At 37.7% G+C, this 72,089-nt stretch overlaps 1 protein-coding gene and 1 pseudogene across 2 annotated transcripts in view; one reads left to right on the top strand and one right to left on the bottom strand.

Moving 5' to 3' along the window:
- Nucleotides 1-17,395: 17,395 nt before the first annotated feature.
- Nucleotides 17,396-53,070, bottom strand: LOC114620724 (annotated as a pseudogene).
- Nucleotides 53,071-65,112: 12,042 nt separating this feature from the next.
- Nucleotides 65,113-72,089, top strand: part of Dnajc24 (DnaJ heat shock protein family (Hsp40) member C24) — a 39,449-nt gene continuing 32,472 nt past the window's right edge. Inside the window, exons 1-2 of one of the 2 annotated variants that reach the window (XM_028766970.1) lie at nucleotides 65,113-65,551; nucleotides 66,080-66,226. In XM_028766970.1, the coding sequence (XP_028622803.1) occupies nucleotides 65,549-65,551; nucleotides 66,080-66,226 (150 nt within the window). In that variant the 5' untranslated portion in view covers nucleotides 65,113-65,548. The remainder of the gene's footprint in view (nucleotides 65,552-66,079; nucleotides 66,227-72,089) is intronic. The other variant, XM_028766969.1, reaches the window with a different exon arrangement.

The following is a 72,089-nucleotide window of genomic DNA, read 5'->3' as shown; positions in this document are numbered from 1 at the left end:
TTGCTAGACACTTTTATGTTAAAATACAAACAAATATTTTAAAAATAAATGAATGAAGGAGAGAAATAAGGAAAAAGAAAGAGGAAAATGGAAGGAGAGGAGTGAGGTGGCAGGATAGGGAAGAGAATGTGGGAAAAGAAAGAGACGGAGGACAGAGGACATTTGGAAGACAGCGACTGCTTAGCTACAAGGGATGCTGATGTTGTCACCGATGCCATCTCCACTCACCACTTACTCTACAGTGGGGACATGCTACTTTTCTTCGCTTTCACATTCTTTCTAGAATCTCATTCAAATCCAACACCTTTCCTCACTGGAGTTGCTCTTCTTGTTCCCTTTCGTCACAAAAGCCCAGCTCCTGATGAATCTTGCTGTCCTTTTTGTGTGCTCACTAAACTAGTCACTCAGCTAAACATGCCAGCGTAACTGACGTCCTCAGCATCCTCCTTGGTCCCTAGGCACTGCCCAGTCACTTCAGTTTCATTTTTTGTTGGTACCTCTATCGCTTTGAGCAGTGTATGTTTCTACCTGCCACTTGTCTATTATCTCCACCAAGTTTTCCTTCCTCCATTCTCTTCCACAGGCTTGTATGAGCTACACAGAGAAAAAACGAAGCCTAGTGTTCATGATGCTAGAGCTACAGGCCCACCTCCTAGCAACCCTTTCTTTCTCTCAATTGTATTATAGGAATTCCTCCTCTATGTGATGCAAATACGCTTTTGACTATGTTTGTTCTCAGCATTTTAAGAATAAATTATCCACCAGTTCTCTCTCAAGTATTTGTGATTGCTGTCTTTACTGTCTGCTAATTAAATTGCTTCCATGCCTTACATGTCCCTGGACCTGTTCTCCCCTCTTCACAGGAGTGCTGCAAGGATCTCTCCATGGACTCTCTTGGTGGTTCCTTTTCTGTCTCTCACTCTCAAACCATTCTTTCTTGCTCTCATTGTACCAACAACAGCTTTCTCAAAGATGACCAATGAGTATAAGGAAGTTGTGATGGCTATTCCTGGTTGTCACCTTAACTATATCTGTCATGAACTACAGTCCAGATGTGGAAGGCACACCCGTGATCCAGATCTTGAAGCTGGAAGACACAGGCTTAGGATGCGGATATTGACATGAAGATCTTGTGTCGTAGAGGCCATGAAAACCTTAGGCCCAAGCAAGGTAGTACACACCTTTAATCCCAGGAGACTGAGACAAGCAGGGTTCAAGGTCAGCCTGGGACAAAGCAAGTCCCAGATCTAGGCGTGGTAGAATACATCTTTAATCTGGGCCATACCTTCTGCTGTAGGCCTATCTAATGACATTGGAAGAAGGAAGATTCTTCTACTGCTTGTACTTACCTGCCAGCACATCTGTTGGAACCTACTTCTTCAGGATTCCAACTTATACAGAAGGCCAGCTGAAACACCCAGCCTTGTGGGACTGAGCAACTACTGTATTCGTCAACTTCCCATTCACGGCTGCCCATTGTTGGGTTATTTGGACTGCAGACTGTAAGTCATTAAAATAAATTCACTTGATATATAGAGATATCTCATAAGTTCTGTGACTCTAGAGAAGCCTGACTAATACAGAACTCTCTTAGTTCTCATTTGAATTCTGGGCACCATTTGATTGCTTTCTCTTTCTTAAACACTTGTTTTCCATTTGAATTGAGACATGATAATCCACTAATTTTTCTTCTGATTCTTTTTGTAGTCTTGTGACTTGTCTTCCTGACTGTTATTCAAGGTGAGCCCCAGGTCTCTTTCTTTCGGGCTCTACTTTTTCTCCTAAGGCATTCTTAAGTCTGCATCCTAAATCCCAACTTCCATATGTATACTGACAACTCCCAAAGAGATATACCTGTCCTGAGACTGCCTTTTAAACTCTGGGGTGTCTACTCAATATCACTGCCTCTGTGAAATAGACTACAGGATCAACATATCCAACATTGAATACTACTATTCCTTTTTTCTAGACTAGACTCTAGAATTCCATGTTCCAGGGAAAGGAAACCTGCTATCAAGAGGTAGAAGCTAGAAACCTAAAAGCTATCGTCACAATCTGTTCCTCATGTCACATATCCATACCATTACACGGCTTGTCATTTCTCATCTTCTAAAGACCATACAAGTCCATGTAACTCTTTTCCTGTTAATGCTTGCACCCTGTGCTGCTATTAGGACGATAGTTAGTAGTTGCCTGCATCTACTCTGACCCACTCAATTCTTTTCTATCAAACATTAAAATCATCTATTCAAAATCATAAACCTGGTTACCCTCCATTACTCTCCTAACTCAAATCCTTTTGATGAGTTTTCAGGGCTTTCCAATGACAAGGGAGGAAAGGTCAAGCTTCTTACAAAGTCACACTCCCCCAACACTGGCCACTATCTAAACAGGAGCCATCATGCATGGGGACTCTTTTGCCAGCTGATGGGGATTTAGCAAGGAGTGGCTTTTGAGGCTTTGATCTAATAAACATCTTAATCCCTTGATGAACTCACAAAATGAGTCGATCCTGGCTGGATGAAGCACATTACTAGGGACATTTGCTTGGAGTTGTATGTGGCTCTACTTCCTGTCTGTATTTACTTCCTTCAGTTTGCCATTTGCATTAGAAAATCTACACATTCCACCTGATACACTGACAGCTCCCACACTGACACATTCATCTTGCGACTATCTTCTAACTTTAAGCTGTCTACTCCCTCTAAGGTGTTCAGAATTTCCTCTGCCACCTCTCCCAGCGCCATGTTGTACTGCCTGACTGTGGGACAAGACATAACAGTCTGTGAGCTAGAACAATTCTTTCTCTAATTAGGATGCTTATGTCAGATCTTCTGTCACAGTGATGCAGCCTGATTGTTGTGCACTAACCTTCCTACTCCCATAATGCACCTCGATCACTCTGCCTCAGGGCCTTTTCACACGCTGTGTTCTCTGGTGGGTGCTTCTACCATCTCTGCTGTTTCTCATCTCAGAAGACTTCCCTTCACCAGCATCCACATTTAACAATTATTTACAAATGTCTTTGGTCACCACCAGACTAAAAGCATAAGAACAGCAATGTGGTTTTGTTCATCCCTACTATATCCTGGTTGCTTGGTCGACATTAGTAGTCATGAAAATATTTTGAATTAGTGAATGAATCCAGTTTAGTATACATAATACCTAATTAAACTCATTTTATCCTTAATCTGATATTTTTATAAAGATTCTGATAAATGTTGTTTACAGGGTTTCTGAGAAATTTTATAAATACACTATAATTAAAGGATAATTCCAGAAGAATTTTTCTTCAAATAAAACTAACTCTTTTTAGTGCAGTTACACAGGCCTTGCATACTTTCTTCAGGAAATAAAGTAAGAATATACTTCACATCTACAACAATACTGTTGGTTTCCTGCTCGGTATCTATTCTCTGCCATATCCTCATCATACAAAACAAGTTTGCCTTAGGTTCACTCTTCCTCCTTTGACTCAATCTGATACAAGGAAGGCTGCAATGATCTTCACTGGTCAGAGTTACTGTTTGGTGCCATGCCCACTGACAGTCAATGGTTTCAGAATGGATGTGCAATCCAGTCTGGGCCAATAAAAAAAGAGATGGGACCTCAAGAAAGGATTCTTCATCCTTAAGAAGGTAAGTATCCCGACATAATTGAACCTTCCTGCACAGCGACATCTTATTGCCAACACTGGAAAAACTAGAGTCCTGAGACCCAGGCCAGAATCTCTTCATTCCAGGTCCACAGTGGCCCTACTTCTGGACTTCTTAGTTTCTTTTTCCTTATGTATATTTGAATTAGAAATCTCTGCTATTTGACACTAGAGTCACCTAATTGTTAGGAAGCAAGTTGAAGGATATATGTTCATCAGATGAGGAGAATCGATTTAGTTGACTCGTCACATATTTTGTCCAGCAAACAGCTTAAAACAGCATGACTGTGTAAGTCTATGAAGCAAACCGTTTTAAGTATTCAATTAAGCACACAGGAAAGATTTTAGAACAAATTTAACAGACATAAAACTGTGAAGATAAATAGTTATGAAATTCATTCTTTGAATTGCTAAAAATATTTCATCTTTTGCAATGAATTGTACATATTCAGGAGAAAAGAACTCCATTTCTTCAGGAATCTGTTGGAAGATCTGTTTCTACAGAATTTTTCTGCTAACTGAAAGAGTGTCAACAGATTAGAAATTTGAAAAACAACTAAATGTATGCACTAGCTTAAATCTCTGTCAAACTTATGGGCACTATTTTAACCAGAAGATATCAGAGAATTTGTTTTAAATTCATTCTGTAAAGTAAATTGGATATACTGTTCTGGGTAGGTCCTGTGGGGACATTTGTTCAACTGTTCTTCCTCTTGATCGCATAGTGGCAGGTGGCAGACTGACAACGAGAGCTGGCTATTTGCTTTCCCTAGTAATGAACGTGACTATGATTTGTAACAACCATTTCTTCTCAAATTGTGTTAAATGCTGTTATGATATTTTATGTTAAAATACAAATGAGATGTAGACAGTGAAGGTATTTTCTTTTTTTATTTTTATCGGATATTTTATTTATTTACAATACAGATGTCATCCCATTTCCCCTCCCTAAAACTCCCTGTCCCATCCCCCCTCCTCCTTTATGCTTTTATACCATTTTAATTATATGCATGTATTAAGGTCAGTTCTAGTTGAGAGTCCAGCAACACAATAGATGCAAATAGTCAAGGAACAAGCAAGATAATAAACACAAATAATCAAAGAAAAAGCAAGACATTAAACCCAATTATGTGAACACTCCCGTGATAATTGTTTCTAAGGGCTTATCAGGATGAAGATATTTTCTAATTAATCTATGAACACACTCCTTGTTTACCTTAATCTTTTAAATTTTATTTATTTGTTTGCTTGTTTGTTTTAGCTGGGCGTGGTGGTGCACACCTTTAATCCCAGCACTCAGGAGGCAGAGGCATGTGGATCTCTGAGTTCAAGGCCAGCCTGGTCCACAGAGTGAATTCCAGAATAGCTAGAGCTACACAGAGAAACCCTGTCTTAAAATTATAAAACAAAACAAACAAACAAACAAACAAGAAAAGAAAACAAAAATTAATTTTATTTTATGTGCCTGGGTGTTTGGACTGCATGTGTATCTGCTCATCATGTGTATGTCTCATGTCCACGGAGACAAGAAGAGGGCACTGGAACCCCTGAAACTAGAGTTACAGACAAGTTGATCTGCCATGTGGATCCTCTGGAAGAGCAGCCAGTGCTCTTAACCACTGAGCCATCTCTCTAGCAGTTTACTCTCATTTGATACAGTCTTAGGATAATTAGATACCTCAGAAAATAAATTTAATCATATTGTTATATGTATGGATTTCTTGGCTTTATTTTGTTTTGTTTTGTTTTGTTTTTTATTCCTTGCTTATCTTAGCTACAATCTTTAATAACACTCAATCTATAAAATAAAAATAGATAATAATTTTTAAAACAATTTTTAATAAGAGACTTTTCACTATGAATAACTAAGACATGTTTGAGGAAATATGTCTCATCTGATTTGAACATTACCCAATTTGCACAAGTATTGCACATACAAGGTCATCTATTTAATTCATCTGTATCATTTTTATGTTTTTATGTTAAATATATTTATGAAAAAGATTATAATTAACTAGTAAATGCCTTAATAAAAATCTAACATGATCACCAAGTAAATCTTTCACATTTCCTTTTTCAGAACTGATTCATTCATTATTATTTCTTTATAGTTACTGTGTTTCCACATACATTTTGAAAATAATTTAATTTCTGATGCATCGTGGAAAGAACCTGATGAATATTTGCTACCATTATCCCCAGGAATCTGATGGGATTTTGATGAGTATTTTACCAACTCTTTGGAACTACTTGCAGAAATCTTGTGATCTTAAATACATTACCTCTTCCAGTCCTAGAACATGCTACATCTCAAACCATCTTTCATTTCTCCTGGCAGCTGTATGGAACATAATGTGTTAAATAAACATCTAAATGTTTTGTGCCTATGAATGCCACTGAATTTGGGTGGGATTTTCAAATATTATTATCATTATCATCATCACCGCCACCACCACTATCATCATCATCATCATCATCTGACTTGAGTATTTTGAGGCACTGTCAAAACTCTTTATGCAGACAATGCTGTCCTTGAATTCCAAGTCCTCCTGCCTCCAGGTCCTAAGTATTAGAATTTCAGGCATTTGCCAGTATGCCTAGCTATGTATTTCATTTGTAAACTTCACTTCCTAATTGCTTTGTCTCTGATATCTAAAAATTTATTGACCTCAATCCAAAAATCTTTTCTGAATGTATTCTTTAGTTCTGGTAGATGTCATCCAGATTTGGGATGTGTTATAATCTCATGTCTATAAGATAGTTTTACTTTCAATTGTATTTGCACATTACATAGGATATGAGCTTCCATAGTACATTAAGTTATGAATGCAAGAGAAAATGCCCTTGCCTTGTTCCTGATACTAAGGGAAAACAGTCAGTCTTTCATCATGAAGGTAATTGGGTGTTCAGCAGGTATTCTTGCCCAGATGAAAATCTTTCCTTTCTAGTAAAAGGTTACTATAGTCTTCCTCTGCTACATATGAGAGTTAAATTCTGCCATGTTCTTCTCTTTGTCTATAGCTATTGAAATGAGAATATGTTTGCTGTCTCAAGGCAGTGAACTACATTGATTAATATTTTAGTTAAACTTGTTTTATAGTTTTGCATAGAACCCAGTTGGTCAAGATACTTTGGTGAAGAATTTATTAATGTTTTTATGGAGGATTGGGGGGATCTTTTGTGTTTTTATTTTCTGTAGTGTTTTATAATACTAATTCCATCAATGAGTGAGTGTGTGGAGGTCAAAGGACAACTTTCAGGAGTCAGTGCTCTCTGTTCACCATAGGATTCAGAGATCAAACTTGACCTCCAGGTTTGAACAGCAGATGCTTTTCCAGCTGATCATCAGTCTGCTTTGCCTATGTTTCTAAGAGGTTCATTCAGAACTCATGTTATTTCTTCTTTAAAGATAATACAGAATTTTCCAGTAACTCATATGGGCCTGGGGTTTGCTGTGTAGAAAAATTTTGATAAAAACTTTAATGCCTTTAATAGAAATATAGACTTTTTTCCCCAGATCTTTAATTTTCCCGTGTCAATAATGGTGGCTTGTGTAATTCCAGGAACTCTTTTCTTGAACTTACATTATCACTTTTATTGGTGATATTGTTGATACTACCTATCAATCCTTTTTGCAGTTGTAACATCTGTAGACAATCTTGTTGATCTTTTCAAAGAGAACATTTTTTTCTTTAGAAGGTATTTTCATATTGTCTAATATGTTTCACCAATGTGTACTCTTTCTTTTTCTCTCTCCCTCTTTCTTTCTTTCTTTCTTTCTCTCTCTCTTTCTTTCTTTCTTTCTTTCTTTTTTCTTCCTTTCTTTCCTCCTTTCTTTCTTTCTTCCTTTCTTTATCTAATTCTAAGTAAAACTCTGTTTTGTTCTAGCTTTATAAAGTGAAGCATTCAGTGATGAGTTTAAAACCTCTCACCTTTTAAAGTATTAGTGTTGAAGTCTTCTGCTCTTCTCAACCTCACCCCTTCTCACCCCTCCCACAAAAGGCTTATCTACACTAAAGGCTTCATCTTTTCCCTTGATTCCCTCCCCCATCCCTACAACCTCTGCTTCCTGTTCATGAGATAGATGGCTCTCCTATTACGCCCCTGTGATATTCTGCCAAAGTGTCTGGAGGTAAGCAACAAAACATAGACCAAACCTTCTAAAACTAGAAGTCCAGGTAAATCTTTAATCCTTAAGATCATTTATGCCAAGCATTTCCTTACAGTTATGGAAAAAGTACATGACAGAAAGTTGAAACCAGTGTGGCTGATGCTACAATTAAACCTGACTGTGCAATTCCTAAGCAGTGCAATTGGTTTATGAGAGGAAATCGGAAGACTATGAAGAAGCATACTAAGGAAAGCCTAGAATACTGTGAATAGTGATTAATGAGCAAATCTGATAGGGGTTAAAGAGACAGGCGTGTTCATAGGGATGCAAACAGTAAAGGGCCCATTCAGTGGGATTTAAGGCAGAAATGAGGTATGGGAACTAGCATAGATGTCATATGTGTTCCAATCTAGCCAAGAGTTTCTGTACATTTTATCTGTGTGCTAACACAATATCAGAGCCAGAGCTAAAAGGGTGATGAACTAAATAACCCAGCAGACGAACTGTTAAGGTTGTCCAGGATTTTGAAGTCTTCTGCTCTTCTCAACCTCACCCCTTCTCACCCCTCCCACAAAAGGCTTATCTACACTAAAGGCTTCATCTTTTCCCTTGATTCCCTCCCCCATCCCTACAACCTCTTGCTAAACAAGTCTATGTTTGACTGCTTTTCATCAGTCTTATAGTTCAGAAATGTGAGCAAAAAAGCAAAAAGATTAAAAAAAAAGTCTTTAAAAATTGCGAAAGCATCACAAAGGGAGTTTGTTTAAAGTTGCAGACAAAATGCATGGAGTCATTAAAAGTGATTAGTCCCATGAAAAGAAACCAATTACATTTAACTGATAATAGAAAAAATGCCCACAGGGCATCTTAAGAATTAGGTGGATCTCATCAACCACAGGATCCGGACTGTCGAGGTTTTTACTTGTTTGAAAGAATTGGCTTTGAGAACAGCACTCCAAGGAAGCCTGGGATGCTTGGAGAGTTTGCTGGGCTTAGCTGCCCAGGCATTCAGGAGGCATTGCAGCTGTGGTCCTCGGGGAGCCAGATGTTATCATAGTGCTAGCCAACTCCAACACTATCCATGTGCTGCTGGGTTTGCAGGCTTGCAGAATGTAAAAGTTGCAGGGCCGTGGAAGTTTTTGCCCAAATATCAAAGGAAACCTGTGATCCCAGGCAACCCGTGAAGCTATGGAAGTGAGATCTACCCTGCAACTGAGACTGACACCAATGGGAAGATGCCAGGAATGTGAATTTCTATTGAGGAAAGTTATAAGCAATGACTGGAGCTGACCTAAAAGAAAGACAATATGAGCTGGACACAGGCCAGAGGGTGAGCTGTCTGAGCCCATCGGAGCTCAGGAGCTCATGTCATCACGTGCCCATGGTACTGCACATGGATCTCCAGGATTTAATGCTTGAAATGTTATTTGTTGTTGTTGTTATTTTCTTGTGTTGCTTCCATCTCTCCTTTCCTCTCTTTTGAAATAAGAATGCTTAGTCCATGTTATAATATTTTAGGCTTTTTTTTTATTGAAATAGATTCTTCTCTCATATAACACATCCCAGCCTCAAGTTTCCCCTCCATCCCATCTCCCCAGCTCCCCCACCTCCCTCAGATCCACTCCTCCTTTGTTTCCCTTCAGAAAAGAGCAGGCTTCTAAGAGACAACAACCAAACATGACATTCACAGCTTGTTCTATTTTACGGAGCCCAAGAGTCTCAGATCTCAACTGAGCTTAGATTGTGAGCAATGTTTGAACTGTAAAGCTTTGGGGAGCCGTGGGGATATACCAAATATTACCTTATGAAATGGTCATGAGATTTTGGGGTTCTAGAGAGTGAACTGTCCCAGTTTGGATGTGAACTGGCCTTCCAAAAGGCTTGTGATTTGAGGGGTTGAATCCAGCTGAGGTGCTCCTTCGGTAGCCACTTGAAATTTTATAGGTACTTCTTAGCTGGAGGAAGTAAGTCACTGGAGTAGGTCCTTGGATCTATCTTGTCCCAGACTGCTTTCCTCTCCTCTTTTCCCTCCCCTCTCTTCCTCTCTGTTCCTTTCTTCTTTCCTTCCTCTGCACCTCCCCATCTCTTGTCTGTCAGAAGGTGAACAACCTAACTCTTTTTTGATTTAAGTTGTTTGTCAGACATTCTATCAGAACAAAAAGAAAAACAGCAGAGAAAAGCACTGTGGCTTCTTCCCACACACAGGAGAGGTTGAATTCATTTTAATTGAACTATGAACTTCCTCTCAGAGTTTTTCTTGAACTTGTGGGTTATTTAGAACTGTGTTTTTCTGCTATCTTATGATTTTTAATTTAATTATATGTGCTCAGGAAACACACTCTACCTGTTTTAAGCCCTTTAAAATGTATCTGGACACCAAATTGTTCATGTAAATGAGCACTCTGTGATTACATATTTAAAATACGCACTCATACATACTCAAATTCATTTCTAGCCTCATTTTTCCCATGTGAAACAATGCCCAACATATTTTATAGTACAGATTTGCTGGAAACAAATTATCATTTATTAAAAAAATTGTTTTATCTATGTGGGTGATTTACCTGTATGCATGTCTGACACTACTTGCATGTGGGCTGCCTGTGGAGGGCAGGAGAAAGTGTTGGAGTTCCTGGAACTGGAATTGCAGACAATTGTTAGCTACAATGTCTTGAGTTTAATTCCCAGCAACCACATGGTGGCTCATAACCATCTATAATGTAATCCAATTCCCTCTTCTGGTATACACGAAAGCAGAGCATTCATATACATAACAAAATAAATCTATTTTAAAAGCGTCTAAAAAAATAAAAGAAAAATAATAAAATAAGAAAAATAAAAACAAACAAACAAACCAAAATAGGACAAAACAGACGAATGAACAGAAAAAGTCAAAGAAAAAGGCACAAGAAACACAAATAGACATAGAAACACACATATTCACACAGAGAAATCCCCTAAAAATACGAAATTGGAAACCATGATATATAAGCAAAAGAACTGTAGGATAAAAAAAAAACATAATACAGTAGAAGCTTCCTAAAATATATACATATATGAAGGTGATCTAAATAGAATCACCAAAAAGTTGGTGGAGGATAGAACCCCAACTGAAGATCTCCTATCACCCTTCAGACCAGGAATGGGTTACATCTAATATCTAATCCAGTTGTTGGACAAAGAGAACCCACAATCAACCCAGGCTATTGCCAATATCAGTCACTCTCTACAAACTGATGGCAAGGCCCTATTGCTGTAGACAATGCCTATACAACTCACTGAATGTGGAGTAGTATAGCTGGTGCCTACATAGATCCTTCACTCCTACTGACTAATATTCATGGTACTGGAAGACCGTCTGCATGTTACCAAAAGAGAAAGGTAGACACCAACTCAGTAACACCCCCTTTGATCTATAACGGTGTCTTGTCTGCAAGATGCCTTACTATAACAGTGGTACAAAGCCTGTGGGACTAACCAACCAATACTTAATTTGATTTAAGGCCCACTCCATGAGATGGAGCCCATTCCCAACACTGTCTGAGTGGCCAAGAACTTGAGACTAGATATCCAGGGCCCTAGGGGGGAAACCAAATGCTGCTGTCCTGCTAAAGGAATGTAGCAATTAAATGTCTCCTAACAACATTCTGCTCTATTCATAGATCAATGTCTTGTTCAGCAATCATCAGAGAAGCTTCCTCCTGCAGTAGATGGGAATAATCATAGAGACCCACAGCCACACAGTAAGTAAGAAATGTGAGATCTTGGAACATTTGGATATTTCAATCAATTTCCTCCCCTCACAGCTTAGGGAACCCTTAGAAGAGGAGGTAGAAAGATTTTAAGAGCCAGAGAAAATTGAAAACATCAAGGAGAGAAGTCTTTCTAAATACATCAGAAACAATGCCAAATGCCAAATGAATTCAAACAGACTATGGCAATAGCATAGGGCTTAGAAAGGTCTGGACTTGATGAGGTCCCAGTGCTGAGAAAGGACATGTGGACACAAGCCCCCATCCTTTACCCAGAAGCTATGTCCAATTGATATCTTCTCACAAAGGAAAATTTAGTTTTTTCCAATGGAGTCTCACTGGGTATATCAACTACTCTTAAGACCAGGCCCGATGCCCAACAGTAGATGGCGAACACAAAGCAAATTCAATGATATTTTTGGAGCATTGTTTCTGGGAAGGTTATTTTTTTAAGTTAGAGAAGTTTACCAGCGGCTATACCACTGAGGAGGAATATAATTCTCTCTCTCCTCCCCCCAACTCTGCAACTCTTAACTGTCAAAGCTTTTCTGGGAGAGTGGGGCCTCTTGAGACCCTCCCTCAACTGAGACATAATCCTGGTGAAGTAAGTCTTCTGCAGGGCTCATGTAACAAGCACTTGCTGTGAGCTCATGGTTCTGCTTCCCATCTTCCAGCTCTTAACAGTCTTCCAACCCCTTCTTATATTATCTTCCCTGGGCCTTTTCATTAGCTCTGGTTTTAGCTTCCATTTCTTTACATATACTATTCACACGTTCCTTTAATTCACTAATCAGACTATGAATGGGTTTGAAGAGCCTTCTTCTGTTAACTCTATTTTGGTGTCAAATTCTATTGTGTTACATTTCTCTTGGAAACAGTCTACCTGTTTTAGGAGTTTTATGAATGTTCTAAAAGTTCAATAAGACCTTTCCTCTCCAATGCTTAGAGAGCAAATGTCTCCTTATCCTACGTGTATGCCTGTAGAGTTTCCTTTTTCATCCTTTTAGCTGTTCTTTCCCTGGCAATTGTGGAGTTCAGGGTGCAGGTGAGCAGCCTAAGATCCACATATATGGAGACACCAATGTACATTTCATTGACTATTGTTCAGATAAAGAACTCTTTCTCGGCAGTGCTGCTCTACTCATGTCCAGTTATTTCAGCCTCTCAGAACTTGGTGAATGCCTTCAGTTCACAGGTACTGCTGTACTTTTCTGGATTCTCCCTCCCTGATCTGAACACAACTCAAGTACAGTGGTGGGCTGAAATGTAAGACTCACTTTTATTTTCCCTTTTCTCTGGAGAATTCTATCTACTGTTCACTATTTCCTAACATCTAAAATGCACATAAAAATAAAACAACTGAAAGTAAAGCACAAAAATAAATTTTATCTATTTGGATACAATATATTTTTGTTATGTGACTCATAATTAATATTAATAATTGTCCTTAACTACAACCAATAACATAAATAAATATTTAGATTAGAAATTCTTACTTGTTTTTACTTCATATGTAGTCTGAGCTCTACAATAAAAAAATTTAGTAATAAATAATTACTTAAAACATTCTAAAATTTCTAAGTTTATAAGTCTCAAATTTCATATTAAATTAAAAAAAAAGGCAAGTGACTACTTGTAGCCTCTTGTGAATAAAATTCTGTCAAATTTGCTATCATATTTTAAAGTCGTATCTTAACTTATAAGGTTAAAAAAACAAATTTTTTGAAAGTAATAATAATGGTGTCAATGAAATTTCCCTCAAATCTCATAAAGGCTCTTGGCAAACTCCCAGCTCACTAATGATACAAGCTTTTTACTCCAGGTGCTTCTTCATATTTAAAGAACATCATAAGCTAACATAAGACATTAATGCTTACTGTACAAAAGAACGGACCTGAGTTTGGATACCCAGAACCTACATAAAGCCAGAGGGGTGCATCTGTAATCCCAGCACTACTATGCAAATCCTTGGTAGCCCAAGGGAGAGTTATCCAGGATTGTACAGTGGCAAACAAGAGAATTGAGTCAAACATGATGGATAAGCAAGTTATATTTGAGCTACACACACACACACACACATACATACACACACACACACACACACACACACACACACACAGGGAGTAAGGACACCTTAAGGCAGGGGGATCAGTACAATATAGGTGATAGGGGTTATAGTATAACAGGAAAAAATATGTAAGATCCTGAAGACATGATGAAGGCTATAAAATGCCATCCTCTAGAGTCCACATAACTGCTATCATTACAAACTCACAATAGTTGCACTGGGACCACATAAAGCTGTCCCTGTCAACAATTAGACATAGAAAGAGGAGGAATTATAGGGACACTCCTCTCTGCTGAACTATTGACTAGGAGCGGAAGAAATCATTGTTTCTAGTTGTGCACTCACTCAGAAGATACCACACAAGCTCAATGGGTCACAAAACAAACATGAGAGAGTTGTAGTTATGAGGGAGTGTGGACAGAGGCAGTAGAAAGGTGAAGTGGGATGAGGGGAAAGAGTGGTCAGTATATATTATGCTCATGTATAACACTGTCAACAAAAATATTTTAAAAATCATAAAACTAAACCTCTCTCTTCCTTCTCTGGAAGCAAAGATGCGTACAAGAGAGCAAGGAATACAAAGGGGAGCTTGAGAGCAGGAAAGAGACATGTACATAGGAGAAAGGAAAGGACTACAGCCAGGCTGATGGTGATGAAGGACCCCGAGACAGAGGCCACAGTAAGCGCTGTGAGCTGGGGTGGGGGCAGGGCTCACCTGCACCGTCTCATTCATCTCATGAACTTTTTTACTGCTTTCTTCAAAAGTATAATTTCTTGACATCAGGAGAGTTCATAAAACACAAAGTACAAATAAATAATTGTTAGTTGCTGAGGAAAAATACATGCCATTGTATGTAATATCCACAAAACTTAATATGTCTTTGACAATTAATCTAGGAGACAGTTGGCAGAGAATACACCTGTCCCACCAGGTTGCTAAGCTTCCAAAGTTAAAATCCAGAGAATTTCATTTCCCATCAACTTGGCACCTAGTGTTCACAGATTTTAATACCTTTTGCATCCCATGCATACACACATTTAAGAAATAAATACCTTATGGTAATGGGTGCTATGTGCTCAGTAAGCTGTGCCTGGGAGTTGTAAAGGTAGCAAATTATGAATTTAAATCCACATGCAATGATTCTGGGCCTCCAGAGATTACTGTAGAATATTATTATTTGGGCTCTCACTTCAAATTTCTTAGTTACTAATTTCAGAAAAAAAATGAATTTGTTTCTGCTGATTTCCCACTATCATTAAAATAGCCATTTCCCCTTTTCTGAATCCTGAGCTCACAGAGGACTTTTCTGAATTAATGACCTTATTTTAACACGTGACCTCAGTCATTTTCTCTTCATCGAACTTTTATTTCTCCATCTTAATTCACATTTAGTTTATAAGTAGGGTATGACCCTGTGACTATCAAAGCCCTTTCAAAATGAAAGTTTTGCTGAAAAGTTACAAGCTAGCTTTAATTTTGCCTACCAACAATTACTTATTGATGAAGTCAGCATTTAGTTACTCAGAGTTCAGCATTTAGTTAGCCATAATTGTTGTTTTAATTTCATTCTTCAAATTGTATTTAGGTAAATATCTTATAAACATATTAATCAGTAATGTTTTATCATGTTTTATGAACTATGAAAATTCTTTAAATTCCACAAATTATAAGAAAAATAATCTTGACTTCTTTGTTACATATTTTAAATAACTTGCTCACTGAAGACAAAAAACAGAAGTGGCAGTTTCATGTTTTTATAAACCTTCACCTGAGAATGTGTACCTTGTAAAAATGATTATTAATCCTTTTACTACCATAACATAGAATTACAGACTGAACTGAACCCAAGATTCTCTAATCTAGTATCTATCTCCAAGAGTGACTACATTTTAATAATCCAAGATATATACATCCTTCTTTATTTTTCAGAATATCTAGGGAAGAGGTTACAGTAAACTTTACAGATTGCTGTATTGTTTAATAGCCCTTCCTTTACTCATAATCTGAACCTGCAGGTAAAAGGAAGTGAAGTTCAGACTTCCTAAGTTCTTGATAGATGTGTGTCCTAGTTAGTGTTACTATTGGTGTGATGAGACACCATGAGCAAAAGCAACATGAGGAGGGAAGGAAATACACTTTGCCTTACACTTCCACATCACTGTTCATCATCAAAGAAGTCAGGACAGAAACTCAAGCAGCACAGGGACAAATGCAGAGGTCATGAAGAGATGCAGCTTTCTGATTTGTTCACTATAGCCTGCTTTCTTATATACACAGGACGGCCAGCCCAGAGATGGCCCCACTTACAATGGGCTGGACCCTCCCTCATCAATCACTAAGAAAATCCTCTATAAGCTTGCTAATAGCCCATCTTATGGATGTGTTTTCTCAATGGAAGCTCCATCCTCTCCAATGACTTTAGATAGCACATTGCTCTTTACTGACTGTGGTTAAAAAAAAAAACAACACACAACCATAAAATAAGTAGATAAAATCATTGTTATGATAAAACTTTCTAACAGCTAATCAACTATTATAACCACCTATTTTAAGCGATATTCAAATTAAAATAGCTCAAAACAGTGAAAGTATGTATACCAAAAATGGGCACCTACGTTAAGTTCACAGTAAGATTTTCTACTAAGAAAAATAATTTCTATTATATGTGTATTTATGAGTCCTAAAGATGAAAATTAGAAAATATTTCTTGGGACATTTTTGAATTCCATGCGTCGTACTCCGTGTATAACATGAGAACAACTCTGCAGCAGCTCTGTGAAGGGAGCACTACCGTTATCCCCATTGGAGGCGATGCAATTGAGGCTCAATGAACTGCAATAATCCAAGGCCTCATAATAAATGGCAGCGAAGCCAAGATGCAAACCTAAATATGACTCTTTTGCCTCTGTCACTAATATATTACTAATTATAATAATTATTATTACTAAGATGACTAAAGTTGATCAAAAATATCTGCCTATATATAATATATATAAACTACATCTTCAAATTCTCATCAGTTCCTTGACGTCAAAGATAATATGTATGGGGCTGGATGGATGGCTCAGTGATTAAATTCAAAGGCTGTTGGAAAAGAACACTGAGTTTGGTCCCCAACACCCATGTCCAGTTGCTCACAACTGCCTGTAACTCTGTCTCCAGGATGTCAACATCTCTGGCATCCATAGGCACCTGAACACACACACACACACACACACACGCAGACCACATACACAAATGAAAACATCTATTTTTTAAAAAAATTACCTGGAAAGAACAAAAACCTTCTAAAGGTGTGTTCACATGACCAGTCTATTTAAACCTCCATTGTTTTTAAGTTTGCTCAATCATTACCTAATTTTCTTAAGTCTATCCAGATTTATTTTTTAAATTTATGTAAATATTTTAAATATAATTTCAGCTATTTCAGACTTTATACTTTCAAGATTTACATAATGCTTTCAAGCTTTACATTAAATGAAACGAGGCAGTTTGACGTTCGCAGTCTGTTAGACTAGCTTCAATATAAATACCTTATAGCATATTGAACCAACTAGAACCTCCCATCTAGTATAAATGTAACTGTTTACTAGGAAAATGGTTTACTTGGTTAACCAAGTAAATATCATTGTTTCGTTAAGATAATTCATGTTGTTAATGCTATGAGCACATTTCTAAACAGGTGAACACTTCAGCTAATATGTGAAGCCGTCTTCATATTTCAGTTTAATGTTTGATATGGTTGTTTAGAAGGAAAATCAATATACTTCAAAAGCCATAAACTTTGAATTTTAGTTATATTTCAATTTTAGTACAAAGTTACATTTCTCATTGTTTCCTTTCCTACTGTAATTTCATGCCCATCCTGCCCCATGACATTCTTTTTCTTTTTTTTTATTGGATAGTTTATTTATTTACATTTCAGATGTTATCCCCTTTCCCCACTTCCCCTCCTCCTGCTTCTATGAGGGTGTGCCCCACCCACCCACTCCCTCTCACCTCCCCACCCTCAAATTCCCCCACACTGGAGCATCCAGCCTTCACTGGACCAAGGACCTCCTTTCCTACCCATGTCCAACAAGGCCATACTCCCTTACATACACAGCGGAAGCCATGGGTCCCTCCCTGTGTGCACCCAGGCTGGTCGTTTAGACCCTGGGAGCTCTGGTTGATTGGTATTGTTGCTCTCCCCATGGGGCCACAAACCCCTTCAGCTCCTTCAGATTTCTCTCTAACTCCTCCATTGGGATCCCCTTGGTCAGTTCAATGGTTAGCTGTGAGCATTCACCTCTGTATATGTCAGGCTCTGGAGAGCCTCTAAGGAGACATTGCATGCTGACAGGAGCCCCATGCCATTCTTAAAGACCAGAATTCTCACTGATGTCTTCTGAGTGTCTTCATCCTTCTGGAAAGGACGGACCTTCATTTTCTTTTGACATCAGTGGGAAGCATCAACCCGTGCATTGTCCAAGTTACTTCATTAACAACAGATGGTCTAGAAGATAGGTTGTTGTTTTTTTTTTTTTTTAATTCAGTCACTATTTGGCATCAGACTTTAAAGATGGACACATCACGCTTCCCTTCTCTGTTTCCTATGTCGTACACACTGGCCGGTCGCCATTTAGATGCTGGTTTTCTGAAATGCTACCTCTAGCTCCTCCAGCTTCCCACTAACTGTAACATAAGCTATAGCAAGCTGTCTGCTCTGATCGCCTGCATAAATCATCATTTCTGAAGGGAGCAGATGTTCAGGGTATGAAAGAGTAATACCACAATTTAGTCCTAATTAAAATTCACCTTAGCTTGCCTCTATCCCTGATCACATGCACCTGGCTTCGAGGGGCCACTGAGAGGGTCCAGTGTCCTTTGCTACTGAAAATCAACATGAGACCTGAACTCTTGTGTTCTCTACTTCGAGGAAACTCAGTTTCTTTTCTAACACATTTTCTCTTGCTGTTGCTTTAAAGCAGATGACCTCTAATCAGCGACCTTCCACAGCCCTTCCGTGCGGAGAAGGGAGGCACTTTGGAAACTACTTCATGAAAGTGAAGAACGACTTTTCATTAACAGTTTACTTTGACCTAGACATTTTCAAAGACGTGTGCAGAGACTTCGGTTTCAAACTCCCACTAATACTAATGGGAATGCAGCTAAATTACTAGGTAAGGCTTCAAAAGATATACAGGTAAGAACAGGAGTGTAGCGTATTACACATTCGGTCGCTGTCAGCTTTTGTCTCTTTTTAAGAGGTTTCATTTCGTAAAAAAAAAAATAATTTTTACCTGAAACATTCACCCTACTTGTGCACTTAATTTGTTTTAGATATTAAAATTACGAATTGTTCAGAAATAAAATGATGCCTCCTTCATCTGTTCTTAGTTTTACAAATGAGAGAAATATGTCTATTTATGTTCACCTACAAATAGTTAATTTACTTCCTCAATTTTCTAAATAATCGTCTGTTAGCACTCACCCTGAAGGAAATGTGATCTCCTTCACCTAGAGATGTTTTAACACGTGCACATTGTGACCAGCGCAGCACTATTGACAAGTGAAAGGTGGGAACTGAGTGCTGATCAGTGGACGAATGGATAAATCATATATAATGGGCTATTATCTGACCATGGAAAGGGAGGAAGTACTGACACGTGCTACAACAAAGAGAAACCTCAAAAGCATCGCACAACGTGTGAGACGACAGTGACATACGATTTCACTCACATGAAATAACAAGAATTTAGGTAAACCCATAGAAAGAGAACATAGGTGGATTTTCCTGGAGCTGAGAAGGGAGGGACATGGAGAGAAACTAAGTGAAATGTCTCTCTGAGGAACGGCTACATAGACTACTTAACAATGCCAAGAATGGTAGGCAACTGAGGAGGATCACTGCAAGAATTAACCTTTCCCAGGGATGAGCCCCCTTACTGGTTGTCCAGTGCTGAGATCATCCTTGAAACTGTATACATGCTCACCACAAAACACTCAGTAGACCGTATATATGGTTTTTGTCTGTGTGTGCACATACACACACACACGTAACAATAATGAGAAAAGGCTATCAACTTGAGAGTTGTAAGACATACAAAAGATTCAAGAAAAGATAGCCGGGAGGGAGTGAAGGAAGAAAAGGGAGGGCAGAAGGCATGGAGTTCTATTTTGATTTAAAACATATTTTTAAATATAATATGAAAAAGGGCCAGGGGTAACATGCATGTTTATAATCCTTGCACTGGGGAGGTGGAGACAGGAGGATCAGAGGCTTGCTGGCCAGCTAGTCTAGCTGAATTACAGCTCCAGTTCAAGTGAGACATGCTGTCTCTGACCCCTACTTCCATAAGAACATGCATGCCTACACATAGTTCTAACAAACCCAAGTCACTCTATATCTATCTCCTACTGGAACTCCACACTGTTCCACATTCTAGAGCAAGCTTTATTTGACCTGTTCAGGCTTTTCATCTCTGTCACCTTCATTTTACTGAACTTCAATATCTTTGCATACATAAGTATGCCTACTAGACTTTGAGTATGACTAAGACAAGCAATATGCTTTGACCTTTGAACTGCTGGTATCTGATTGCAAACAATGTGATTGGTATGTGCTTAACACATTGAGATGTGTTCCTTTCTGAGTAGCCAGCATCAGACACAGAGCATGGGGCTCTGCAATACTCACCAAATATCTGTGAAATACTCATCAAATACATTAGATCACAGCATACCTAGTACCTCAGTAGCTATTGGGTTAATATTAGGTGATATTTTTTACTTTAGATATTGATTTGTTTTCTTTGTATGTTGAAAACAACCCTAGATGTTTATACTCCTGATTAACCATTTCATTATTGTGGTTTTCTTGATGTATCATGGAAGATAACCCAGAATAAGCTGAAGCAAGTATACCCAGAGTCTCAGTATACATTATGCACTGGCTTCAGAATTATAAACTTTGGGATTGAAATAAATGTTAAACATTATTGACTTGGGGGCTGGGGAAGTGATCAGTTGGTAAAAATGTTTGCCCCACAGGCACAAGGACCTAAGTCTCCATTCCCAACAACTGTAGAACAATTTTAGACCCTGTCTAAAGAAGCAAGGTGAATAAGGATTGAGAGAAGTGTAAGATGTCATCCTGTGCAGTCTACATTAAACAATAACTTATACAAATGTTTGTTGAATAAGTGTACATTGTCCATCTCCCATTCACTCCCTGCTGTGGACACTGTTCTCAGAAAATTGCAAATAGTTCTTGATCTGAGAAGATAGCATGTTGTGTGCCAGGTGCTAGGTCAGAAGTATGCAGGAACTGAGGGAGCATGAGGTAGAGGCACCTTACAGAACTCAGTGGTCAAAGGCCTTCAGATGATAAGTCAGGCATTTGAAAAGCAAACTGTAGGAGGAAAAAATAGTGTAGATGAAGGCTGAATCTTGTGACACACTGAGAAGAATAGACACAATGCTGGTCAAAGACAGAACTGCGATGGCAGGAAGCAACTGAATCTATGCTTTATGGAAGCAATGAGAAGTGCAGCATTGCTGAAAGCAGGCCCTTAGAGTTTTGACAGAACTATTCAAAACGTCTTCCATTGCATTGCTGAAAATCCATTTCCCATTAGGCCAGAGCTACTGGGGATGGAGGAGGAAAAGGAAAGCTGTGCAAGTCTGCCACACAATGTAGCCTGTGGATCTCCTAAATGAGAACAGAAAACTCAAACAGGAACTCTTCCCTTGAGAGATATGAAGTGATGTGCTTATATCATAGCTCTGAAGTCATGACATCAAATCAAGAAATGTGGTCAGAAGCTGATGACAATAGCAAACATATTACATCTACAGTCAAGAAGAAAGAGAGAAACAGCCTAGAAGGCCTTGGGAGCTCAGAGAAGAGTTGATTTCGCTTTAGCCTTGCTGAGGAAGAAGACACTATCAGACACTGGGAGTGTGAGCACTCAGTGAAAACCTCAGAGGACTGCAGGGCACATGAGCCAAGCTGACTGCCCAAGCAAGAACCTTACTTCCATGCAAATCTACTTCCTAACATATCTTTCACTGAGTTCCTCAAATCCAACAAGCTGCCAGGACAGAGACTCTGATATCTTTGTAAGAATTAGAATTTCAGGGCTGGAGGGATGGCTCAGTGGTTAAAAGCACTTGTTCTTCCAGGAAACACATGTTTGGATCCTAACACACTGGGCAGATCATAATCACCTGTAACTCCAGCTTGAGTGAATCTGATGCTCTCTTCCGGCATCCAATGGCACCAGCATGTACACACACACACACACACACACACACTCACTCACACATGCACACACACCACGAATACAAATAAATACTTTTAAAAGAAGCAGAATCCTACAGTAATCCCTTCACTACACTTCCACTTCTCCCCTTCCATATTAGAGTTACTAAAAGGGGAGCTCCTGTACCCACAGGTCCCTCAACACCAAGTGGTCAACATCCCAAGGGATATCATCTTCTGTTTATTTCTAATAATAATTTTAAAACATATGTGCTATTTTAGATACTGTAAGCAATATGAAGAAAAATGTCAAATGAACGTGAGTGTCGCTGAGTAGGGTCTGCTTACTTTGTATCGCTCTAAGGAGGCCTGCTACCCTCCAACAGCTACACCAGTGACCATATTTCATGCATTTAATCCTTTACACATCCTACATATCCACTGAGTAACACTGCACATCTGTGACATCCAGCCAGGCTCTGTGCCAGAAAATGGCAGCAACCAAGGCAATTGTGGTCTCTGACGAAGGCAATTGTAGTATCTGCCTTAGGCAAATTTGTTCTAGAGGGAATGGCAAACCTTTCATCAATAATTACAGTTTGATGTTTACAAATATGAAAAAAGCAAGGGGGGATGTTACATATGCAATGGAGATATATCCCTCCATGGAGGAGCTACCCGAGAGAACATCCAGCTTCAACAGCCAGTATTTAGCATTCCCTTCTGCACTGCTTTTGTTCTTTTCTTCAGAGGCAGAGTCTCACTGTGTAACTCAGGCTGGCTTCATCTTTTAGTTCTCCTGAGGTTCCAAAGTGCTGGATTACAGGCTTGCCTCACTGTGTATAGCTTGGGGGCTTCTTGAATCTCTACATTATCAACGTTTCTCTCAGCAGAGTGTCCGCTCTATACAGCCAAATACCCACCAAAGAGGGCCTCTTGCTTCCTTCTCACATTCACTGAAATTCTAGTAACACCGGGTGGCTTCCAGAACCATGCTAAGCAAACGTATGTGTTTTCAAGTTTATTGTCCACTCACAAAAGAATGAATTTTTAAATATAGTTTTGAATGGATTTGATAAGTTGAGGTTGCATGTTTGTTGCTGTTATCTTCCTGAGATCCTCTCTCCTGGGAAGTTAAGATCCAATTCTGCAAAGATGAAGAGATAAGTGGGCTTCCGTGCCTACTGAAGGCTTAGTTAGCATAAGCTTGCAAAGTGCTTAGCGCAGGAAGGGCCATATCTTAGCTGCTAGGGACTAGGAAGCTATAACTGATCATAGACATGTTCTCCTAAAGTCTCAGATAACTCTGTGGCCCAACCATGCATTCCATTTCAGTTTGGACAATCCACACCCTATTTTAATATTTCTTTTTATCAAATCATGAAGAGAAGGGAACACTGTAAAGTCTGCTTGTGTCGAGAGGTCTATCTATACAATTGAGCATTTGCTCAGTTTCCTCTTTTAAAATGGAAGTGTGTGCTATAAATGAAACGCTCCTAAATGGTCCCTACATTATAACTTTTCATTTTGCATATACCAGGCAAAAGAATTCTGTCCACACTGCCACTAGAGTATTGGCAACCAACTTGCAGCCTCAATTCGTAAAACCTACTAAAAATCTCATGTTTTCAAAAAACTCATTTTTTTGTAGTTAGACAATAAACCTGAAAACTCATGAGTGCTGTGGCTGTTAGTCAGGTACAGATAATGTCATTAAGTATGAACAAGCACATCATCTCATGAGTACAAGATGAGTTTATAAAACAAAAATGCTCTGACAGTAAGAAAACATACTGCTACATTCAATTACATCATCTGCCCAGAATACAATTGCCGCTGTGTTTGGTAAATACATGAGATCCAGGTCACATTCCTGCATTGCTCTGGGTTTCTAGTCACTCCCTCTTCTCAAAATCCTTGAGCTTTGTTTCTGCATGTTCTTAGGTGTCATCATTTATTGCTATAGGCATGACGGCTATATTTAACTAATAATGACAGTGGTTGTCACTAGGTTTTAACTCAGTAACACCAGTCTGACACATCATTTGAAGTATTCTTCAATTTAAATTTGATTAAAATCATAAACATGCCATCCACTGTGCCAATCAGAATGCTGACGTCCTTTCCCTGAACTTTTCTATGAACTTTCTTCAAATGAATTACAGTAGCTGAAAGGTAAGGATCGTGAACACGTCGTAAAATGCAACTCTTGGAGCAGAGCCATTGGGTCTTGATTCTTACCCACATCTCAGGCAGTGAGAATTCAAACCTCCTAATTAGATTCCCCTGTATCGTGTCATACAAGCAACTGTGCGGTGTGTATTTCAACTCAGTTGCATTTATTTCAAGATTTCAGATCTGGCAAGTACCTTGGTCATAAAATCAAGTACCTGTGACAGGCATGAAAGGCTTGTAGAAACAAGCTTACCCAAGGGTGGAGTAAAGGACAGAAAACAGCTGAAGCCCAGGGGCCAGCATGTCTTCAACACCTTCCACGTGCCAAGTTTTCACACACCTTATCCTATTTGCTTCTCACAGGCATGGCATGAGGCCTGTTTCATTATGCTCAATTTGTGGATAAGGAAATTCGGGCTTAGAGAGATTAAGTGCTTTCCCAAGTTTGTGGTATAATTTTCTTTCCTGGCAGTGATAAAGTATAAAGGAATTATTTCTGTTGTTTTCCTGAACCTAGCCAGCCAGCTAGGAAAAGTGGAAAAAAAAAAAGTGTACTTTTTTGGGAAAGTAGGAGTGGACACAGGGTTCCGATGAACAGCACTGGAATCATGGTTGTATTTATAACATGTTATCCCTTTTTCCTACAAGGGATTTGTAGACATTTGGTTTTCAAGCAACTTATTTTCATTAGGAAAATAAAGAAAAATATCTAGGGATTTTAAGATAGTATTACCCATATTCTCAAACACCAGACCTGCTTGTCCACAGTCACATATGAGGGATTAGAATTGTGCAGATCAAATTATCTCAAGATCCAAGGATCTTCCCACTAAACACTACTGCTTCTCACATCTCTCCTAGAAGTCTGATACATCAAAACTAAACTATTTGAAAGGCAAACCACTCTAGAAGAGTAACTATCAAATGTATAAATTAAATCACATGGCAAGTAAAAAAGGGAGCACAGACAAATTTGATTTAACGGTTCCTGAGAAAATGTATCCATTCTAGAATTTTCTTTTTCTGATACTTTTATGATACTTATTATTATTATAAAATTTATCTCCTTTATAGCACTTACCTGCCTCCTCTACCTCATTAAAACTAGGGCTTCATAAGACCACTGTCTTATTTAGACTACAACTTCAAGCCTTGGATTGATATCTAGGACATTGTAAGAGGGACATGGAAAACATCTGTTGAATTTGTAAAGAAATGAAGGAGTTTCCCCCTCGCTAACTCTGGTCATTCTGCTTTCTTACAAAGAAACAACAGGATTTTGGGTGGAGAATTTTCTTGTGAGCTTTCTCAACTGTATTTGGGGAGCTGAGCTCACGGTGTGTGCTCACCCATGCAACAATTTGAAGTAATAAAGGCAATATTTACAACCCTTATGAGTTATTTTCTTAATGAGAATTAATGTTTCTCAGAGTTCTTTGCAGAGAACAAAATAACATTCTCTAAACTATTTGAGTTCAAGTGTGGCTGCATATGTAGAAATCATTGGATTTCTAAAACATTAACATGGGCTTGGGAAATGGCTCAGTTAATAAAGTGGTAGGCAAGCAAGCATGATGATCTGAGTTCAATCCCCAGTCTCCATGAAAACAGCCAGGCACGTTGGCTCACTTGCAATCTCAGAATTGGGCAAGTAGAAACTGGTGGATCCACCAAGCTCACAGGACAGACAGTCTAGGCAAATAGTTCTGTGAAAGACCTTGTCTTAGAAAATAAAGTGGAGAGTGACTGAGGAGGACACTTGAAATTGACCTCTGTTCTACGCACACACACACACAAACACACATGTGTGCACACACGCGTACATACATACATGCATTTAGAGTTTTTCAAAGTTAGTATAATATTTATTTCATAGATGGATATTTATAATATATTATGGAATTTTCTCAGGAAATCTTAGAGTTGGAACCCGTAATCTAAGATGATTTACATTTCAACAACACCCTTGACTATTGGTTCAAGTACCAAATGAGTAATGAAACAATTAGCATTCCACAATGTTGACGTTTAGAAGCACAGATGAGATAGTTTGGGTCTGTAGCACTGACTCAGGTAGGATAGTAATGAGTGTATTATACTTAACGCACATAACCAGTTGCTTGGCACATACAAACTGTTATTTAGATTGTGTGAGTCTCAATAGATTTACAATTATTTATTAGAGAAGCATGGCTTCCATATAAACACACAACCAGTATTTCGAGAAACTCCTAAGAGTTCAGTTGTTTCTCAATAACTTTGCATTTGACATAAGAGACGTTGCCAGACATACACACATGGGCTTCAATTTTCCTGTCAGCTAGTGGTACATTTTTTTCTTCTCTGCAAGTGACCTCAATACATATTAATCTATATACTTAATTTTTTAAAAGTTGAAATGGAAAAATGTGAGAAATATATGACTATAGTTTTACACTCAGTTACCAAAATAGAAGAATCTTTCTATAATGCCATTTTTCTACTTTTGAGTATATGCAGCTAAGTGGGAGATAAAATAGAATAATGATTATCATTTAATATATACACTATTCAAAGAAAACAATAAAAAGAGTATGAGAGAACTAAGCCTAACTGTGAATTATCGCATGGCAATCCCATAGGTGCATGTTGCAAAGCCCACTTTTAGCTTTGGCAAAACAAAGCAGTCACTGGAGTCAAATTCACTAGACATATAATGAAACAATAATGCATGATTCTGGGTTCATTAAACTAATGCATTTTTTGAAAAACAAAATATGACAGAACATTTCATTATTGACGCAGATATGAGAAAAAGTGTTATGCTGTTATTTATAACGTGTCCTGTGTGTCGTGAAATTGAAATATTTCCAAATCATCAATAATTAAAATGATGAGAATCCATCATTTCACTGACATTTACTTCTACATGAAGAGCTGGCCTGTTTTAAATGTGCTCACACATATTCTTGTCAATCACAAGCTGTCACAGCAAATTATTTCATTTTGTAGATCACATGGCAGCTAGCAGAAAATCTCCAGGTTTAAATATAGATCTTAGGTGTAGTACCGAGAACTCCTTTCATGGATTTTTTTTTCTGTGACTACATCTCACAGCATGTAAGGGATGCGCAGTCTTATCCAAAATACTCAACTTCACTCTCCTTAACAAATCTCAGGGCAGAAAGGAATTGCTATAAATGATAACTCTTGAGAGCTAAATGATAGACTACCATATATAAAGGGGTGAAAACACAGGACTACAAACTCTCAGAGGCAATCAGAGTTCATGCACTAAAACCTGGCCCCATCCTCTTTATGGTATTTAAGCCACACCGGGGCACTGTCTATAGCTTTAGCAGACATTAAGTAGCTGAACTCTTACAAACCACATGGATCAGATCCAGGAATTTTCTCCTCACTAACACCAGCCAGGAGCTTAGGAAAAATGAATAAAATCTAAACAATATAACCATGCATCTGAAAATGTGTTGAAAGATCTCTTTCAAAACCTCATTACCGAGTCTGCACAGCTCCCACGTAATCGTTATTAAATGTCAGAACCTTCACATGATGGAAATATGAGCTAATAACACATCTTCATCAATAGTTTTTATATAAAATTATTCTATCTTACTAATTGTTTACATCTTTTTTATCTTCCATCATAATCTTACTGATTAGGTGTTCAATTAAAAATATGGGGAATAGTCTAATTCTGCATTTTGATAGTCAGCCTTGACCTTGGTTTGACCTTTAAATGACCACTGTATATTCGGAGGCGTGTGGACAGCTCTCTTACTCTCTCAGGGGCAGTGATACTGGCTATCAATGATACTCAAAGAGACAGTGAACAGTGTAAACCACCAGAGATGTACTGGTTTGTTTTTTCTTAGTAAACTTGGGATTACTTTCAATAATTGACAACTTTCAGTACCTACACATATTTTCTAAAGCTTAGTTTATAAAAAACAATAAAATATAAAGATAGAATTGCCAAAACATTACACTGACTTATTTCACCTTCTTGTGGGGGAAATACAATATTTTTTCCTTGGGGAATACATTTAATGTACAATGTAGAATAGTATTTTTACTACTAAGTATTCAAATTATGACTTACAGAACTCGTTAATGTTGCCAAGTCCTGTACTTCTATCCCTGTGCTAAGCATGTAAAATGATAAAAAAAATGTTTATTGGCTATAATTTTTATTGGACTGAGGTAAACTGAATTTAAATAAAAGAGTGATTTAAAAATATAAAGTAAATGACCATTAGTCCTTCTGTTTCTGATCTAGCTGGCTACTGGCAGGAACATAGAAATCTCCTGTAAGCTGCTTCGAGAGTGAAATTAAGCTAAAATAATGTCAGGTCACTGCCTCCTGGGCCTCTGTGCTGTCTGTCTCTAGAAAGCACATGCAGATGGGAAAGCTGTGCCCCTAATCCTGACGCTGGCCAGTTGCTTTCCTGCTTACCCTTAGCAACACTTTGCACCTCATGCAAAGCTTGTCTTCTGTCTTCAGGGTCATTCAGACATGCTTTATTTTTGCAGTATATCTACAAGCTAAGCATCACTCCACATATGTGTTTGTGCACGCATGCACACGTATACTTAGTTATGTTCTTGATGTTTTGAAGGTAAGCAATTGTCAGTGTTTATGCTTGTCTGTGACCATAATTAGATGGTGGCTTTCCCCCATTATACTTATCCTGTGCCTTTGTAACAGACACATGATGTGCTAGTCTGTGTCCAAGCTCACCTAAAATTTCTTCTCTCAAAAGACAAGACACATCTGCCACCTGCTCTGCTCCATGTCCCAGTAACAACTGTCGAGCAGCGTAAAGATTGATTATCAGTCAAAAACCATTGCACAACACCAGATTTTGGTGGGTTAAGCTTGCTGATCCAGCAAGAGATGGTGTGAAATTTTCAGGAGTGTGTGCCAACATTTTGGTGCTAAAGGAGCAGCAGTACATGTCACAGTGAAACACAGCCAAAGATGTGCAGACAAAGCCGAGACGTTGCTGTTGTTGTTCTGGACTTGGCTTTTAAAAGGGATGAAATGGAGGACGGAGAAGAAATTAGCTTGTACAGCTAAAAATCACCCACCAAGAATAGGATATGACATAATTTTATGCATACATGGCCAGGTTTTTTTTTCCCTTAGTTTACCTACAAATGATCTTTATATATCTCTTTTGTGATACAATTGTTCACTAGAGAACAAGCATTTCTTATCTATATAAAACTAATCAAGGATTTTGATGAAGAGATTGTGTATAAATTGTATGGAGTTTTTAAAGAGTAGAGACATCTTTGCCTACTACAATCATGTTTCCTGTAAGCAAATGTTTCTATGAATACAATGTAAGACAACCACCATCTAAAGTTAAAGCAAACCCTGCAGGTATGTGGATCTGCACCATCACGCAGGAAGGCTGCAGAGCGTACTATACCAACAGCTCCCTTTACAAACACCACACTGTCCCAGTCCAGGAAACTGCTCGTTTTCTGATGATCAAATGTTATGAACGTGATAAGAATTCTAGTGTCATCTCATACAGTAACACTAATGCACAGGGGACTTCCACTGTCTCTTCTGTAATGAGCTCTAGAATTAGTTTACTTTGGCTCATGCAGTTACTGCCTAGACTTGCCTTTGCCCCACCAACTTTATGGGAGTGGCAGAGAAATTGCTTCTAATGAGGTGGGCGAAGCATCAGGAGCACAGCCGCCAGACATACTGGATTCTAATGGCGAGGTTTTCTCTTTTGTTATTTAAAGCTATCATTGCATGGAACACAGGACACTGGACAACGAGCTCTCCAAATAACATGCCTGGAAGAATGTTTTTAGATATTCCTACTTTCTTTCTTTGTGCTAGTTCACACTAAGGCTTTTTTTTTTTTAATTTTAGAAAATCTTTACATGTCCAAAATCTTAAATATATGAACATGCAGGGAAAATCCTGACCAGAAACTTTCTGAGATTCTATGTATAAATACTTAAATATTTAAAAGTTAAAAAAAAATCAAAATCAAACTGTAGCATTTACATAAGAATCATTTCTTCATTACTTGCCACAATTTCATAATTATGTTAATACAATCTGAAAAAAAAAGACCAAGAATATAAATGGAAAGATGATCCTGGAAACTTTGAACTGTTTTCTGAAAGCATACGTCTAATGAATTGTGTCTGCTGAGTGTCACAGAAACTAAACAGTAAATTCAATAATCTCTGATTTAATTTATTATATTTTCACCATTTAACCTCCTGCAGGCTCCCTAATGTCTATTCAGATCTATATTAAATTAAGCACCAATGCTAATGAAGGGCAATAAACGTGCTGTCAGTGGATTTTTCTTTCATTAAGCACGTTATCCTCTTACTGAGCTGTAAATGCGTAAACATTAGTTTTGTTAAACCATGCAAAAAAGACAGGAAGAAAATCATTTTTTAATTGCACCCCTTAAGCAATTTATTGTGGAAGAATACGGTGCTTCTTTTTCTTTTTTACTTTTAAATTTTTTTGAATGGATCTAAAACGGGCTGTCCTGTTGAAACATAAACGTTGGCTTCATGGGGTATATCTTCAGTTTTGAGGACTTCCGTGCCATCTGCCAAGAAGACTTGTCATGCGGCCATGGCCGTGTTCAGATTCAGCTTGCTCGTGTACTCTTCCAGCACCTAGAAGAAAATAACAGATAAGACACAGTGATGTACAAACAAAGTAGCACGCTCCCCCCAAACAAAAATAGAAGACCACCTGAGTCACAGGCCAGGTTCCATAACTCAGTCAATGCTGTGGCTGTTACCCAGCAGTGGGAAATATGGAAACAAACAATCAACAACAAAAACCAAAAACCAAATCAAATTATAAGAATACCTTATTATTGTCAAGTATTATTTATAAATATTCTGTGTTTTAATAGCTCTCCAAAATGCATAACCATTGTAGTAATCAATCTGTCCAATTACTAACCAAAGCGCTTTATTGACTTAAAAAGAGAAAAGCAGTAAAATTCCTATGAGTATATAAGCAATCTACAGATTCGGATTTCTAATGAGATTTTAATACAATGATTATCTTTATTTGTTTGCATTTTAAAAAGAATAAGAGATAAAAATTTGATAGTGTTGGGAATTAGTTACCAAGGGCGATGGTTGGTACAGTAATTTTGGCAAAGGCTGTTCCAGATCCATTTTTGTAAGCTGTTACTCTTCTGACTCTTTGTTGAAGTTTATATCTCTGAGACAATCCTTGGCAATTATGGGGTGACTTAAATTTTAGAGAAGCATCTGATACTCTAAACAAAAAAGAAAGAAAGAAAACACAAAACCTGGTGCATATTAATCCTTTAAAATTTGTTTAGAAATGCTAGCCCATACATTCTCCAAAATAAACATATAAAATTGTACCTACAGATAAGATCCTACAACAAAACTTTTGATACAATGAGATCAGCACTGATTAAAAGTATCCAAGAGTACAACAGGATGTTTGCCAAGCTTGTTCCTTTCTCAGAACGGATTACTCAGGACATTTTACTAGTAAACCCCCAGAGAATTCTGTTTTTATTCTGTATGTGAGGAATTAGAGCCAGTCAGACTCCTGCTACGTTCTGACAGCCAAAACAATAGTAGGGTGTTAATATCACAGGATATTAAATGGCTAAAAATTTTCCACAAGTGTTTAGACTTATGAAAGTTCTCGAATTTTTAAAGGATATGAGAAATCCAAATAGGTTTATTATGATGAAAAGTTTAATTCAAGTCAAGTCTATTTTTACAATTTCAAATTGTGTGGGTGGCAACAGGAGTTGAGATTTCTAGGTTTTATCTTCAGTCAAAACTAGTTTTGATTTTTTTTTCAAAAGAACATGGTAAACTGCCAAAAAATATTTTATTGGAAATTCTCTAATTGTGTTAATTTACAAGAAAGTCAACATTTAAAAATAAAACTTGAAGTAAGGTAAGTTTAAACCACTATGTACCTGCATATCCAAACCCCGCATGCAATGGATGTGTCAATGCCTCAGTCTCTATTTTCACCGCGTTCCTTTCTGCCCATTAACTCTTGGGTTAACAGCTTATGATAATCTGAAAATGTAGGCACCAGATGGTTTCATAACTATGTTTCAGTTTGAGTCTGTTCCAAAATATTGGTTAAATAACAAAAGCACATATTTCTATTTTAAAATAAATGTCTTGTAAGCAGTGTTGCTGCCTCCAGTGCTCTTTTCATCGTTTTGATTACTCAAGTTAGAGTCCATCTCATGTTTTCTAAAACGTAATTAGCAACATTCTGACTCCAGTGTTTTCAAAATAAAAAAAAAAATCCAATAACAACAGAAAACAGAACCCAAACCCAAATGACACGCTATGTTTTAATGTCTGAAATGGTCAATGGAATCACTATAAATTCTGCTCAAATAAAAGAGCTTCAACAGTTGGTTAAAAAGAACAGTGAGTGCCTTTGATTACCTCAGCTGACCCACTGGCATGCTGACAGGCCTGTTTCTCTTGGATGCTGACATAAAACAAGAATTGTTTTTACTCTTGGATGTGTAGCTATCTGGATTTGATGGTTCCTTCTGGCTGTGATCTGATGCTGTTTGATCTGTAGAACAATCCTGAAGGCTTGACCCTTCTGATACAGCCTCTGAATGCAAAAGTCGGTTCAGGCCAACCTGAAGCTGCAAACCACCGTCAGTAGTTTTAATAACTGCTTTTGCCTGGTTTGACATAAACTCCTAAAAAGAAACACCATGTGGAAGAGTACAATGGATTCATTGTAATAAGTTATTAACATCTACCATGTAACAAGTGCAACTTGGCCAGGATTTTGAGACTTGTAATACTCCCGGAGGGGAGGGAAGGCAGTATTTTCACCTTCCCTTTACACTTAAGTGGAAATTCAGAAAGGTTAAGTAAATGAGCATGCCATCAGTAGAGACAGGGTAGAAGTTTAGACCCAAGACTGTCCTACCACTAAGCCACATTACCTTGTTTAGTTAAACTAAATAAATGTATATAATGCTTAAAAAACTGTAAGAATTTGCAATTTTATGATTTACTTTATTAAGCGTGAGCAATGTAAGTACTATGAAATATGTGTGCACGTGCACACACACACACACACACGAGAGATGCAGTCCTTACACAGATAAAACTTGCAAACTATCACTCAGTAGTGAATATATATTTAAATATGCAACATATATGTAAATATTTTACAAGAACTGGTTTAGCATGGTTGATAGATACTGCAGAGATGGCTTAGCAGTTAAGATCACCAGCTGTTCTTCTAAAGGACCTGCACCAACATGGCAGCTAACAGCCATCTGTTCCAAAAGATGTCATCCTCTTCTGGCCTCTCTAGAGACATACTCATGGTACATAGACATGTAAGCACACAAAACACCCATACAGAAAATACGTTTTTTAAAGGAAGGTGATTGAGCTGGTACTAGGATGTCTTAGTTTATCCAAGACTGCCTTGGTTCTGGAATTGAAAGTCATGTGTCTCTGAGAAACTGGAATAGATGATTACTCATGCCCCAGTATTCCGGAGGAATGAGTGACATCAAGATCAATAGGAATGCGTAGTTACAGTGGTGAGACAAGTATAGGGGTCACTGGTTTAATCAAATTGGACAAGTTTCAGCATTCTTGAGAACATCCAGCTGTGGGAGGATGAAGCTCAGAAGATGCTATATTCTTACACAGGTCCCATACACCTGTAACTGGGACCATTTCTACACTTACCAAGTCGGTCTCTCCATTCTTCTGTAAGGACACTTGTATTAGTCAGGGTTCTCTCTCTCTCTCTCTCTCTCTCTCTCTCTCTCTCTCTCTCTCTCTCTCTCTCTCTCTCTCTGTATGTGTATGTGTATGTGTGAGTGTGAGATGATAGATAGATAGATAGATAGATAGATAAGATTTATTAGAATATCTTACGGGCTTACAATGTAAGCTGTCTACCAATGGAAGGTACTAGAATCAGGTTGTTCAGTCTACAAGGTGAGATGTCTCAGTTGATCTTCAGTGTATTCCAGAATTCCCAAGAAGGGGGCCCTAATGTCAGTGAAGCAATGGAGTGAGGGAAAGCAGGCATAGAGAAAGCATGCTTGCTTCTTCAATATCCTTTATATAGGCTGCCAGCAGAAGGTACGGTACGGCCTAGGTTAAAGGTCTTCCTACCTCAAAGATCTTGATAAATTATGTAAATGTTCTACCTCATAGATGTGGATTAGAAGTGAGTCTTCCCACTTCAACTGATTTAATTAAGAAAAGAATCCCTCACAGGTGTGGGATTTTAGTTGATTCTAGACACAGTCAAGTTGACAGCCTGCTGGAGTCCAGCCCCAGCTGCAAGGTTCAGGTCCTGAGATAGGGAAGGGAGTTGGTGAAAATAAAGACACTGACCACCTGTTGACTTTAGAGCAAGTGGCCTGGAATAGCTTGGGCCATCTTTATACAATCACAATTGATCTCACATTGGTTATTTTATTAAAAGAAAGCATAACATCAGCATTACAAAGGCCCATCATTTCAAAAAGCCCCCAATAGTTTCCCTTCCTCCTTCCCCCCTCCTGTTGGACCAACCATCCCCTAACCTTATTTTGTACTATAAAGCACAATTTCAGCAAGCAAAGCAAGATAACTCTCTAGCCAGGCATGTCCTGCATGAGCACTTCCCCAGTTGGTAGCAGATGCAGTTACACAGCTATGCAAGGTGAGAGACAGATTATACATTTGTGGGTATAAGTCCAGTCACCAGACAGCACTGCCCTGTCATAATACTTTTCTAATTGCAAACAGATATGCATTTATTGTACCAAGCAACCTTTCCTGACAAGTACCTATCAATTCCTGGTATCATCTTTCTTTGAACTATTTTCAAGTCTCTATTGATCAGACATTGCTTCTCCATTTTCTAAGTCTCTGTTGATCAGACATGTCTTCCTCATTTTTGGCCTCTGTGGATCACACATAGCCTCCTCAGAACAGTTATGTAAGCAGGTTCTCCACAACTGCTCTCCACAACTACCACAGGCTAACTCGGCGTGACTATTGCAGTTTCTCTAGGGACATGATTATATGTCCTCAAATACCAGGATTAATGGTCACATCTGGAGAATCGATAGAAGCAGACAGAAGAGTGGAGGGTTTTATCCCTCAAAAGAGTACTGAAAAAATGTAGAATCATCCACAAGGCTTTTGACCTGCATGATCCTGGCCTTGCCAGTGACCGACAAAGTGAAACAAATTTTTCTTTGAGTATAGACAACACAGTTAAAGCAAGGAGAGTTTGTAGCATATGCGATCTAGGGGATAAGCAGAGAGCCACCAAGTTTACCAGGTCCTTGCCAAGTGGGAAGGGATCTCCATGGGCCTTGCACAGTAGAATCCCATCAGTGAAGCCTGCATATGCTGTTCCCTGAAGATGCTGAATGGCCACTGCCAACAACAAAGAACAGCTATCGCAACACTGCATCTTTGGGGATTATGAACTAACATTATTTTCATTGAATTATGATTCTAGTATGGTAAAGACGGTAAATCATGTAATACTTGGTAAATGATAAAACACAATTGAATTCAAATAAGTAGTTCAGTAATATATTTATTTATCAGTTGATTTTTCTCTAAAGATTTGTCTCTAAAGCAGAGAAGGGGTAGTTAATAAGAATGTATTTTTCTTCTCACTGTCTCTATCTTAATAACACAGTAAACCTTATTAGCTTATTATCGCAATTTGAGAAAAACTAATAAAAATTTTATTTCTCAACCTCACAGTTAAAGATTTTTACCATAAGTACTTTCATGCCACCCTCAAAAATCTCTCAGCTGTCACTGCAATGAAGGGCCCTTTCTAGCTGTAATCTGGATGTCTTTAAACTATCCAGCTAATATATAACCATAATTGTCCTTTCTTCAAGAAGTGCTCAGTGTTAATCTGAATTCAGAGTTTATTTTCTAGAGCTTTTTGTTAAAATAACTATGTAACAAAAGACCAAAATGTTTAAACTAATATTTATACACACAAATTTACAGTTGCTAACCGTTATTAACTGTAAAGGAATCATCCTGGTTGCTACAGGAGGAAAGCCATGTATTAAGCCTGTCAAAAGAGCTTCACCAGGGGATGTGGTAACTCACTCTCTCTGCACATGGGTTTTGTAAGCTGCCTGATGTGGGTGCTGGAAATTCAGTTCAGATCCTCTGTAAGAGCACATGTGCTTAACTGATGATCCCTTTTTCCAGTCCTAAGGATGAGGATTTTAACTGGTTTGGTCTTGTACAGTTCTTATGCTGGTAACCATAGCTGCTCTGAGTTCTCATGTGCAGGAGACAGTGATTCACAGCACATCTCCCCATCCCCTGATCCGTACTTTCTTTCCACCCACACATCCATGCTGTTCCCTCAGCCTTGGGAGGGAAGCACGGTCACTCCTCTTTAGAGACGTGGCTCCTGGCAGAAGCTTTTCTATCACTTTAGCCAATAAGACACAAAGAACTATCTGGGCGATGTTGTCTTTGTTTGGTGGGTTTTGGTCATCCAAACATATCTTCTTTTTTTTTTTTTCTTTTTTCTTCTAATACTGTTGAGTTGAACATATGTTGAGCTATTTGGCAAGTAGGAGGACCCAAGTGAAATAAACTGGTCAGAGTTCTGGGGATTGCAAGGTAAAAATACAAAAAGCCAGTCTCTTTGATAACACTGCTGAACCACTGAAGTTAACACTATATTTACTGTGTGAGATAATAGTTCTTCAGTGACATAGTAAAAAAATTTCCCCATTTTTAAAGTCTCTTTCAATTGAATTATCTATAACCATCTTCTTAGATTTCTACTACCATCACAAAGAAAAGTACCTAAAACATAACACAAACTTAATGTAGCATACAGAAAATCATCTGAATTACACTTCCTTTGTTTTGTTTTTAATTTTATTGGATATTTTACTAATATTGAATTAATTAGAGGATAAAATGTAAATAAATCTACTATTTTCTAAGAATCTAATTCTCATTTAGTGAACATTTCAGGGGAAATTTTAGCATAAGCATAGAACGACAGGGAGCTTTTACCCCCACCCCCATTTGAAACACAAAGCATCCCTTGGCAAATTTAGATTTCTATGGAGTAAATCTGCATGTGGCTAATAATTCTATTCATAAGTGAGAAGTGTGGCTACTTTGACAGAGCGTGGCTCAATAACAAATATGCAGGTCTAACTTATCACATAGTTTAGATGTGAATTCACCAGCAGGATAATGACAGTTACCAGGGATTTGTGCTCGCTGTCACTGCAGCCTAGTGTTGCCTGTCAAAATGTCTCCTTTTCTTATACAGAAGCCATAGAATTTTTATGGATAGCAATTACTTACAATATACAATGAAGTACATCAAATCTAACAACCACTCTTTAGTCCTTCATTATTTGGTAGAGTCTTTGTTAAATGTATCAACCATTTTCATCTAAATTATTTATTTATACTATATATTTGACAAGCATATATTTCTTGCTTTATATTCCAATGGCATTTAAACCTTCCTAGAGGGCTACGTGGGGTTTAAAAAAAACATTTTCATTGTAAAACTTATCTTTATCCTATTATCCCCTTAATGGTAATTAGATTCTCTAATTGGGATAGATACAAGTAAGGATACATAAAGAAAAAGGAAATGGCCTTGAGAGGGCTTGGTAACACACCACATGCTTAAAACACTAGAATGCAAGCAATAAAGAAACAGGTTAAATATCTGTTTAGTAAGTGGAGTTTTTTTGTTTTAATAAAACCTCTGTTGCACACAAAGCACAAAGATTCATTAAACTTCCTCCTGTCCTTTGCTCAGCCTGCTTAAACAAACAGCCTCCAGAAATACAAATAACTTCCTTCACATTTTTTTTGATAAGACATTTAAACATCACGGAAAGTGAATAATTCATGATAATAATAATAAAAGTGAACAATTCCCTGTAGAGCTTATTTCCAATTCTAGAAGAAAGTATAAATCTAGTGCAGCCTAGATGTGTAGACGAAGCCTCTCCAATTGAAGAGCAAGTTCAAACTGTTTTCCGACACACCCTACAGCATGCAGACTGCAGGGAGAGTAACACACCTTACTCCACCTTGCTTCCTGCATACCTACAGTTGCTTTGATAGAGGAGGACACGCTGAGCAAGAACAGTTCCTCAGATTAAGGATCTGTGTGAATTTTCTCATGACCAGGGGAATAAAACATTCTATATAAAATGAAAGAGGATAATTTTACCCATGTAGAAGTACAAAGAAAGAGGTAAGAAAAGGTGTGCCTTATCTAAAGCTGGGTAAGGTTATAGGTACTTCATGTAAGTTTCCTCAGAATGTGCATTTCCCCCCAAAGGATGTTATCTAGCCTTTTGTGTGTTTTAAAGGAAATGATAAACTAATATTTAGGTAGTATTTTCGAGATTGTTTTTAAAGGCTTGAAGGGAAAGATCTGAACAAGCCTATGAGCTGAGGACTGTGTGGCCTAGGCAACCATGAGGAACCTTGTTCTAATCTGGTCTGGCCTCACCTCACCACTGCCATCCAAGTCTCTGTGGAAACTGACAGCTCCTTTTTGGAATGATGAGGTTACTATGTTTAAACTATGCCTAGAAACAGTGATATGTCCACATGTTTATATTTCACAGAAGTTTCATCACTTAAACTACACAAATAATGAAAATCATTTTTTAAAAAAGGACAAAAAGATATTAGTGTTCTTGAAATCAAGCTCTTTCTTTAAAAATAGCCTAAATAATCCTTAATAAAACCTTCTAGTGATCAAATAACTAACAATATACCTACTTAGGTCCTCACTTAAAGTACTAAAAGGAATTTACCTCCTTGGAGAATTGGAAAAAAGTCGTAATACACCAAGTAACCAGGAAATAAGATATGGTAAAACTTTCAATTACAAAATCCCTAGCAGGGCTGACAACTAAAGATCATTAAAGCAAAATACATTATGTGTGAGATAGTAGATATTGCTTAAGACACTCTCTAAAATTTTAAAATGGAATTGTAATTTGGACATTGCTTGTTACAGTTCTCAGAGGCACTTTCTAAGAATACACTAAAACTGTCCTGGGTATCTGTTGTTAATAAACCATTGTTTGTGTCATCTATGTCTCAAAAGCTGGTGCCATGTTCTGAGTCAATTGGGAATATATCAGACCAAAACTGGGCAGAAAAAGCCTCCTACTGCACAGATGTCTGGAAAGTTGCTGAAGAGTAGCCAACTGTTCTCTTGTCATCTAACCTCTAAGTCATAAAGTAGGATCTGTCCATGTTGACATGGTTGCTGTTAGTTTTCTGGTGCAAGTGAGATCCAAAGCACCAGGTTTGTTACAAAGAAATGTGGATGGAGTGGGAGCAGAGGGACTCTGCCAGAGCATCAGGAAGAGGGAAGACAGCTGGGCAGGAAAATACCACAGAAGATAAACAGATAGCCTTAGTAACTAGTCAGAAAGTAGAGACATGGCATAGCACAGCCACTATGAATGAATGAACTTAATACAAGTTTTGTAAAAAGTGCAATGTGTTAATTAGTGGAGAAATTATGAAGTGTATAAGCAAAAATAAGTCACCATGCTTTAATAATTATCTCCCATACTGACAATAAAGATTGCAGGAGAAAGGTGGTAAGAAAAACAAGAGTGAGCCAGAGAGATTGAACCACAGTCAGGGGAAGATTTTTAAGATTTTCCTTTTACTCACAGAGAAAGTCGAATAATCACAGTAACACCACAGATGCCAGGTCACCATCTACCTTATGTGGCCCCTTTCAGGTTGAAGCCCATCATTTTCTTTGTCACAAAGGTTACAGAACTCTGGGAATTGGGCCCAACTTTCCATTCCAGGTACATCATGATTAAGGTGATGGTAATGGGCAAAGGGGACATAAGACAGTTTTTAAAAAGTATGGTTTAAACAAAGAAATGGAAGATGCATACTGAGGGGTGGAGGGAACCAGAGAAACAGGCAGCAAGGAAATGTCCCACAGAAGCAGCACAGATTCAGCACAAAAGATAAGAGAGCTGCAACCAGATGAAAGGTGGACACAGATGTAGAATAAACGAGTATGCACATAGCTCTACCAGAGAAGAAGAAAGTATCTAAAGTTGATCAAATTTGGAGTGAAAAGTAAATGTGGAAAACAGGAAAAGGCACAATTTAAAACCAATAAAAATGTGCATTGTGCATTACAATTCATTCTATGTAAAGTAAATCAAATTATTAAACACCTTTTTGTTCTTATCAAGAAGAATGTTATTGTGAGCATACTTGCGTTCCTGTAATATAACATGCATAATATATGTATCTAGAATGTATCTAGACATGTAGAGACAGCACTATGTAAAAGACCTTGGACTCTGCAGCCTGATGTCAGAGATCGGGGGCCATCATACATGTCTAGTGTTATCTCAAAGTCTAGGTTCTGCCTTTATCTCAATCTAATAGCTCCACAAAATAAGCAAATATCATGTTGCATTAGTTTACAAACATGATGCAGAGTTTCTACAAGGAGATGAGTGTGTTTAATTCATGAATCATTCTGGTTACTGCCTCGTAGTCTCGGTTTTATACCAAACATAAAAGATGATGACATCACATTCAGTCAGGCAATAGTTTATCAGCATTTGGAGAATATTTTAAAAGTATTACTAGAGATTGTCATATTAAGCAAAATTGGTCAAGCTTAGAAAGACAAACTCTATTATTTCTCATACAAGGAATCCAGATTTTACAAATATCATGTGAAAGTAAAATTATTTTATAAGTAATAAAAAGAGGGACCAGAGAGACTAGCAAGGCATGTGGATAAGATCAAAGCAGGTTACATGCGAGCATGAAAACATCCTAATGAATCCCTTCATTTATATAATTAATATATGCTAATAGAACAATCACAAAAAAGTTTTCTGACTTTTTCACTGGTAAACACACAAAACCAATGCAGAATTGATGACCCTTATGGGCCATTGACTGCTGTGAGTCCTGTTCTGATTCCCAAATGTACATCCATTGTAAGTTGTTTATAATAAGGCATTTTGATTTCCACTATATTCAAATGCCATGTAAAAACCTGTTACTTTCTATAGTAACCTAAAAATTAATAATAAAAATAAGGTTTCCAATCTATAAATTTATCCCAGCATGACTACTCTTGGCAGTGAGACCTTGGGGTAGAATGGGGACATGGGTAGCCTTCAAAGACTGGCACAATGAGCTGCCTCTTGGAGGATCCATTGAGCCAGTAAAAGGCACTCCAGCCAAGCACAGCTTTGAAGGAATTGAGTGATGGTTTTGATGAGCCTCCTTGGCTATGCCAAAGAGTATCAGTGTTTCATGTGAAGGTATTTTCAGATGAACCTGGAACCAAGCTAAATTTCTAGCCACAAGATCCAGTAGTGCCTGTCAGATAACAGATGTGATAGAATCAAAATTGATGTCATGGTTTGAATGTTTGACCCTTGACAGACTCACATTGAAGTTAAATTGCTTCAAATACAGTATTAAGATGTGAGACTTTTAGAAGTTGATCAGGCCAGGAAGACTTTTCCATTACAAGTAGGTTAGTAACGTTAGTATTAGAAGAGTGGGCTCCTTTAAAAAAAAAAAAAGGTGAGTTAAGCTTCTTGCCTTTCCACATTTTCATATAGGAAGAAAGCTTTTGCCAGAAGCTGTCTCCTCAAAGTTGGACTTCCTGGCACACAGAATAGCAAGGAATAGCATGACCTCTGTGAATTACCCAGTCTAATAGCTTTTGTAAAGCAGTTGCTGTAACAAAGAGCAGAATGGTGACTTATTTGGGAGACAGCACATGAAAACACTTCCTTTCTGATTTACAGTGAATTCCTAAGTTAATAGATAACTTACAAGTATTCAAAAGACATGTATGGCCTTGGACTCTGTCTTAGTGTTCTATTGCTGTGATGAAATATCATGGCCACAGCAACTCTTATAAAGGAAATATATGTAGTTGGTTGTGGCTTACAGTTCAGAGGTTTAGTCCATTGTCATCATGGCATGCAGGCAGGTATGGTGGTGGAGGTATAGCTGGGAGTTCTACATCTGGATCAGCACAATTGGATGAAGGTGAAATTGGTCCTGCCTTCAGCTTCTGAAACCTCAAATTGTACCTCAAGTGACACACTTCCTCCCAAAAGGCCACACCTACTCCCAAAGGCCACAACTATTCCTAAGAGGCCACACCTACTCCCTAAAGGCCACACCTCCTAATAGTGCCACTCCCTATGAGCCTATTGGGCATTTTCATTCAAACCAACACACACTCCATGTTAGGTAAACATAGAAAATAATTCAGGAAATATAACTCAAACCTAAAAATATCAAGAAAAAATTCATACCTCTTGTCTATAAAAGATCATGTCTTTCTCTGACACTTTCACAATATGTGATCATGAATAAAGCTTTCTGGGTTTCAATTTTTTCATCTGCATAACAGGGTCATCTACATGGTGATGAAAATAAAGTTAACTGCTAAAGGTGCAAGCAGAATGCTTGACATATGACAGATTTCCCACACTGTTAGATGAATCCACATCAGTGTCAAGTGAGAAAAGGTCTACCCATCGTACAGTGTAATAAAAGATGGTGCTTTACTTTGCCCAGCACTCTGCAAACCAAGAGGGAACAGGACCTCTCTCTTCCTAAGCTTTCCATAGTAAAGATAAAAGTTCAACCCTTAAGACTCATTATCCTCTCAAATCCTTTCACTGATTGAGTCATCCTAAACTGGAGAGGGCTTATAAACAAGAGTCGGACTGTGCACTGCAAGGCAAAATTACATCCAGGAGTAAGTCATCTTGCAGTATGAAACCTCAATTGTCTTGAGGTGTTTAGCATTATAGTCCAATTATGTAAAATTAAAATTATACTTAATTATGCAAAATTATCTCTTGGAATACCACAGTAGTTTTACACTTTCCTTACACCTGATTATAATCCTAATTTTCAGTAAAAGAGGTAATAATTTCAGCGATAGGTATAGTTTTTGTCCATAGACTGGTTTCAACATGCCGTTAGTGGAGTGAGTTATGTAAGTGTGAAGTCATTATCATTATTAAATGCAGTATTTCTTCTGTACTGTTACTATAAAAACAGTGTCATCTTCACTAAAAGTAGAGCATATTCACAGGTTAAGTAGAATATGCAGAATACAATGGGGCTTTGAATAACATTCCAGCATGTTACTAATTAAATGAGAACTAATTGTTAATTAGAAATTAAAGAAATAAAAATGTGTTAATTTTAATTTGACACTAAATACTATGGGACTTTAACAGAGTACAGATAAAGGCATTGCCTTATGTTTTATTAATATGTGCATAGTTTATCCATTGACACGTTGAAACCCCATTTTTAAAACTTCCTCATTAATCACTTTACATGAATATGTAGCCCCCTCTTATGCTTACCCCAAAGTCAGCTCTACCTTTACTTTACAAAAGGCATCTGAGTGCATAGTGGTTATGAGCCTGGACTCTGACAGGCAAGTATGTGAATTTGCATCCTGGCTGCAACCTTCTGTGTCACTTAAGACCCGTCACATAATCTATGTGTTTTGGTTTCTTTTGCTACAAAATGGGGATAAAAAATAGTGGCTGGCTCATAAGGCTGTGTGCTTAGCACATAGCAGGTGTCACATGTCAGCTACCATAGAACAGTTCAGTGGTCTTCAAGGTAGGATGCTCAATACCAAAATTATCTAGCACTAGTTAGTACTTCATGGACACTTACCATTAGGCTTCCATGAGTGAATAGTTTTTCGAAAATTTCTTTCCAAAGTTTTTTGTATTTCATAAACTTTCCTAAAATACATCTACCAAAGAAGATGCTTAGCCTGACTACAGATTGTCATAGACAGTTTCTAGTTTTCTTTTCTCAAAAGAATGGCCTTCATTTCAAACCCATACAGGATCTTAAAGGGAAGGAAAGCTTCATAACTCCTTATATCACACACACACACACTCACGTCCTGCTGAGTCAGTTCAGTATTGCTCATATGTATATGTGTTTAGGACTGACCACTTGAGGATGGATAGCTGAATAACTGATTAGGGCACTCATCCTTAGGGATAATATTACTTCTCTCAGCAGCCATTAATAGTCTGTGGCTTTTCATGTAGGGATAGGACTTTGTGAAATTTCCCCCATCCATATTAGAATGTCAACTGGTGGTGTCACTGTGCAGGTCTTGCTTGGGCAACCATTTGTTAGAGTTTCATGATATAGGTCCCTTTCACACACATAAGACACTATCTCACAGCTGACTTCCTGGTCCTCTGGCTTTCAAAATCATTCCTCCCCCTCCACTGCAATGTTTCCTGAGCCATTGGTATAGGGATTGTATTGTAGATGTATCTACTGGGGAAGGGCACACCACAGTCAGTGCCCTTAGAAGGACCTATTCTAGGGGTAGGATATGGGTTCTGGCAATCCCTTCATAGTAGACAAGGTTCTTAAGGATTATCAAAAAACCATAATTTCACAGGACCCTTCTAGCTTATTTTAATTCCCCTAGTTAGACAGAAATAACTGATCGTTAGAGCAAAATTCTAGACTGGGAAGAGGTCTTTAAGTTCATATACTGCCAAGAAGAGAGTGTATTTGATACAGTAGTAGTCTGCAAGACAAGCTAACCTGAAGAGCTCAGAAATCAGGGAAAGTACCCCAATCATACAATCTTTCCAATAAGTTTAAAATATTGCAATAATCTCAATTCATACAATCTGTCAAATAAATTTTAAATATTGCAATAAACCAGGGGAAAGAAAAGAAATTGGTTGAAACTGTAAAAAAAAAAAATGATTATGAGTGTCAGGACCCATGCCGTTTGTATCACAGGACACAGTGTTGATGGGCTGTGCTTTGTGAAGCCAAATCAGCCTTTCCTGTGAATATGTGTGAGGAGAACCGGAATTGAAATTTGACTAAAGACATAGCTGGCCCGTTCACTTGTTGGAAATCTATGGGGTTTATTTGCATTCCATGGACATACTATTTTGGGCCAAAATGGGAACTGCTAGATGTTATCAGGAGGTGACAAAGTTATGACTTGCTCTTAATACTTTTTATCAACTGATAAAAAGTCTATGCTATCATAGTCTATTTCTTTTGTCTTCCTCTATTTTACAAGCTATTAACATGCTCACTATGTACACATTATTTTAGTGACAAATCATAAATGTGTACATTTATATTGTATAATATGATACATAAAAAGTAAATGACTAAAAAAAAGCTAATTAACATATCAATCACCTATTTGTCATTTTTGTGCTAAGACATTTGAAATTGACTACTGCTTATAACTATGAAATACATTATTAACTCTGCTGTATGACAGATCTTCAAACCCATTCCTTCTGTTTCTCTGAAACTTCATACATCTTCTGAATTTTAATTTTCTTACTTGTTTTATTTTTTTGAGATACTGTTTCACTCTGTATCCCTGGCTAGCTTGGTATTCAGTAGTGTCCTAGACTCATCTTGACCTCATGGAGATCCTCCAAGATGCTTGGAATACAGGCCTGTGCTATTATATCCAGCTTCCTACCATTTTTACCTCCTTACTCAGATCTAATGTCTCCTTCACCTGTGTCTCAGAAGCCACCAGCTCACCTACTATTTATGCCCGGGATTTCTTACGGCTTGCACTTGCCGTCTTATTTCCTGCACCAGAGTTAACTGTCTAAACTCCTATGCATGTTACTTCTAGCAGGATGGGAGTCAGAGCAGAGAAAATATGCATGTGGAAGAAGGATACAAACGCAGACGCAGAGAAAAACGACATCATTTTCAAAGGCTTGCTCCAAAAATCCCGTTTGATGAGAGAAGCCAGATTTAATGTGATGAGAGTCAGAGATTACATGCCAGATATCAGTTCTAAACAATGGATATTTAGAAACTTTGGTAGAGTTCTTGGCCAAATTCTACCAATTTGGCATGTATATCTACCCTTAAAGACTATGAAACATTTCATTACAGAATGCCCTGCTTCCTGCCATCTTGGTAGCTGTAATTTAGTTGCCACATTCTACTGATAAAGAAATAGCATCTCTATACTGTGGTGGAAATCATTAAATCTATAGTTGGAAGCTGTCTTATGCCAAAATATTGCAAAAATAAATGTTGACCATTCAGGAAATACAAGTTACAGCTATACTCAAACTTCCTAAGAGACACCCGGGAGACCACTGTCTCAGAGACATGAAAAGGCCTTTTTACAACAGACTAACTATTGAATTCAGTAAGGAATACACCTGAAGGTTTCATTATACCTAACTTTCTAGCACTGCATAAATAAAACACACACACACACAAACACACACACACACACCTAGATTGCCAGTTATTTAAATTATTTTAACGATATAGAAACACAGCTTAGTACAAAAGAAATTCTTCTGCAGTGCAATGTGTGTATTCTTAAAGAAACTTGACATGGTATGTACTCACTGATAACAGGATATTAGCTCGGAATACCCACCTTACAACTCACAGATCATATGAAACCCGAGAAGAAAGAAGACCACACCAAACAGCAAGGCAAAGCCAAGCCCCCGAAATTCCAACAGAAAGAAATGATTTATTTGAGAGCCTATATCTCCCTACACCTCTTAAAATTTTATTGCAAATTGCTTTAATAGTTTCTATTGTGCTATTATTACAAGCTAAGCATCTAGCTCTCTCGCTTTTTGCCACATCTTGTGCTAGTAGAAATAAAGTTAGCAAACCAATTCTAGCATATTTATATCATATGATTGGCCTGTCATCTGTGGTTATGATAGACATATCAACTTTACTTAAATATAGTAGGCATCTTCGTGGCACTCACAATGTTTTCCTAAAAGCACTTTGGTAATGCCCGTTCCCATCATGCATTCGTCTAGTAATCAAATTATTTATTTATTGAGAACTAGCTTTTTGAAAGATGACAATGATTAATGTTGGGCAAGAAAGTTACCTGAGCTGCGGATATAGCTCAGCAGGCTTATTCTTGTCTAGCACATGCCTTGTCCTAGATTAGAACCCCAGAACTGCCCCAAGAGAACCAAATTGTCTGTACAACAGTGTGGTTTTTTTTTAACCAAACTGTAATTATACTTTTAATCTTAAGTGATGTGCCTTATTAAATGATAACTAGTTATCACAGAAATGTCTATATGGGAAGATGGAATGAATATATATAATATATATTATCCTATATATGAATGAATATATACATAATATATATATTATCCTATATATCCTTACCATCCTTCTGTCCTTAGTACTTATTACTATAATAATTTCTGAATGCCTTAGATTTTCATTAAGATTTCACAGTCTTTGCTTTAAACAAAGATATGGCCACACTGAACACACAGCCCATATGAGATTTGTCCCATTAGTAGATATGCTGATGATGTCTGTGTTCACATGTTTTAATATACTTCCTGTTATTATAACAGCACTGTGGCTCTGCACACACCTCTGGTCATGCCACTAGACAGCCCTTGAGAGCTCTGGAAGCTAAACTTCTTCACCAACGTGCTTAAAGAACTTCCAAGCTGCTGCATATTTCCAAATAGGATGGCTTTTGAAAAAAGGAAGAAATTCTAAAATTTCCAGAAATATATGAAGCCCACCTAGTAACACCCACTAGTCAGGCAGAGTAATTGCCTTAAAATTTTAGACAAATGCTATTTTTTTTTTTTACCAAAAACATGCATTTGAATAAGTTTTTCTAAACTAATAACTACTACATTTTCCTGGCATACGTATATCACTTCAAAGGTGTTCTGAATCTTACACAAACATAAGCACTGTGTGTGTACTGTGTTGGCTGCAAACAACAATTACTCTAAACTTGACAATAAAAATGCAATGGTTTAAATGATCATTATTTAAGTTTTAAAATGATGCTAATACTCATAGAAGTACTGCAAGGGATTTTTAATAAGAGCTTGTAGATTATAGATTATTTTAATTCTGTTTATAAATGCATTTAATTAAGGAATTCAATATACGTGTGAATATGTATATATGCATGTATGTTAAACTTCTAAGTATTTTAAAGATAACTGAGTTCAAAATATCTAATTAGCCCAATGTCCCCTTTCCCATACACCTATGAGAACATATCCAATTATCTTGAAAAAGGCAATTAAAATTACAATTAATAATCTTAATACTAAGACATGTTCTAATTCATTTGATAATTACATTTCCCACAGAGATACTGTCAACATCAACTGTGAAGCTGTAGCCCCACCCTGTTTACATCTCTGAGAGACAATCTGCTCCCTGCTTGGCGGTACCCCAGTGCCCGCTTCAGCTTTTCTTCACAGGCAGCACGTGAAAGGAAACATGTCTGTTTTATGCTTTATAACTTTCATCCTGATGTTTAGCATTAAAATTACATTTATGTATCACATGGCAGAATGATTTAAATAATTAAGAGAATAGCAGAGGCCATGCTTTTCATTTCAAATTACAAAGCAGAAATCTTTTGTTCATAGGTGCTAAAGCTATTCTTAATGGGAAGTATACAAGCCTTGTTTATGAAGCAGCATTGAGTATTTGGTCTAAGCGCTCTGTGTATCTAGCTTCAGAAATTTTTCGTGAATCAAACTAGGTCATAAAAATAGGGAAGATCAAAAGACAATATTTCGAGGTTGACTCATGAATCCTAAATTTTGTTATTTCTCTTATGTATACTGATTTTGATAACAAGGAAAAGAATAAATGTAATATTTTGATTTCAAAACCATACTGCAAGAAAGGGTACCATTTAAACAAGGCTGAAGTTTACATTACTTATTGCTGTTTTTCTCAAAAATATGTATTAGAATAAATAGTTTTCTAAACACCAAAGTAAATACAAGACATGGTACTGGCATATTTATTTCACTGAAAAGGTGTTCTGAATCTTAGACAACATAAATACTAAGTAGTGTGGTGGTTGCCATAGAAACCAGTAAATAGGGGCATAAAAATACATGCAATTTTTCAAATGTAGCCACTTTTTCATAAATATTCATTTTATATGTAAAAGATTATTCAATTCTTGCTTTTGTTCCCTTTTAGCGAGAGAAACATGTAATTCCTTAGAAATAAAAGATCACGATGTAGCAACAGAATAGGCTCAAAAGTTTTAAAGGCACATAAAAAATCTGAAGGTTTTTAAGGTTGATTTTCCAAAATAAAGGTAGTTTTTCTTTCATTATACATTACTATAATGGGTAGAATTCTCCAAATAAAAATAAAAATACAAAGTTATTTTCTCCCAAACATGAAATTCTCCTTTATTGTGCTTGAGTTCATTATGCACAAATCTTCAACAAATGCAGCATTTGACCTCAGGAAGCTGAAAGCCTCTTGACAGGAGACATGCAGGAGGATTAAAGCTAAGCCAGAAGCCTCCACTCAATAGGTTATCCTTTTCTCTCTAAGTTGTTAAAATAACGTCTTATAGGTGACCTGATGTACTAATAAAATCTTCTGAATTCTACCTACAGCTTAGAAAGACTCAATGCATATTTGAGGGCGAAAAGCATTTCTGTAAAACACACTGTGACTTCGGAATCTGCTGAAAGGCACTGGCAAGCCAACCACAGGAAAAGAGAAAAACTGCTCAACTATTATAGGGAAACAAATCTCTTAAATCTGATTATGTAAACTAGTACTTCCAATTTGTTTCAATAAGAATATTATGTAACATGCTCCTGGTATGAAATATAAACATTTTAAAGAGCACTGCCTCGGCAGGAGTGACAAAATACTGCCCTAGGCTTCATCTCACTCCTTTCTTGTTAAAGAAGCCATGTGCTAAAGACTGACTAGTCTTCCAATGGGGGAAAAAAAAAAAACCGAGAGGCACCCTCATCATGCATATGCATCATTCTATACAGCTTTATTGAAACCATTACTTATGCAAGAATGACAGACAGAAATAATTCTCATTATGATTTTACTAAACAGACTCTTCTATGTTAAAAATAAACAAATCCAGTATATCCCACATAACATATCTCAAGAGACATAGATACTATCAAATCCTACATATGCTCTTTTTTTCTCTATAGATGTACATGAATTTAATTGCTTCTCCGTCTTAACTGAGCATCATGGCTAACACTTTATCAGTTTGAGCTATGACAACAAAATTAGCATGGATTTCTATTTTCTTCCTCACAATTTCAGATATAGAAAGGTCATTCTTTCTTCTTTTAGAGGTGTGTGTGTGTGTGTGTGTGTGTGTGTGATCATGAAGACCTGAAGAAAGTATTGCATCACCTGAATCTGGAGTTATACACATCTGTGAACCACTTGACACAGGTTCTAGGAACCAATTTGTGTCCTCTGCAAAAGCAGCACATGCTGTTAGTCACTGAGGCAGCTCTCTAGCTTAGACAAGTCATTCATATTGATCTTAACCACTAAGAATATGATTTCATTTAGTTCCTTTTCTAGTCACAAATTTTCACTTCATCTAAAGGACACACTTTGTGGCTTCTCTTAAGCATATCTGTATTGCCAGCTTCATGGTTCTTGCAGTTTGGAACCATTATAAAGGAAAAGAAACTCTTCTTGAGAACACAGTGACCATAGTAGTCACTCTAAAAACCAAGAGGATCAGTTACTCATGATTGGATAAAGCATATAACATTAACAGACTAGACAAGGTCATACACGATATCTCAAGTAGGCAGAGCAAGATGTCACTCAACACTGTCACATTCCTCTGTAGAGTATGGAATTTAAGATTATGAAGTTCCAGTATTTCCTTCTGTCTCCTCCTCTTGGGTGTGTTTGTTTCTTTTTGTTCTAGACCTTTCAAATGTACTTTTAAGTTGCTAGTATAGGATCTCTCCAATTTCTTTATGAAGGCACTCAGTGCTATGAATTTTCCTCTTAGCACTGCTTTCGTTGTGTCCCCTAAGTTTGGGTATGCTGTGTCGTCATTTTTGTTAAATTCTAGAAAGTCTTTAATAATTTCTCTTTATTTAATCCCTGACCAAGATATCATTGAGTAGATAGATGGAAGGAGGGACCTGAGTTAGAAAGGAGAGGAGGAGGGAAAAAAGGGGAGCAGGGTGAGACATAGGAAGAGACAAGAGAGAAGTTCAGAGGGCCAGGAGAATGAATAGAAATATGTAGCAGTTGGGGGTTGTGTGTGGCAGGAACAGTAGAAAGTCCCAGACTCTCAGGGATGTGAGAGGCTCCCAGGACCCAATGCCTTTAGCTAAAATGTTCAACAGCGGAGAAATAGAACCTGAAGAGAACACCTCCTGTAGATAGACATGGCTCTCATTTACGGATGGGGCCACTCACACCTCAAACTTTTTAACCCAGAATTGTTCCTATCTAAAGAAAATTCAGGGACAAAAATGGTGTAAAGACAGAAGGAAAGGCCATCCAGAGACCACCCTACCATGAGATCCATCCCATCTGCCCAAAGCAAACACTATTGTTGATACCAAGAAGTACTTGTAGACAGGAGCATGGCATGACAGTCCTCTGAGAGGCTTTGCCAGCTCCTGACTAAGACAGATGCAAATACTCACAGCCAACCATTGGATTGAGGTCAGGACCCCATTGAAAGAGTTGGGGGAAGGACTGAAGGGACTGAAGGGACTGAAGGCAAGCCCATAGGAAGCACAACAGTGTCAACTAACCAGACCCCTCGGAGCTCTCAGAGACTATACCATCAACAAAGAGCATACATGGGGTGGTCTGTGCTCCCGCTACATATGTAGCAGAAGACAGGTTGTCTGGTCTCAGTTGGCGGGTGGGGGGGAGATGCACTTGGTCCTGTGGAGTTTTGATGTCTCAGAGAATAGGGATGCTAGAGGGGTAAGGTGGGGGTGGGTGGGTGGGAGAGCACCCTCTTAGAGGTGAAGGGGGTGGGAGAGCACCCTCTTAGAGGTGAAGAGGGTGGGATAGGGGGCTCTTGGATGGGGACTGGGAAGGGAGACAACATTTGAATGTAAACAAATAAAACAATAAAAATAAAATTAAAATTATGAAGTTTATTTTTTGGATCATAGTTAACTATGAGTAATTAACATCACACATTATGAAACCATGGATAAGGGGAACTATTTTGAGTTCAGCCATAATAGTATTCAACATGAACAAGGTGGAAAAGTATCACAGCAAAGCGCATTGCCTTCACTGAACCCACAGTTGCTACAGCAGTGTAAGAGCTTTCAACTCTGGTAGTACGCCATTAGTATACACAACTTTATAATTCAAGTAGTCACATTATGCCATGTGTTTGGAAGGTATCATTTAGTTTCCTATCTGCCAAGAACAGCTGAATCTCAGAAAAAAAACTTTTAAAATTAAATTGAGAGACTATTTAATAACAGCAACAATAATAGTAGCAACCCAATCCTCTGGGGGAGTCGTCTCTCCATCTCCACTCACATTACTACACTCAGCTATCTTTGGGTATTCAAAACAGAGCTTAAAATCTGTAATGATCTAAAATGAGAGACAAGAAGCTGTTCAGTTTCCTACAAATGAAAAAGAAATGCTACCACCTGCACTAACGTTGGCATTTAAACCAAAGAAGCTTCGACTCACTCAATTTTGTGAGTGACATATTTTTATTTGTCCACGTGAGATATACACCTAACAGGCCCATTTCAGTCACATGTGTTCCCTGATTCACAAACTTAATGCCTCTTTTTTCTGCCTGTCTCTTTTTCCATACACAGTAACACACATTTATATGCACTTACAAGTTTTCATATGCTTATGGTATTTTTTTTACCTGCTAAGATAATTTCTATTGTGTATTTTCAACTTCAGTAAATTTGGTTTATAAACTGAGGTGGTGACCATCTTCTCACAGCTTGCAAAATCTCGTCAAGTCTTTATTCATTCAATTAGAAGTAATACAAGTTAAAACATAGTGCTCTGAAAAGGTTACTATCTAAGTGGCTGCAAAGAATTACCTTACTTTCAATACCTAAACTGTCAGCATAGCCTCGAGTGGCCTGCTCCAAAGAAGTCATCGGAATATAATTCTTTGTATTAAGATTTTCGTTGTACTCGATAAAACAGTTGCTAATTTTAATATACAACGGTTCCAACAGATGGTTACTTCTTTGTTGTGTGTGGGTATGCAAATGCCAGATCATAAATATAGAGGTCAAAGGACGACTTGAGTCATCAGATTTGGCAAGCAGCACTTTTACCTGCTAAGCCATCTTGCAAGTTCCCAACCAAGGGATATTTTTTGCTAAAAGACAAGCCATATACAGATAGTAGAAACACATATGTGCTGCCTGTAACACTGATGATGGTACTTTAAAAATGTGACCCAGTACTTCAGTGTTCACTGGGGTGAAACAAATGATGTATAACCTGATGAGTCCTACAAAATCAAGCTGTTTGTTTGTTTGTTTGTTTACAGATTCAGATATTTTTCTTAACTATCTTGCTCTTTTTTATAATTTTAGATTTTTTATTGGTTATTTTATTTATTTACACTTGAAACTTTGTCCTCCTTCCTGGTTTCCCTTCAGCAAACACCCCATCTCATCCCCTCCCCCATGCCTCTATGAGGGTGCTTCCCCACCCACTCACCCACTCCCGCCTCACCACCCTAGCATCTCCCTATGCTGGGGCGTCAAGACTCCACAGGACCAAAGGTCTCCTTTCCCATTGATGCCAGATAAGACAATCTCTGATACATACGCAGCTGGAGCCATGAGTCTCTCCATGTGTACTCTTCGGTTGGTAGTTTAGTCCCTGGGAGCTCTGAGGGGTTCAGTTAGTTGATATTGTTGTTCTTCCTATGGTGTTTCAATCCCCTTCAGCTCCTTTATTCCTTCCCCTGACTCTTCCATTGGGGTCCCCATGCTCAGTCCAATGGATGGCTGCAAGTGTCCGAATCTGTATTGGTTAGGCGCTGGCAGAGGACAGTTATACCAGGCTCCTGCCAACAAGTGCTTCTTGGCATCAGCAATAGTGTCTGGGTTTGGTGTCACAGAGGGTCAGGAAATTGAATGGAGGTGTATAGCAGTGGGGGATGGGGAACTGGGGGTGGCCACCAGAAAGTTCCAGATGCCATGGACTCAAGAGGTTCCCAGAACCCAACAGGGATGACATTAGCTGAAATAGCAACAAAGGGGAGATAGAACCCGTAGAGACCATATCCCGTGGATTGGCATGGTCTCTGGTTGAGGGATAGGGCCATCTACCAATCTCAAAAATTTTAACCCAGAGTTGTTCCCATCTAAAGGAAATGCAGGGACAAAGAGTGGGGCAGAGACTGAAGGAAAGGCCATCCAGAGACCACCCCACCTAGGGATCTAGCCCATCTGCAGACACCAAACTTTCTTGTTCTTAATGATAACTTAATGGCTTCAAGCCTTGTTGTTGGTACTTATTATAATTCTTATACCAAGACCCTAACACCTGCTGATCATTAAAGGTAACTTCAAGCATGACTGTAATAAGCACAGAGGACTCTGTGATGTGCTGAGGCATTCTGCTAAGTAGCCTGGCCCTCTTTAAAAATTGAGTAAGCAAGAAACCTGACCTGTTTGCGGAGTTCGGTATAAACAGACATGTGCTTGACCATCTGGGAGGAGTGGTTAATTTAAAATTTTAGAATCTTAAAGAAAGATTCAAATACTGTTTAAATATTTATGACTATCAACATAAGATAGGGTAGGATGTCACACAGACACTCTGTTACCCTTACTTGTATTCTTCTAAATGATTTTCCTCTGCTTTCACCAACCTGAAGTGAGGGAAATTATCCATGGAGCCTGGAAAAGTAAAAACGTACCCAACTCTAGAAGAAGGAAAGAATTACTTTGATAATTAGACAGCTTAGTTTAACCTGTAAACATGTAGTAACAAATTAAACAATCAATTAGTAACATAAAAAGTACAGGGAAACAATGATTACCACATCTAAACAGCCTAGTACGCCAAATGAACTCAGCATCCTCCTGTGATGGGTGACATGCCATACATGAGTATGAAATGTGAGCAGCCTAATTTTAGTGCTGCAGAGCCTTTTCCTTCCTTTCTCTGCTTCAATAGGGATTTAGGAAGAAAATAACCTAAAAATTTGCCTTAATCTTAGGCCAGCAGCTATTGACCTACCTCTTCTCTTATGAGGTCCTATTTCAGAAATGGGTAGATACAGTTACTAGACATCAAGAAATCTTTGGTTTTGCATTTTGGCTCCTTCTCACCAGATCCTTCATGGTTCCTTAATTAAAAACAGAACTAAACTTCCCTAATACTCTCTTCAACCTATTGACAGTTCTCCCTTGGGGTCATAGGATTTCTTGATTCAGTCAAATTGTACTGGGAAAGGATATATATTTAATTATAGAAATTTTGAGAAGGTGAGGTGAGCAGTATGGAAATGATCGAGAGTATTTAGAATAAGGCATAGGCATGAGGAAATGGCTGTGTAACTGAGAGAACTTATTGCTCCTTCGAGAACCTAGATCAGTTCTCAGCACCCACATCATGTGGATTACAAATGCAACTCAGCTTTAGAGGATCCAATGCTCTCTAATTTCCATGGACACCTGCACACAAGTGGTGCACATAAATTCATGAAGGCACACTACATGTATTAAGTAAGTAAATCTTTAAAAAAAAACTTGCTTAGAAAATAAATACAAGATTTATAAAAAAAAAACCTTGAAATTTAATGACTGCTACAAGTAATTGTTACTTGTTTACAGAAGACAAATACTGTCATTAAAAAGAGGGAACAAGTTTCTGTAGGCAGAGGTCAAGGATATGAGTTCACCAGGGCATTAAGAAGATTATTACAGTGGAAAAAGGACAATAGTGAAAGGAGGAACATGGGACATGTGTTAGTCAATCAGGCTGAATCTTGAATGATAAGGTACCATGTTAAACCAAGGTTTCTACTGAACAAATGAATGAACATAATTGGTTTTCTGAATTCTCTTAACATTTGTGGTGGTCCCCATAGACTCACAGGAGTGACATTATTGGAGGTGTGGACTTGTTGGAGTGGGTGTGGCCTTGTTGGAGGAACTGTGTCACTTGGGTTTGGGCTTTAGATTTCAAAAGCTCAAGCAAGACCTAGTGGCTTACTGTCTCTTCCTGCTGCCTGCTGATCCATATGTAGAACTCTGCTCCTTCTCTAGCACCATGTCTGCCTGCATGCTTCCATACTCTTCACTGTGATGACAATGAACTAAATTTTTGAACTGTAAGCCATCCCCAATTAAATATTTTCCTTTATAAGATGCTATGCATATGTAGCAGAGGATGGCTTTATCTGGCATCAATGGGAGGAGAGGCCCTTGGTCCTGTGATGGCTTGATGCCCCAGTGTAGGGGAATGCTAGAGCGGTGAGGTAGGAGTGGGTGGGTGGGTGGGTGAGCAAAAAAGTAATTAGAATGCAATTATATACACATTTTCAAAAACAAATTTTTATAATCTCAAGATTTTAAAAAACTCTTGATTTCATATATATTATATATTCACATTTATAATATTTATTTTTATTATAAATATATGTACACATATACATATATTAATCACTTCTACAGATCAGAATTTGTACTCATTTGGTACTTGTAGCTGTTCTTGGTTGTCAACTTAACTGTCTGGAATTAACTAAAACTTGAGTGGCTAGGTAAATAAAATAAGAGATATCATGGTTCTGGTGTCTCTTCACAGCAATATAAACCCTAACTACTACAATACTGCTTAACATAAAGAACATGAATATGTTATAAAGAAAAGAGTTTGACTATTAAATTACTATCTGATCTCAACTGTCTTTTGAAATAGCAGGAAAATAATCATAGAAGTTCCTAGGTGAGAAATGGAATTGATCCTCAGACAGTATTTGTACTGAGGTACAAAGAAGGCAGTTGGACCAGTAACCACTACAGCCTCACTCACCTTCACTCTGCCAACAAGAATAAACAAACAAAATCAGCCACATGGTTCTCTTTGTCTTTTAACTTGGGGCATTTCAAAATGGTTAGAGAAGACACCCATATCATAAAAGAGTTTCATAACTAAAATGATAGGACAGTAACACCAATAAGGTAGATATATTTCTATTTACCGAGCCAAGATTATAATCACTATTTTATTACAACCAAAGAAAATGGTCCCACAGATTTTTGGGAACATGCTGAGTGTCTTGTATACAAAACTGGCTATAACTGGGTGAAGAAGTTCTAGAGCTCTAAGATTACTTTTAGGCCAGAGAAGAGGGAGTTTCTAAACTCTTCTGGATTTCTTCTTCTATCTATCTAAAGCATGCAGATGGAGCTGCTGATGAAAACAGAACTCTGAAATCACTCTGTCTCTATAACTCAAGTCATAGAGGCTTTATAAGAAGTTTAGAGTCTGGTGCCTTAGGTTTGATGGTGTCTCTGTTCCTTTCCAGTCTCACCTGCTTTATGAGGATGATAACAGCATCAGCTTACGTATCCAACAGGATTAAGGATTAAACAAGAAAGCATATGTGGAGATGCCTGATAATTATAAACCCTAGCCCCTAGTTTTACACTTGTGTCTGTTCTTGCACTATCCAGGGAAGAAATTTTAGGGACAGTAGAACATATCCGAAGGTTTCTTTGGTATCAGAGAAGATATAGTTACACATGAGCTGCCATTGAAGAGTGTTTACTCCCTCCTTGTTGGATTTTTAACCATGCTATAGTTGGATAGCTTGAGTTGCTTTGAATGTAGTATTGATACTCTTCTCTGTCAGTGAGAAAGAGTCCTTCAGCTAGAAATAGAACATTGGCCCAAAGCTACACACCCATGTTAGTCAGTGTTTCATGGCTTGGATGGGGTTTATCCCTCAAAGATCCATGTATGAAAAGCATGGTCTTTAGGATGGCCTCATTGGTGTGTGGGTGAGGACATTAAGATGTAGGGACTGGATTTAGGTCACTGTGGGCATTTGCTCAGAAAGGATTGAGTTTTTTAGGAGACCTCTCAGTTCTAGTGAAAACCCGTTGTTATAAAAGCATGCATTGGTTTCTGCATTACTCTGGAGCACTTCCTTGTGATGCCCTTTTGTTTCGTCACACACACCAGCACTGTAGAGCCATTTGCCATGAGGCCTTTAACAGAACCAAGGTGACACTGATGGGATGTCCTTGAACTCTAGCACTGTGAGTGAAATGAAAACTTCTTTATGAAGTTTATCCAGTCTCAAGTCCAAAATGCTAATAGAGTCGTATTTTAGAGGTAGAAGAGAAACAAATGACAACTGTTCCTACTTTAGAAGATAAGAAGTTTGCATTCAGACTTGGACAATGGATATTGGCAGAAAGAAAGGAGGCTCCTAGGAACCACTCCATTGATTCTTTAAGGTCTATTAAGGTTGGACTGATTCTGAAGATGAAGGTGATTGCTATAGTACAAAATGTTGGGAAGGTACCAAGCATAAAGAGTAAAACCCAAGGGGCTAGATGTATAGCTCAGAGGTTAAGAGTGTTGGCTGCTCTTCTAGAGCACCAAGATTCAGTTCCCAGCACCCACACAGTGGCCCACAACTATGTGGCTCCAGCCTCAGCATACACAATTCCTTCTTCTGGCCTCCACGGCACTGCATGTGTGCAGTGCACAAACATAAATTCAGGCAAACACTCATACACATGAAATTAAAGTTAAAATATCAAAAACATTTTAATGAGTTACAGAGAACTCTCAACTCAGAGCCAAAAAAAGTTCATTTGTAAAGATCTAAGAGTTTTGCTTTCAGTTTCTATAAATGAGAATTCATAAAATTACACATAAAATAAAGTAGTTTCTAAGCAATATATCAAAATTTTATCTTATTAATGTGTGTTCAATATATATATATATATACATATTATTATCTTTTCTATAAATGTGCACCCAAAATAACAAACTTTTTCAAGCCACACACTCCACAAACAAAATACGTAGGCTAGAAAGACAACCCTGAGTGGAGACGTGGCCTTGCTGCACCCTGGAAAGCAGCTTTGCCTATCACAGTCCAGTTCACAAGTCATTTCTGTACCTGTGGGCAAAACTGCTCCAAACCTATGGTTAGTTGTTTAGCGTTTCTTAAGCTTTTTGCCTTTCACTAAGCACTAGTTATCTTTTCTGAACCAAAATTTGCTCCAAGTTTAAGGCCAGCTCAAATAGCAAATAATATGTACATATGGAGGACAGTTAGCTCCCCTGCTGAAAGGGAGGGACCATGGGCCAATGCCAAACTTCATCTAGAAAATGCAGAAAAATCTAATACTATTCGTCAGCATACTTTGATCTCTTGCCTTTCCTTATGCAGGATCACCTAGCTTTAGGACTAAGACAGGACCAGTTTTTAGATGTTTCTTCCTCTGTACACATGATATGTGTTAATATCATATACATATATACATACAGCAACAGAAGTCACTCATGGCTCCCTTCCCAAATTTAACTTCAGCTTAAATACACACATGTGCACTGCACTATGGAATATGTCTTTACTTTTATTGTATTCAAATAAGAAAATGTATTTAAATTTCTCCAAACAAACAGAGAAAGTAAAAAGAAACACTTAGTTTAATATTCACAAGGAAATAAAGAATAACACTACAGACCAGGATTCTCACTACAGACACAGATTTAAAAACATCAAGTCTTTCAAATTAATATATCTGACTGACTTTCTCTAACGTTCCCACTTCACCTGCAGCACATCAGACAAGGTAATAATTTATGATAATCATATGAAAATATACAATTAATATTCATCACCTCTCATTCCTCATCACTTTAGATGATCAGTAATGCAGAGTGAAAATGCTGTCAGATTTCTAATTGCTTTGTAATGGGCTCGAAACAGGGAAATCATTAAAGGCAAACAATCTGTCATTTGTCTGTTACTTTAACTATCTATCACACCAAAAAACTCATTAAAGAAATTGCTAATGAGCTACAAAAGACTGTACTCATAGTGCTTCTCAGCAGATTAAAAAGTAATAGTATGAATTGCTCCCCATATTTTTATAAATATGATATTTTTCTGGAAATTCATCAGAAAACAGCTATCTAGTCTATTTCAACTGCATGCTTCCATCATCTTGGCACTGGCTCCATCAGTGCTGAAAGCCCATTAGCAAAGGAGACTTGTTTTTCATCCATCTCTAATGATTAAATTGGAGGGCTGTGAGTTGAAGCTGCAATGCTAAATGTGTTTATCGCTAGTAAACTGGTGTAAGCAGTAACAAATAGTACCACAGCAGCCCATATGCTGAGGAAAAGAACATAGTTTAAAATATGGGGGTTTTGACTCATTCCTTTTTGGAGTTAACTGTGGAAGATGCAATGCTGTACTCTTGCATCAACTTGAATTCAACTACTGAAATGTATGCATCATAACACTATGGTCTACATAAAAATAACTGTTTTGAAATTTTGATGGTATTAACCAATACGACAGTGTCTCATAAGATCACTGTGGGCAATTTTACAGAAGAAACAAACCATTTATTTAAATCTGAATGTCTTTCTCCATTCAATGTTTAATGATGCTGTTGAAAAAAATTTTTAGGGACAAAGGAACAAACAAACAAAAAGCTAGGAATGCTTCCTTGGTTATGCAGTGCAGGTGCAGTTTATTTCAGAGGACCATTATAAGTAAGAGAGGCAATAATGTTACTAATCACATGTCCATCTTAATAACGATGAACAAATGATGGGTTTCATTTCCCATAATAAAAGGTAAGTCATATTAATAAAGCCAAGCATCTTCTACATGTGCACACCTATTCATATGCAGTTGCATTTTAAACAAGGTGCTGCAGTCAACATGTACTGGTGAATTCCAAACTAACTCCAAAGGTTCCCTAACACCCTGGCAACATCTTCATTATACACTCTAATTGACTTAAACAGACTTCATATCAACTATTTAACACATTTTAACCCACAAATTAACACCCCTTGATCATCCAGATTAACCTTTCTTCCATGAGTCAATTACATGACAAAAATTAACTTTTTCTAAAAAGTAAAAATGGAGAAGGAAGAATGCTATAAAAAGCAGCATATAACTGCATTTTCTCACCTGATTGAAAGGGATTGCCTTGTGTTCTAGGGAATCTAGGAAGTATGCAGAAGCCAGAGTGGTGACAAGAAGAGACAGAGATGTAAAAGAGCAAGATGCTGAAAATAAGTTGGCATGTACTATGATGGCCGAAGATGGTTTAAGGACAGTATCTCTAATGGTTCTGGGATGGTTAAAACACAGGTCTGAAGAATACAGGAACAAAACCCTAGGTAAGATAAAGACTCCCCAAGAATTTAAAACACAGATAAAATAGAACTAAACAAGAGACAACAATAGCAGGTGTGGTAACCAAATGTACTTCCCGATCAGTCACTCTCACTAAGTACATGGCTGTGTACAAACCCTGAATGTTCACTGATAATGCTGGTGAGGTGACAAGACAGCAGAGCAAATTTTGCAAGTTTAGGGGAGAAACAAAAGCTGGTTTGTAAAGAAAAGGTAGAGCTGTTGTGCCAGTTTGCTTTCTGTTACTACAATAAAATGTTGGAGATGACCAACTTAAAACGAAAAAGCATTTGTTTTGGTAAGTGTTTTAAGTTCCAAGTCTGTAACAAGGTAGGGCATCTTGGGCAGAGGAAACTGCTTTCTGTGTGGCAGCTGAGAAGCAGAATGGTATATAGGAAAGCTGCCATGAGTGTTTACTGTTATATTAAAACTAAGAAGCTTTTTATTTTTTTACTACTAGTAGTAACACTCCACCTTTGCTAAATACTTACTGATTTCAGGCACCATTATTTCACTTACACAAAGGAGGCATTACACATGCAACTATTGACAGAGAAATAAAGCAGGTTACAGAGGGATTAACTCTTACAAGTTCTCACTGCCAGGAAGAGGCAGTCTGAGCTGAAGCTATGCAGCTTGGCTGTAGAATTCATGTTCTTAACTATCACATAGTTTATGTTTCCTTTAAAAATCTTTTATATTTATTCTATTTTTAATTAATTGAAAGTTCATGTGAGTGCTGTCCTCAGAGGCCAGAGAGGTTGGTTCCATTTGGAGTTGGAATTACACAGGATTTGAGATATGAAGGGAATGAAACTCAGATGAAACTCAGCAGTATGTGCTCTTAAGCACTAAGCCATCATTACAACCCAATAGTTTATGCTTATGACTGATAAGTTTGCTTCTGAAAATAAGTCAGTAAGAAACAAACCTATTTTAGGAGCTTCTTAGAAACCAAGCTGATACAAGGCTTTCCCCAGGCCTGAGAAGGAACTAAAACTAGGAACATGCTTGGCAGAGCCAGTAACGGTTTGCGGCCAGGGTCTAGGGAGCTTTTCCTTGAGACCCTAATTATGGAGCAGGAACACAGTTACTTGTCTAAAACCATGAACATACTTGGAAGAGCTAGTAATAGCCTGGGGACAGGGTCTTAGAGAAGCTGAGGTTTTCCTGAGAAATCAGCTATCCCTACCCAGCAAAAGGTTATGGTTATCAGCCCCAAGGTCCTTGTCATACGCTTGAGATAGCCTGTGTTCCCTTTGTGCAACATTGCTTGACTAGCTTCCTGCTGACTTCACCCTGTTGTATGATAGCTTTCTTCTGAGTGTGTCCTCCCTAGCTTAAAACCATATATAAGATGCTGTACTTCTTAATAAGTTTGCTTGGTATAAGACAGTTTGTGTAAGACCTCCAGACGCCAGATTTCCTACCTTTTTAATCTTCTCATCTCCTGGTCTACTAGGCCTTGGGTCCCTGTCACTGAAGTATGACTATGACCTAGTCCAGATCAGAAACTCATCACTAGAAGTTGGAAAAGTGAGGCAAGACAGCTCCCAGTGCTTAGCTTGTCAAATAAGAAAGGTTTCTTCTTCCAGAAGGCTGGCAATCCAAATTGGGGAAATAGTTACAGAACATATTTCTAGAGACAATAATGCATCATGGAATTGGAAGAGTACAAATGAGTATTTTATAGAATTTGCTATGGAAGTTGAAAGAAGTATTTTCTAAAGATTCAACTACTATAGAAAATGCCAGAATAAAAAGTTAGGACTTTAGGGTGGAGATGTAACTCAGAATGTAAAACAAGTGCTGTCAATTCTAACAACCTGAGTTTGGTCCTCAGGTCCCACATGGTAGAAGGAGTAAGCTGACTCCCATAAATTGTACTCTGACCTCTAGCACATGCTGTGGCACACCTACACACATACAAATATATACACAATAAAATTTAATGCAATTGTAAAAGAGTTACGACTTCATTCTCTAGACCTGGTTTGCTCAGTGTGATAGCCATTAATAATATGAGGCTATTGAAAATTGAAAATTCCAAACTGAGAGGTGCTGATTTACATGATTCCATTTTATAATGAAACTACACTGGATGTCAAATATAATATTTTCAAAGTCACAATACATCTTGTATTTGGGATTTACTATATTTCTGTTGAATGACACTGTTCTAAAATGAAAATTAATGATTAGTGATCCATGTAACAATCACCTTGTGGAGTTTACTCAAACATTAATAATTTGGATTATAAGACAAAGCATTTGTTTTTTTTTTCAATGAACTAAATACAACAACAGAAATAAGTTGTTAGCGAAGAAGTGAGTCTGATCAAATGTATTTTCAGAAACAGAACCACCAGATTCAATGTTTTAAGTGTTTGGATACATATTCAAGCAAAACACCCATAAAACATCTTTGAAACAATCAGAGAAAGTTAAAGAGAATGTCTATATTGGATGATATCAATTAAATATTGACAGTTTAGGTTGATTAAGGACACCTTGGAGATAAAGCAAAAAGTTTATCTGATTTAGTTCAGCAAACTAAAGTTCTTGGAGATAAAAATGAAAAGCATTTGGGAGGTTCCTATGGAAATATCAAATAAAGTGGCTAAATAAAATAAATGACACAATAACTTAATGGAATAGTATATCAAAACGTTTGTTCTAAAAACTGGACTTCTAGAACACACTTCTGTATACAGAAAAGGGTCAAAAAGGATTATTTGAGGGTTAGAAAAATTAAAAGGGGATTTCTTACAGTATTGTAGAGGAAGAGATTCACAATACTTACTTTTGCTGCTTTATGTATTTATGTATTTATGTATTTTGGTAGGCCCATACATATAGTTTTCTAAGTCCAGGCCTGAAGTTAGATCCTCTCAGTGTATAATGATCTTTTCTTTAAACATAACAAAATCCACCCATTGGAGAAACTTAATCTGTGCTTTTATATTTAGATTTTAAAGTCAACTGTATCATTCTGCAATGTATATGTTCTGCAATGCTCATAGCATTAAATAATTTATCCTATTAGAATATTTCCTACTTAATTTTATCTTTGATGCTTCTTGGATTAATATTTGGAAGAAAAAAGACTAAAGGGAAAGTACTTCTAAGAAAGTAGCAACACCAAAACTACTTTGTATCTCCAATAGAGATCATACCAAGGTCTCAAAACTAAGATGATTCTCATCTCCAGACACAATGAGAAGAGATCAAGGCAAAGTGAGACACACAGAGAAGGGTTAATTTAAAGAACGAATAGAGAGGAGAGGGAGGGAAGAGAGAGGGGGAGAGGGAAGGAGAGAGGGGGGAGAGGGAGAAGGAGGGAAGGAGGGAGGGAGGGAGGAAAGGAGGGAGAGAGAGAGGGAGAGAGAGGGAGAGAGAGAGAGAGAGCATAGCAGCACACTCAAACGCGCTCATTTTGAGTAACCCCTACTTAAATGATTCATAGATGACATTCATTCTGTTAAGAATGCTAGCTCTACACACCTGTGTATATCTGCTTTTATCTTTGATTTGTTTCCTCATCTACAAAGTAGTTCTAGCAACACCTTCCGCAGCTGTCTCACTGGGATGAAGTGAAAGCGGTAAAGAGGTGGTAGTAAATGGGAAAGGATCTGCATTTTTAAGAATATTTTAAGTAAGTTGCTAAGGTCTAACGGAAATGATTATTAGACATAATATGTTAGCCATCCTCATCCTTATCGCCAACTCCTCGCCCCCCAGTATAAACAAATAGGACTCTAAGGTAAGAGGAACCTGGGATGAAGGTGCACCTTAGGAGATGTGGAGAAATCCAACAATCGTGGTGCCGCCGGGGCCAAGGGAGAGTTAGAGCAAGACGAGCAAAGGCAGTTCTCCCTGACTTGTATCACTGTTGACAGAAACCTCAGAAACCCAGACGAGTTACCATAACGACCGCGTCCGGGCAGGAGGCGGGGCCCTTCAGATTTGTGCGTCGACAACTAGGGCGCGACTGGAAACACACTCCCGCTGCACTCCGACTTCCGGCGGAAAAGAAAGTGGGTTCCGTGCTCCGTCCCGCGGCGGCAGCAAGTGGATTCCTGCTCTAGTGTGAAGCGTGGTAAGTCTGATGCTGTGTGGAGCCAGGGGAAGGCATCAGCTGGGCCAGCCTGGGTTGAGCGGACCGTGGACGCCGCGAGTCTCTAAGCTCCAGCTGCTTCATGGTGAGCTGCCTTCTAAAGCTGGGAGGATTGTGGGCATCCTGGAGTGCATAGCTTCGGGAGGGATGTCTTTACCGGCTGTGAAGATCTTTGCCCTAGCAAGAGGACTCCCCTCTCCCCAAGCCCTTGCTGTGCTGTCATTTCTTTCTTTGGTATTCCATTTCTTTTATCTATTCGTTTCATAAATACTTATTAAGCTCCAGTGTGTTTAGTGAGCACCTACATGCCAGTCTTGCCATTAGACTATAAGAAATACCTTCTTAGAAGCCCATCCATCACCCAGGCTTATTATCAAATTCTCTTTTATGACATTATACATTTTTTTAAGTGATACGCATATACCATGGAATATCTAATAGTTTTTCTGTGTCTTTATATCCTTGTACATGGCATTTATGGGACATTTAAAATGGAAGTATAAACTTTCTTGGGCTTGCATTATGATCACAATTTACTTAAGTAATAAATAATTTAGAGAGCAATATTTCTTTATTTTGATTGTAATGAATTGCAATAACATTTCTGCTGCAGGTTATCAGAGAAGGCCCCATTCTAGTTCAAAGGACGCTGATGGCTTTTGAGCAGACACTCAAAAAGGATTGGTACAGCATTCTGGGGGCAGACCCATCTGCAACTGTGTCAGACCTAAAGCAAAAGTATCAGAAACTCATATTACTGGTAAGTCTTTTCTTTCAGATTTGAAATTGTGGCCAGGAAAACAATTTTGTTGTGTTTTTTAGTGGGACCACAAATTTAAGCTTCAAAACATTCTTATCAATAGGAATCTAGATATTTGTTTGTTCATTTGAACATTTTTTGTCGTAGAGAAAAAGAATTTTGATTAGGTGTGGGATAGAATGGTAGTGACTGAGTTAGAATCCCCTGACTCTGTCACTATCAGAACCTGGATCACTTTTCTCTATGCATCTCAGCTAATTTTGACTGAAATAATCCAGTTAAGTCTCTAAAACAGTTTTTAATTAGTAAGTGTTGATATCCACTATCCACTAACCATACTACTGAGCACTTGAAATGTGTAATATTCAATGTGTAAAATTGTAATATGTTATATAGGCTGTTCATAGGATTTTGATAACTTGGTAAAAATAAGAACATAAAAATCTAAAATTTTTACACTGATTATATATTAAAATGATAATACTTTTTATGTACTCGCTGTTGAACAGAATACATGTGCTTGCTTTACATATATTAAAATTTTAAGTAATATTCTTAGTCTTTGAGAGTTTCATACAATTTTGATCATCTCCATTTCCCTTCTCCCAGCTTCTCCCAGATATAATTCCACCTCCCTACCAACCCAAATTCGAGTTCCCTTCCTTATCTTCCCAATGCATTGAGTCCAATTTGTGTTGCCCAGATACTATTGGGTGTGGAGTATGCCCTGGAGTATAGACCACCTGCCAGGAGTCAGACCTTTAAAGAAAACTGACATCTCTGCCTGCAGTTATCAGATGCCAGTTGCTCCTCAGCTAGCAGTGGGGCTTTGTGCTCATCCCTTCCCCTCTGTGCTGGAATTTATAATATCAAAATGTTACCTAATATTGCTTGTGTTTAACATGTATGTACAGCATTCATTTAATAGTCTGTATTATATTTATGTTGGATAGTGAAAATATAAACCTTTTAAAATTGTTTTTCAGTGATACTTATTTTTTTAATTAATTGTGGTACATAAATTATCTAGAACTTTTGAATTGTTCTATTCATTTATTCAGTGATACTATGATGTTCATTAGCCAAGATCACTAACCCTGTAATGCTCTCCATTTAGTTCAATTTTCAAAGAAAAGGTAAAGAATCATTATTTGTGAAGCATCGTTTGTCTACTTTATGTCAAATATGATCTCGAATACTTTGCCCAATCTGTTTATTGGAAAAGATATGTCAGCATCAGAAATCTCAATCTTATATAATAAAAACTAAATGAACTTTAGACACCTTCCACCTTAGAATTTTTAGGATCGGAAAAGTCAAGTACATTTTGTTGACATTTTTCCTTATCTTAAATCATTCTTGTATTTTAGTTAATTGTAAGATAATGCTAGAGAATTGGCTAGCTAAACCTGGAGGTTCTTCCATGCTCTGTTGTCTTTTATTTAAGCAATGGGAAGGCTTTATGTGGTCCTATTTGTGGCTATCCTAAAGTGGACTAAAGTGGATGTCCACTTTATATGCACATTAACAATATATTGGGTCTAATTTATGTCTGTCTACTACTAAGCTATACCCCCAGTATAGAAATTTTTTTGTTTTTATGAAATAATATACATTTTGGCTTTGTTGTTTTATATTTACTGCTTTGTATGTCTTCTCTAATGTCATGAAAATATTCTTCTGTTTCTTCTAGAAGCTTTATAGTTTGCTTTACTGATAGACCTATGCCTTTTATGTAGACCAAAATTGGTGGTTAGGTCTTTATTTTTCTCAGTATGGAGACGCAGTTTTTCCAGCATCATTTGCTGAAAATATATTGTTTCTCCATTAGCCTGTGTTGGCAGCATGGGTCTATTTCTAGGTATTATTTGAAATTTTCTCATTCTTCTTGAGTGTGTTTTTGTTTGCTTACATTCCTTTTTAAGAGTGTGTGTGCATGTGCATGTGTGTGCGTAGATCAGAAAACAGCATAAGAGAGTCAATTAGGTCATGTGGGTCTTGATAAAACTCAGGTCCTTGGGTGTGGCAGTAAATTCTTTTAAAACCCACTGAGCCATCTTGCTAGCCCTTGCTCACATTTCTATAGAAACTTTAGAATTAGCTTGTAAAATTCTAACAAAAGCAGTTTTGGCTGAGTCTTAATAAAATTTCATTAATATGTATCCATTCTAGCAAAATAGATACCTTACAAGTATTGACTTTGATTATATGAATACTTATATTCTTTCCCCCACATACTTAAACCATTTTTTAATTCATATCAGCAATATTTAATTTTTAATGTAGAGATTGTGCTAGTTCACTAGGCTTCGTGGAAGCCTCAGCTTTTTTATTCTTTAGTTCTTTATTTTACAGAAGTAAAGGAAGAATTATGAGTTGAAATGTTCCTCTGTGCTTTTACCAATAGGCTAATAGTAATGGTACTGAAGATCTTTGGCTTTTTTTCTGGAGTAGTCCAACCCAAATTGGAATGTGCCATTTTTCTCTCCCATCTTGTTAACCCCACTTCTGTCAGCTGTTGTTCCATCTCTGGATTCTGTGGGAAACTGTTCCCCACAGATGGCTCTACTACCTTTCTCCAGTTCCTCCCCTCCATCAGGAGGCTCTGCCTCTTCTCTTTGACTGTAATTACTGTTGTCCAGGATCACTGCTAACGTCTCCCTTACTGAAAGCCTCAATTAATTATAAAACATCACTTTGGTTTATCACTAAGATGGCCAAATCCTAGTTTCCCAGAAGAGTGCTGGTTTGTGCCTGTTCTTCTGGCATAGTTAATAGCACCCCTTTGAGTACAGAAGTCTCTTAGTTTAAATCACCACCTGATCAGCAGCGTTTGGTACAGCTTAGCGCACTTTCGCCTTTCATTCATTGTCTTTACTTGTATTCCAGGGCATAATATTTTTCTGAGGTATCTACTGTTAAAAACCATCTCCAGAATGTTGTAGGCATACAGTAAATGTTCAATAAATGTAGGCAACTTTATATTTTAAACTCTGTCACCAAGTTTTTGCTTTTTTAATTTTTTCATTTTTATTTTCTGCCTTATTTAATTTTTTGAGAGGTTTCTTTCTATTATTTCTGCAACTCTATCTCTTAAAAATTAATTAAAGTTTTCTTTTTCTTCCTTCAAGTTCTAGGTTTCCCCCACCATACTTTTTATTACAAAGGCTTCTTTGCATACTTTATGATTCATGATCATATTTAAGAGTGAAATAGTAGAGCTGATTTTGAATTTTTATGTATGTGACCAGAGGTATTCATTCAGTGAGGTCAGTGATCCCATTTAACAACTTCATTTCTTTTTTAGCATTTGGCTCTATTTCCCAGAAAGGAATTCTTAAATATCTGCTGATAACATGGTAACTTGGGCTCCTAGTACTCTGTTTTCTCTCTACTTCTCTTCTTCTCCTCTTTCTCCATCCTCCCTCCCACCCTCCTTCTCTTTTTCCTTCCCTCCTTTTTTTTCAATACACCATTTATCCTAGCCTCTAATACAGTGACTAGTATTCCTGAATTTAGATCCTCATTAGTCTTTATGTACACAGTAAAATTCTAGTTTTCTACTTTGTTGGAGAGAGTAGATACCTGGCCTTGTGATGAAGAAGGGTACCAGGGGCTTTATTTTGGCCCACAATGTCATTCCTAAAGGTAGCAGTATGAATGAGGTCGTATACTCTTGCACTTTAGACTTATGTCTTAGTTTTCTGAATTGGATACTGTGTCTATCAGCATTCTGTTACCCTGACAAGTACCTGAGGTAAGAAACTTATAGAGAGATATGATCTGTCTTGGCTCATGGTTTTATATGTTCTAATCTATGGTCAGTAGACCCATTGCTTTTGGGCTTGTGCTAGGATAGCTTATGGTAGAACAAAGTTATTTATCAATGGGTTGGGAGCAAGGAGAAGGAGAAAGAGGCTAGGTTTCCACAATTACTTTCAAGGGCACCTCTAAGGACCTTAAGACCTCATTTAGACCCCATCAACCTGTTGAAGGTCCCATCACTCCCTGATGTCACTGACTGGGGGACCAAGCATTTGTTTTACCACATGGGTCTCTGAAGAGATTCCTGATCAGAATGCTAGCAAGGACTATTTATAGTCAGTTTTCTCATCTAAGTACCAACCAGGCCCAACCCTACTTAGCTTCTGAGATCTGATGAGATCATGTGATCTACAAGGCAGTATGGTCATAGACTGTGACCAATTTTTCATGCTGATTTTTGTTTTTTCTCACTTCGATATCCATTCATGTGTATTTCTGCTTTTCATTTTATATATCCATATTTCTCTGATTCCATTGCGGTTAGAGTAATTTGGTGAGGAATCATGGATATCTATATCTATATATCTCTATATTTACTGTTGTTTGAGACTGTGAGCTATTTTCATTTCCTCTTATGGGGCACATACACTTCCTTGGCAGTATTGCTATCCTGGTCTGTTTTGACCTATCTGCTGCCTGACCTGAGTAACTCTCACTAGTTGCTTGAAAATGTTCTTACAATCCTCAGCTTCCCATGTGCACCCTTCCTCATGGGGACCCATCCATAGTATCCTGAGTTTGATGATAGTTCTATAGGACACGGGTAGAACAGACATAAAGTAGAAAGGATAATAAGGTTAGCTGGTGTGTCACAAAAGATGGTGTTGACATTTCTTCTTTCCTGCTTTTCTTATGGGAAAGAATTGAGTGTGTTTGCATTTGATGGTAATATACCAAGAAAAGATTTGAGATGAAAGTTATGAAGGAAAAATTGACAGAAGGCATTGGCGTCTCAAGCATAGGCAGAAAGATAAACATTGGTAAGAAGGAGAGACTTGCTGCCATTGTCACAGGAGGAAAGAAGAAAGGTGAATGTATGGCTGGCTCACTCACCCATTTAATGGCAGAAGGGTGATATGATCTCTTTGAGCTGCCTACTGAGAGAACAAAACAGCAAAGCAAAGAAGGGTATGTCCCTTAGCATCGTTCTGGGTGATGGCACCTGAGTATCCTGACATCCATAGTAAATCTCAGTTAACAGCTGAATGTCGGGAACAAGAGCTATAAGCCACCAAAAACAGTCAGCTAGCATTCTAGCCTTCTTGAGTCTGGGTTGCTGTTATATATGATCTGCCATTATGACTAGCACAGTAACTGATAGTCCTAATATGCCAATGAGTTAAACTATGCTCCATATGGTCTGATTAAGAAAGCAAAGATGTAAATAGTTGTTTCGTGGCATATATATCTACAGTTTACACGTGCTTTGACCTGCTACCTGCTCTGTGATTTCTGCAGTCCTATAAGGTAGGTGTTGTTATCCCTATGTTTGTAATTGAAAAATCTAAAGCTTAAAGTGTAGCTGGCTGGTGGGAAACAGAATTAATGAAAATTAAAAATCTAGGCATGGTCACAGATTTTCCAGTTCTGCACTTTCTCCCCTTGTATCACACTGTCTCTCAAAGGTGTCATGCCTTAAGGTTTACTATTGCTCACACACAGAAATTCATTTTTTTCTGGGTTTCTATGTAATACCTTATAGTTAGTGAGGTAGAGTATAAGGCCAAACTAATTACTATTCTCTTTCAATTTCAAATTTCAAAAGAATATAGATTCGGTATAGCTTATAGAATGAAACTTATTTTTTTTTTATTTTTATGGTAAGTTTTCAGATAGATTTAAGAAAGAAAATCCTATGGGAAACTGACATTCTTTACCATGGTTATTAGGTCTGTCTTGTTTTGTTACAAAAACAAGCCTTTAAATGACTGTTTTCTCAATCTGTGCTTTTCAACAATGTCACAAAGTAGTTGAGAATAAAATTTAATTGGGATAATACCATTCTGTGTCTAGTTTTATGAAAAGGTACATTTATTAT

Source organism: Grammomys surdaster, unplaced genomic scaffold (genome assembly GCF_004785775.1).
Source record: "Grammomys surdaster isolate TR1022 unplaced genomic scaffold, NIH_TR_1.0 170, whole genome shotgun sequence".
In the NCBI taxonomy this organism is placed as follows: Eukaryota; Metazoa; Chordata; class Mammalia; order Rodentia; family Muridae; genus Grammomys; species Grammomys surdaster.
Note: the sequence above shows the minus strand (reverse complement) of the source record. Positions and strands in the feature narration are given on the sequence as shown.